The 70,844-nt window shown below is 36.5% G+C and overlaps 8 protein-coding genes across 16 annotated transcripts; 3 read left to right on the forward strand and 5 right to left on the reverse strand.

The window, feature by feature from the left end:
- Nucleotides 1-3,237: 3,237 nt before the first annotated feature.
- Nucleotides 3,238-19,389, reverse strand: LOC131425251 (methenyltetrahydrofolate synthase domain-containing protein). 2 transcript variants are annotated; one of them, XM_058586987.1, is made up of 6 exons: nucleotides 19,154-19,389; nucleotides 18,898-18,999; nucleotides 18,406-18,573; nucleotides 8,392-8,598; nucleotides 7,817-8,183; nucleotides 3,238-7,751 (listed from the first exon to the last, which is right to left on the reverse strand). In XM_058586987.1, exons 2-6 carry the CDS (start codon nucleotides 18,962-18,964, stop codon nucleotides 6,926-6,928), a joined length of 1,635 nt encoding a protein of 544 aa, XP_058442970.1. In that variant the 5' UTR covers nucleotides 18,965-18,999; nucleotides 19,154-19,389; the 3' UTR covers nucleotides 3,238-6,925. The 2 variants fall into 2 exon arrangements, with proteins under 2 accessions (XP_058442970.1, XP_058442971.1); XM_058586988.1 differs by having other exon boundaries at nucleotides 18,898-19,098.
- A 5,143-nt stretch (nucleotides 19,390-24,532) lies between these two features.
- LOC131427268 (uncharacterized) lies at nucleotides 24,533-25,438 on the reverse strand. The gene is made up of 2 exons (XM_058590295.1): nucleotides 25,241-25,438; nucleotides 24,533-25,183 (listed from the first exon to the last, which is right to left on the reverse strand). Exons 1-2 carry the CDS (start codon nucleotides 25,436-25,438, stop codon nucleotides 24,677-24,679), a joined length of 705 nt encoding a protein of 234 aa, XP_058446278.1. The 3' UTR covers nucleotides 24,533-24,676.
- A 4,534-nt stretch (nucleotides 25,439-29,972) lies between these two features.
- LOC131425256 (BTB/POZ domain-containing protein KCTD9) lies at nucleotides 29,973-31,922 on the forward strand. Its single transcript, XM_058587000.1, has 2 exons — nucleotides 29,973-31,130; nucleotides 31,199-31,922. The coding sequence occupies exons 1-2, from the start codon at nucleotides 30,156-30,158 to the stop codon at nucleotides 31,313-31,315; spliced, it is 1,092 nt and encodes a 363-aa protein (XP_058442983.1). The 5' UTR covers nucleotides 29,973-30,155; the 3' UTR covers nucleotides 31,316-31,922.
- On the reverse strand, nucleotides 31,701-35,208 carry LOC131425252 (DNA ligase 4). The gene is made up of 2 exons (XM_058586989.1): nucleotides 34,762-35,208; nucleotides 31,701-34,568 (listed from the first exon to the last, which is right to left on the reverse strand). The coding sequence occupies exons 1-2, from the start codon at nucleotides 34,933-34,935 to the stop codon at nucleotides 31,917-31,919; spliced, it is 2,826 nt and encodes a 941-aa protein (XP_058442972.1). The 5' UTR covers nucleotides 34,936-35,208; the 3' UTR covers nucleotides 31,701-31,916.
- Nucleotides 35,209-35,241: 33 nt separating this feature from the next.
- LOC131425253 (serine protease HTRA2, mitochondrial) lies at nucleotides 35,242-37,074 on the forward strand. The gene is made up of 2 exons (XM_058586990.1): nucleotides 35,242-36,525; nucleotides 36,832-37,074. The coding sequence occupies exons 1-2, from the start codon at nucleotides 35,420-35,422 to the stop codon at nucleotides 36,998-37,000; spliced, it is 1,275 nt and encodes a 424-aa protein (XP_058442973.1). The 5' UTR covers nucleotides 35,242-35,419; the 3' UTR covers nucleotides 37,001-37,074.
- On the reverse strand, nucleotides 37,019-47,104 carry LOC131425254 (N-acetyl-D-glucosamine kinase). 8 transcript variants are annotated; one of them, XM_058586999.1, is made up of 4 exons: nucleotides 46,997-47,104; nucleotides 46,432-46,676; nucleotides 37,962-38,398; nucleotides 37,019-37,903 (listed from the first exon to the last, which is right to left on the reverse strand). In XM_058586999.1, exons 2-4 carry the CDS (start codon nucleotides 46,464-46,466, stop codon nucleotides 37,218-37,220), a joined length of 1,158 nt encoding a protein of 385 aa, XP_058442982.1. In that variant the 5' UTR covers nucleotides 46,467-46,676; nucleotides 46,997-47,104; the 3' UTR covers nucleotides 37,019-37,217. The 8 variants fall into 8 exon arrangements, with proteins under 8 accessions (XP_058442982.1, XP_058442975.1, XP_058442981.1 ...); XM_058586992.1 differs by having other exon boundaries at nucleotides 46,432-46,736; nucleotides 46,989-47,103; XM_058586998.1 differs by having other exon boundaries at nucleotides 46,432-46,681; nucleotides 46,997-47,097.
- A 727-nt stretch (nucleotides 47,105-47,831) lies between these two features.
- On the reverse strand, nucleotides 47,832-49,272 carry LOC131425257 (vesicle transport protein SEC20). The gene is made up of 3 exons (XM_058587001.1): nucleotides 49,022-49,272; nucleotides 48,704-48,876; nucleotides 47,832-48,647 (listed from the first exon to the last, which is right to left on the reverse strand). The coding sequence occupies exons 1-3, from the start codon at nucleotides 49,100-49,102 to the stop codon at nucleotides 48,218-48,220; spliced, it is 684 nt and encodes a 227-aa protein (XP_058442984.1). The 5' UTR covers nucleotides 49,103-49,272; the 3' UTR covers nucleotides 47,832-48,217.
- Nucleotides 49,273-49,876: 604 nt separating this feature from the next.
- On the forward strand, nucleotides 49,877-50,642 carry LOC131440237 (uncharacterized). Its single transcript, XM_058611343.1, has 3 exons — nucleotides 49,877-50,041; nucleotides 50,095-50,295; nucleotides 50,363-50,642. Exons 1-3 carry the CDS (start codon nucleotides 50,005-50,007, stop codon nucleotides 50,617-50,619), a joined length of 495 nt encoding a protein of 164 aa, XP_058467326.1. The 5' UTR covers nucleotides 49,877-50,004; the 3' UTR covers nucleotides 50,620-50,642.
- The last annotated feature ends 20,202 nt before the right edge of the window (nucleotides 50,643-70,844 follow it).

The raw sequence follows: 70,844 nt of genomic DNA on the forward strand, positions 1-70,844 counted from the left end.
AATGTTAGACCCTACGGGCTCCCTTGAGTAATAAATTGTTTCATTGATTTTATAAAAAAAAATTTAAACGCGTTTTTCTCGAAAGCAGGTTTTGAAAGTCTGTGCCCATCGTCATTCAAAAACTACTGTACCACTTTCTACATATAAAAAACCAGACCCCAACGTTTTCTTTTTTGTTATATATTCGTTACATTGGGAAGGTTTTACAGCTTCAAAACGGCGGTTTTTTTCGTGAAGCAACGCTGAGATAGAGTGGACACCGCAAATCATGATTTTTAAGAAGCGTCCTCAAAAATACCTCTCACTGACTTATTTCTCAATATTTTTCCACGAAAGAATTACAAAATGTTTTTAGAATTATGCTTTTTTTTATACAAAACATTTGAATTTATTTGGTTGACCGATAATTCTGAAAGCGGAAACTGGAGACTAGTAGTCCCAAAGTGGGTTTATATATCCACCAACTAACAAGATCTGTCAATTATATAAATTTACCAGCAAGTTGTATAAAAATTTGCACCTCGTTTCGTCATCATTTGTGGAAAAATTACTAATGAAATTTAAAAAATTTCGGATCAACTTTTTCGGGACTTTTTGAAGAATTTCAAGACCTTTTATTTGCATCTTAGTTTGTGAAAATCCGTTAAGAAACCGAAAGTCTGATGAAGATGAAATTCAATAGCAACCTATGGGACCATAAAACTTTTCGCTTGAGTCTAAGTTTGTGAAAATCGACTCAGGCATCTCTGAGAAAAGTAACTAATTCTTTCATATTTTTGGTGTCTATTCCGGAACCGGAAGTTGGATCGAGATCAAATTCAATAGTAACCTAGGGGACCGTAAGATCTTTCGTTTGAATCAGAGTTTGTAAAAATCGATTCAGCCATCTCTGAAAAAATTGCGTAACATTTTTTGTCACATACACACATACATACACACACACCTACAGACATTTACTCAGTTCATTGAGCTGAATCTAATGGTATATGACACTAGGCCCTCCGGGCTTCGGTTTTCAAGTCGTTTTTCAGTGATTGCATAACAATTCTATATGAGAAATGCAAAAACATTGTTTAAACACGTGTTCTATTCATGTTTTCACAAATTATTAAGCTGATCTCATAAAAGTGAATGATAGGTTCCAAACTGAAAAAAGGCAGTCATTGAATTAAAACTCCAGTTGACTTTATAATATAATAAAAAAAAGGTTCATGTATAGCAGGTTACGAATGGCAAGCGAACTGGGGCATTAGATAGTCTTCCTTAGGTACACAAATAATTGAACGAAACTTCTGAGGGAGCTTTTCCTTGGTCACTTTTCGATGGTGAAGTTGAGGGACCAGTTTTTATACATATATTCGTGACTCGTAGGTGTAGAACATGTAGAGTAAATACACTTACTTTGAACTATTGTAATACACATTGAAGCCAAATCATAACGATACGCGATTGAATGATCTCGGCAAACTAATAAAAGCATTGTCAGCACAATTGTTTCGTCATAAAGGGAGTCGAAGAAATGCACTGTTGCAACGAGTACGAGGTCGGCCGTTTATATTAATTTCGCGGAGCAAAGCGGGACAGTCGATTTTGTCATTCAAAACATCTGCTATCAATAAAGCACGTGCAACAAATCTCGTCGAACTTGAAGTGTATCGAGACCGATAAGTAACACGCGACCTTCGTAGTTCGGTAGTTGGTGAGGATTGTTCCACGGTAAACGCCGAAGAACGAAGCAAATGAATCTGTGTTGTATCGATTCGATTCTATGAGTAGCGTTTAGGTAGCGAGGATTTCAAACGAATGTAGTGTACAGTAGAAAGCTTTTTAAGCTGTATATGTCTGTAAAATGGTTAACCATCCTTATTACAAATCCTAAGTTGAGAAAAACTTTAGAAACAATCACCCCGATTCTGCAATCCGACGGATTTGTGATACGAACGAATCTACACTTTCATTCGAGTTCGAATTTTGCATTCTTTATTCCGTTCGAATTGTATGATTCGATCGACTTTCGTTCGGGAACACTTGAAATTTCGAACACTATCCATCAAAGCTGTCAACATTACTTACACGTTCTATTTTATTTATATTATTCATTTCTTAGTAAACGTACCCGTCACACTTGTAGAAACAAATTAGAACGATTCTAAACCGAACAGAAGTAATACGTACGCAAGTCGATCGAGTAATGTTCGAAAATTGAATAACTCGAACGAATGTTCGAGTTCTTACTCGAATATCATTCGTTCGAGTTATTCAATTTTCGAACATTACTCGATCGACTTGCGTACTTCTTTTCGGTTTAGAATCGTTCTAATTGGTTTATACAAGTGTGGCGGATTCGTTTACTAAGAAATGAATATAAATAATATAGAACGTGTACGTAGTGTTTCCAGCTTTGATGGTTAGTGTTCGAAATTTCAAGTGTTCTCGAACGAGATTCGATCGAATTATACAAGTCGAACGGAATAAAGAATGCAAAATTCGAACTCGAACGAATCTACGTTTGTATCACAAATCCGTCGGGTTGCAGAATCGGGGTGTATAGCTCATGTGTTGTTTGAATGTCAGTTACTTATCGAGAAGAACACAAAGATGTTTAACGCAAGTCGTCCTGTCTGCACCTTCCGGGCTGTGGATTTAATAATAGATCATAACGTCATCAGCAAACGTTAAGAGAGGGACCTTCAGAGAAAAGTTGACGTTGTTGAAGTACAGTAAGAATATTAAAGGCCCGAGATGGCTGCCCTGCGGAATTCCGGACGATGCATAAGGTATAATTGCAGCCGACGAATGTTCGAACCGAATCCAAGTCTTTCCAATTTGAACCGCTAGTGCCAGAAAAGGTAGAAGCATAAATCAAATAAACATAGATTTCCCAGTGTAACAGTAATGTAATTGAGCTACCCGTGACACCAAAAGCGCCGTCTGGTGGAGAATGGGTGCGTAAATGCTCCTAAAATGCATGCATAAATTTGCCTGCGCATTTAACACAACCACAGTAGCTAATGGATAAAAGTACACCCGTTTCTTACTAGAGGTGCTGTTAGTGTCACCGTACAGTGGGAAATCTATGTTTATTTGATTTATGGTAGAAGCCTTTAAGTCAGCGATCGCATAGAGGGTTAATGAGGTTTATTGAATTATTAGATTCAGAAATGTTAGGCACAGCGAGTGTAATCAACTCTGTAAAACTATTAATCAATTTCGGATAAAGCAAAAAACATCTTATCGTTTGTTTTAGGCGTAAAATATTTTATTCAAAAAGTTTTTTTTTCATTGTTCATTTTCGTACAAATATTGATCTTGTGGTTTTGCTAATATTCCGTTATCAAACGGATTTTGTGTTAATGTTTTGCAGTTGTTTGTTCTGCAATTTTGAGAGTTTAGCTGTCTTGCTATTAGTTTTTGGTTCATCCTTACATAGGTTTGCTTACTGCTTTCTCGATTTTATGAAATCCCTGGGCGTTGTATTGTTGTGTTTTCGTTTTCCATTTGCTGATATACTCTATATTGCAAGAGCTTCCCGCATCTATCCTTTTCCCTTCCATATTAGTTTCGTCAAAGCTTCAAGCCCTTAAAGAATGTGCAACTATTGAATCTTCTGTCAATCATTGATCTACTTTATCTCCTGGATTGAATTTTTTACTTTAATTCTTTTTCCTGTCTGTAAACTGTTTCTTTTAAGGTAAACAATTGGAGATGTTTTCTAATGTTTCGATTTCACACTTTCAGCATTTTCTTATAACCTTTCTTTTTTACGGCCTAATTTTCGTTTCTCTTGTTCGCGTAATAATATTCATTTGCATATTTTCTTCTTGCTGCTGCATGCGCTTGCACCAGAATGTACTAAAGACTAAATGTTTCTTTTTACTTGCTTTGGAGCTTGTGGTAAACGTCTAAATAAAATAAGTGATCTGGATTTAGATACAATATGATTTTTTTTTTAATATTTTTCCCACAATCGGCACTACAATCCCACGTATGGTTTGATCATCATGCGACTATGGGCAGTATATTGCAAAACTTTCTAAAAACCGCCAGCACAAGTTAATTTTTGAAGCAGTTTGCTTTGGTTATTAGTATAGTGCGGAACAGGTGGAGGGATGAAAACAACGGTAGCCTAAATAGTGAATCGCCCTTATTCTGAATAACGACGTATTGATTTTTCGATCGAATGTGGTTCGATCGAATCATAGCTACCTTTGATTTTGCTAGCGTTGTGGGGAATACAAATGAAATACGAGGGAAAAAACGATACGACGTTATTCAGAATAAGGGTGAATGTAACGTTTTTTTAGTGATTGGTTAGTATTTTGTTAAAAGAAAACGTAAACATCCAGTAAATCTTACTTTTATACCTCGGGAATTCAAAAGGAAGGAAAGCTTTCACGAAATCAACGATTAACTATTGATTTGATTTATAAACTCTTAGATCGAATCGAAAAGCTTCCCTTCTGGTCACCCGGTCATTTACTTTACTTGTTTTGTTTTAGATGTATTATATAAGACTTTAAACCTACGTTTCGTTTTTTCGTGTACTTTTATTTTTGCTTGCTTATTGTATATACTTGTTCGCTAGCATTTGTCCCGTCATTCATTATTCAGTGAGTGCTTTGCGCAATCCTATTAACCTTACACTCTGATTACCGCTTTTGAGTTGCTTATGTTTGATTTTTTGTTGAATTCCACAATCTTACCCTAGCACTTTGTTCTGTTGCGAAAATCGCAGATCAAATTTTGTTATTGTTCTATCGAAAGTTTACAAAATGGAAAGTAAACTGTTTGAAAAACTGATTCTCAAACCGGCTGATATTTATTAATCTGAAATTCTTGATTTCCAGCCACGTGATGATGTTATATCGATTCTAGAAAATCGACAAAATAAGATAACTATAAAATGACAATCGATGCACCAAATGGTATACGTATGTTTTTTTCATAACTATTAGAATGATTAGTAATCGTTACTGGGATTCGAAACATCTTTAAAAAAAGCTTTACTGATAAATCAGACAGGTCTAAAGATATTATAAACTGACTCAAAACTAGGCGAAGAATTTCGTGCAACTGTCAGTCACTCATCCCGTGCCTCAGCTCACATCAATAGGTAAAGTATAATTTACTTCCGTAAAGAGGCAAATTAGTAGAAAACCAAGTTGTTAATACGCAGTAAACTCTCCAGCAAACTAACGATCGAACCATAAATCATCACTGATCATTTCCTTCGTTTTTTTAATCCTAGAACCTACATAGCATGATCAAGGATAAGCAAAGGTTTTATTCAGCATGGGACACAATGACTAATTTCACCTTGATCAGCTTCAAATTTCTTACATAACTTTCAATCATATTCATTAGATTTGTTTTAAGCGTTTATTATTTGCTTCAATTTCATAACGCTCTTTTATATCTTCTGACAAACAAGCTACCTTAGTGCGGTACAGGAAGTTTCCATGTTTGTAAAAATTCATTTCCTTTCACAATTACCAGAGCTTCTTACATTCGTTGCGCTTTTGCAATTCTTCTATCTGAAAACGTGGCTCACGATATACATCCGCGGAATAAGTGTCCGCTTAGTTTTCCTTTAACAAACATGTATATTTTCAACTGGTGACTGCAAGATAAATTACTTTGTCTATTTGTAGTTCACGCGGTCAAAACTGAACTAATCCTTATAATAATATAACTAAAAAATCTGGTTCTTGAGTACAAAAACGCTACTTTGCGTCACTTTGCTCACGCTTCAACGTTTTTTATTGCCTAACGTTTTTGAGTTTCCATGTCTTGTTCAATTGCAAAGAAGAAAATGTTCTTTTTCAATCAACATGAATATTATATTGTTATAAACAGGCATGTGCAGTTCCGAATCTCTTTCGTTTCTATGCACAATTAGATGGTTAAGTATTTCGTTCTTCCAATGCATATTCTTTAACCTGAAAAATGTTCATTGCTTCAAAATTGGTTGTTCCTATATACCAGCAGTGGCTTGAATATATGTATATGTTTAAATAGTAATTCATTCAAAAATTGTCCTTTTAACAGAGTAATGGTAAAGTTGAGTGGTTGATTTTGCTGTTGTATTTAAGTGGCTAGCACGATAGTTCAATAATTCGTCTCACTTGTCCGTTTAGCAGGAAAAAGAATTGCTTATTTTCCACTAGTAAAAAATCTCGGCTTCTAGTGCACATTTCAGTATTATACACAATCGGGTTTGTATTTGTTTCTGCTTCGCTTCGTTTCATCTAAAAATTATCGATTTGTTTTCGACACAAGGTGGCAAAATTCGGATCTCTCGCGCGCTCCTCGGCGGCTTCGCGTTTCTCTTTGCGGAGAATGTTTGCTTTGCATGTATGTGTGTATGTGTTTGAGATATTGGAAGGGAAGGCTTATTAGTACAACATGATCATAAATAATCTTCGAAGGATACGTGTGCTCTTGGGTTAGTAACAAAATAGCATCTTTGTTCGATTTACCTTTTTAGGAAAAAGATGGCGCTTTTTCGTTTTGGTTGCAAAGTAAAAGTCCAGCAAAACCTCGCAACAAGCGCGAATGGTTGAGTTCTGTGTATCCACTATAAGGGCGTACCACAAATCATGTCCAAAAATCAAATTTGTTCGGGGAAGCACAGTGATGAGAGTACCTTCAAACGAATACCATCAAAACGAATCCTCATGCATTTTAGCGTTTACGACTGCAACGATTGTGGCGGCCTGCATTTCCTCCTCCTTCCATTAGTAAAAACAATCTCGAAACAACGTGGATGTGAGGAAAACTAACAAAGAGATTGGACGACACGCTGGTTACGACGAAGGCCGCTTCCGGTTCACAATATCACCGGAAATCGGTATGTCCGATATTTTGCACTCTGTTCGCACTAACTTCATTTCTGGAATAGTGTCTGTCGAGGCTTCTATGTCTATTAGACAGAAGTCACGTCAGTTGTCTCAATTCGACTACCTTCCAGAACTGTTCCGTTAGTGGTCGTAGTGTTGGTAACATCACCACCGCCTCCTTCTTTCCGTTTCATAATTTCGCATGATAGTGTGACTTGCTTGGGCTCGGCCGTCGGTTCTCCATCCTTTTCCCGCGGCGTCACAGTAAGTGTCAAATTTTCCAATTGTTTCAACAATTCGGCACCCTGCTCGTCATCATTTTGTTCTGATTTCTTTTGGAAATGCAAATAGCATTTGCCATAGAATCCGTTCCAGGTTATGAAAATAGGATTACAATCTCGAGTACGCAGTTCCTGCTTCAAATCTTTGATCCTCATCGAACGGCTGATATTCGTCACCCGGATGCACAAATCCCGCTCTGTTCTACCATATTTTCTGTCTCCTTTGGGATTTGGTCGACGACGACCACGCTGATTGCGACGATCGCCTTTCTTCCTATCTCCATCTTGGCCATCCCTTTTGTCGTTGTCCTCCCCTTCAGACTTTTCCGCTCCGGATTCACCTGTCTCCTTACCCGACCTTCGCGGCCCGCGTCTCGAATTTCGGGGCTTTCGAATGGGCCGTTGTTTTGTCTTGCCATCTTCTCCTTCGCCATCGGTTTTCTCATTGTGTTCTCCATCTTCGTGGCTTTCAGCGGTGCCATTTTGATGCTTTTCACTGACCCTTCGGTCCGATCGACGGCGTCGCCGGGTACCAGACTGAGTTCGTCGGAAAGATCGTCTCTGACGAGCTTTCTGCTGGTAACTTTCAACGTCGGTGTCTTCCGACTTCAGCTCAATCACCTTACCAGACCTACGGAAAGTAGAAAAGAACAAGCTCTTGTAATGGCATATTTTCTACGAATAATAGAAACTTACTTTTCTTCGCGTTCTTTGATACTTTTAAGAACTGGGACGATCTCTAATCTCCTCGAGGACAGAAGATTCCACTCAATTCCGGTAGGCCGAGAAAGTCGTTTATTAATACGAATCACTTCGGTTGGGGTTACGATCAGATCCAGAGGGAGATCATAGCTCTGGAACAGGTTATCTGGCAGAGTGTCATACAGTTGTACATCGTGCACTGTGGTCACGATCACTGTGTCCTTTGTGATTACGCCCAGGTAAGTTAGAATACCGACATCCAGATCGACATATCCATTACCCTTGCCGATTCGATGACCTCGTCGGTCAACTGCACATGATCCCACCACAATCATGTCCAACTTCTCGACGCCGTTGATACCTGGTAACGGAAGAGGTGAAACAAACAATAACATTTCGTCAACCACATTTGTACGACACGGGTAGCTGCGCTATCAGTTTTGATGACCTCCCATGGCAATCAAGTTCACGCTTTAACTTGTTTGTGTACATAATTTTCGCAATGTGTTGCCAATTCTTGCCGTCTTATCTGAGAAAGCAAAACATCTTCGAATGAATACGTTACTCACCAATCTCTTCAAACGTGTCCTCAGCGCCTTGCAGTTTAATGATCTTCTTTTGCACGGCCAGATCGAGTACATCTGGGTCGCAATTTTTGATTTTTGCATACACGTTCGGTGATTTCTGAGCCGGTGGCACAAACAACGTTTTGTGGGCTTTGATCACTTCCAGCTTGATTGGTTCCTGGGCCATGTCAATGTTCACTTTGATGGAATCTAGAGATGTATACAACATGAATGACTAGGTTGATGAAATTTTGTATTTGTATCTTTGAAAAATCAAAAATTTAAATTGAAAGCGCTTGTTGTAAAATCTCAAAATTACGTTTACGTTTTATTGTACGTCTGTAAGAAAAAATAACCTTCCCTAATCCACCTAGTTGTGCGATAATTTAAAAAGACTCAATAAAAAATTTGTAAATTTTGCTGTATTGAAAAACACTGGGATTTGTCGCCTACGTCACATATAACATTCCATCTCTCGAAACGGAAATGTTTGCTATTACCCTTCCAAACTTGATTGACATTGTTAGCTTTCAATTAAGCCTAAGTTTATCGAAATTTGTTGAATCATCTTAGAGAAAATTCAGCCGATGAAAAATGAGCGGTTATTCGTTTATGTCACTTACCATTATATGTCCTGAATCAGAAGTGATAATTCTATAATTCGATAGTAGCTTAGATTTGTTAAAATCGGAGTTTTGTCGGTTGTGTCACCTTAACCATTATATCTCCGGAACCAGGAGTGTCAGTCATTTGATCTTCAAACTTAACCCACAATTCAATAATGGCTTTAAAAGCCTAAGCTTGTTGAAATCGGTTCAGCCATATCCGAGAAAAATGAGCGCAATTACACACACAGACATTTCCGATCTTGTCAAACTGAGTCAAATAGTATAGAACAATATGGGTATCCGAGGCTCCACTCGAAAGTCCGTTTTTCTAGCAATTCTAATACCTTTGTATAGAGAAAAGTAAAACGTTCAACGGAATTTATCCGATGGTCCAATACGTCCAATAAATCCTCCGGCGGGAGGCTGATTCGAAACCATAAAAACTATCCGCATCGAATACTTGTTAATATGTTTTAATAGTTTTTAGATCAGATTGGGATCGGGCAACTATGCGTTCCTCTCCATCACAGAGAAGTTATTTTACTAAAATCAAACTTTTGCTCGTCTACTGATTTGTTTCGAATCACTGTTTTACTGAGATTCCTTATTGGAAAATTCATTTCAATTCCTTATCTGCATAAAACAACATAATATTCTTTAGTACACTGAGATATTTTTACCGCGTACAAAACCGTACAAAAAAATCGCGTAACTTCGGAAATCCTCGGAAAACCGCGTAACTTCGAAAATCCGCGTAAAAAACGCAAAACTAAACACATTTTTTATGTCAAATACCTTAGAAATGCATGAAACGTCAAGATCTGGTATAATCTCAAAAAATTTGTCGAGGAAAATGAACTTGACTTAGAAAAATTTTGAGATTTCCGAAATCAAACATTTTTTTTATGCCAAATGTCTTGGAAATGTACGAAACGTCCAGATCTGGTGTAATAAAAATACATTGTTTTTTTTTTAAATCGAAAGTTTTCTAAGTGCCAGAGAGTTGACTTAAGAAAAATTCGGAATAACACCAGATCTTGACGTTTCATGCATTTCTAAGACAAAAAAAAACGGGTAACTTCGAAAATTTACTAGATTCCTATCCCAAGTTTTATTTTTGGCATGCCAGGTGTGCGATGAACTGTATACCTTTTCCGCAGAAGAATTAAATATTTTGTGGTGAGGTTAACCACAGGAACTTGGCCGTAAGAAGATATCAACCGGGTCGAGTGAATAACGACCCATATTTCTGGAACAGTGCAAGGCGCAAAAATTTTTTTGACAAATTCCAAATATTAGAATACATCGTAAAAGAATAAAAAAAATCTAAAACAATTGCACAAGATATCTTCACAACTTTGCTGGCATAAGAAATCTTTTAACATAACACTGCTATTCTATAAAGCTGCTAAAAATCTATATTCTTTGAAATTGACAACAGAAGTAGATAGTAACCAACAAATTAGAAACGACCATGTATTTTATTCATTTTAATTAAAAGACGTTATTCAAGAACATACGGAATTCGAACACCCAAAAACCAGACTAAAAAAATATCGTTGCAATTATTTCAATCAGTACTGTAGTAATGTTTCTGACACTTATTGTCGTATGCGATATGTTGTCAAATTCATATTGCCGTTTACGTTCGAATCAATCACACTTTCAAACATCTTGCATGCATAAAAACAGCGTCAATCCAACTTTAAACCATCAGTTCTGGTACAGACTTAAGTTGTAATGGAAAATGTTTGATATTATTTGTTATTTGACTTGTTTTTTTCGCTGATTTTATATCATCATGCTTGCTTACGTCCGTATCGACTATTCGACGAACACATACTTTTGAACGAATGCAAAATGAACGCGATTCCTGTGTAAAAAAGGATCGACTGCATTTCGTCTGTAAACGAGAATGGTTTCATTCGCAGAGATGTCTATCTCCTCTGTGTGACGAAGAGCAAGCAAAATTTCTCCCCTCGCACTGACAACTTCAACGAGAGCTCTTCTCTTTCACATTTATACACCACTGTTGTGTAAAGTGTACACGCATCATGAGTGCGTTTGTTTATTTCCTTTTACCTCTTCCACTGAATCGCACCAAAGTGCTAGAGCATTAGCTAATAAATTCTCTGAGGTGGATGCAGATACTTTCACAGAGGTGTACACGCCGGTGAGCACTCTGCTGTATGGTTTTCGTAGATAAGGCGTGGACACGCAAAATCAGCAAAATAAAACAATTTATCGTAAAATTTTCGGGTTTCCTTGCAAATTTTTCATAGCAAGACCAGATCTACTATCTATTAATTGAAGTTCACAGAAGTGTTCGCTCTCCATCACGCGCCAGTGGTCACTTGGGTGTATTTAGACGAGAGCGCGTGTGAGCGATTCATGCGAAGAGAATGTGTTTCACTCGCGTCAGCTGCTTTAACCAAGGTTGCTGATCCTATCAATGAAACATTACTCGTGAACTATTCTCTTCACCGGCGATGCTCTACCCGTGCGGCGAGCAGTTTGTATATATTCCGTGTCTGCTTTATTCATTCTTTCCTTCCACTCAGAGAATTGAACCGCTTGGCAAAGCAAGCAAGCATCATATATGCACTCTGTTCGCTCGCAGTGAGTTCGTTTCGAAGCATTTAGGTAGAAAGCTATTCGGTGGTGCTGATGACTCGCGTTGAGTCGAATTTTCTACTCACGGTGATTCGTTCTCTGCGACGTATGGCGGTACAACTGAATGACCGTCCAGGATAAAATTTTATTCCTGTATAAAGCTTATAAGAAAGATGCCGAATCTTTTTGAATTGTCTTCACTGCACATTTCTTCGGTGTTTGCTATACTTCAATCGTGATTTGTAGCATTAGGGACAACTTTGATACCTGCCAGAATATGTTATTGAATAATCATCAAACTGTAAAGGGTTATTAATGGAGCGTTTTTGTGTGTCGTAAATATGTTACTTTCACTCCTATTCCGTAGTTCTATAATAAATTCATTTTGTGTTTCGATCGAGTTCGACTTTTCCAAACAAATTATACCTCATTCGAAATGCCAAATTGGTATTTTTCATTCGGTCGAATGTAGGGTTGTTTATTATGCCTGAGAAGTAAGAGCACAGACTAACAGACAGGACACTCAAATTAGATTCTTCAATCATTTAAACTGTCATTTCGAATATTCCTTTATTTGGGACAGTACTCACATGTGTCATGATGGCGCCACGTTACCCTATCAAAAACATCCTGTCTGTCATCTAGACTGTGTTTATTTTTTTCATTTACCAACAGAGTTGCCATTTATACAGAATTACCTGTAATGTATTGATATGTATTTGCATTTGTATGCGAATTTCATGCAGGATACAGATTTAATACATATTGCCAAAACTATATACAAAATTGTGCCTACCTCTCATCCTTCAACGCAATACAAAATCGAACCCGTTTAGTGGCAATATTTACTTGCTTCTGATCTGCCGCCACTTAATTTCGGGTGAAAATTACCAACACAATAAAAAATAGTCTAGATGAACAATGTTGAGAAAAATAAATGGTTACCTTCCAACATCGCTAAAAAGTTTAATATATTATTAACGTAATATAATAATTTACTGTGACGATTCATTTCCAAATATTATGATGAAATCAGGCATCCCTGCAAGCAGCTGATCGGTGTTGACAAACGAGGGGGAACCAACTAGTAAATTAACTTTTACATAACACAAGGGGTGTACCGATAGTAAATAGTTCGCGCAGTATAATATAGGTGGAACTAGTGCATCACGAAAAATTATTTTTTATAAGAATTTACTCATACTGTCATGTCTGTTAGTCTGTGGTAAGAGTCCCAAGTTTTTGTCAATTATTATTGTTTCTCATGATCGTGAAACTATTTATATACCGATTACAAAGCCATTCGACGATCGTTTCCTTAATAGTTATAAACATATGTGATGATTGCTTTTAATTTCATGTTAATCATTCATAATAAACTAATAGTATTTGTATTGACTTCGAGACAAGTTGTGTCGAACCAAGTCAACTACCAAAAAAGTTGAGACCAACTTTGATGATAAACACTATCAGTTCGTACAAATACTAGAAGAACCATAAACACCAAATAATTCCGTCACATTCAATATACAGGGCGTTAGAGCTACAATATAATAGAAACTAAAACCGAAATAGAACTTCTATAATTTTGTATAAGGCACTAATTTGGAGGCCAACATAAGATTTTACTGAAGAATGATATTTCTATTATTATCAAAAACAAACAAACTCTCTACAGTTACTTGTTGGAAACTGTGCCATGGATAATCGTGCAATGAAGACCTTCCGCAGTTTCCAATAACGAAATAAATATCTAAAAATCAAGTATCATACAATCAAACACAACAAAATTATCTCTCTCGTGACATTAGTGACGTTAAATAAAGTGGAATTAAATGCATTTTTTTTTTCTTGATCCTATATTCTCCTACTATCTCCTGATTATGTGATAACAGAATTATATTTCATTTGGACTCTTTGTATGTGATCTTTGAAGTATTCACGTAAAAATTTTTTTGCTCAACACAGTTTTAAGGTAAATAATACAATGAGTAGTTTCAAAACTGAATGTGTGATATTAGTAACAAAAATTCTAAATCGCACTATCTGACAAATCGATAAACCACGCGGATTGTGTTATTTTTCAAATTGAAATCGTTTCCTCTGTAATATGAATATTGTAAAATGTTATGAAATTGAATTTTCAATTTCTTCTAGCGGAGGTTCTTTTTTAAAAAAAAAGCTAAACCGATCACTTCGTGAGTCAATTGTAGAACATTTTATTTTCATTCGACATTCGACATCCTGTGGCAGTTGGCCGGAACCACAACCGTGATTCTCAATTTAAAAGTCTTAATTTCCTGATCGTAGTACAGTTATTCTAATCGATAATTTGCGTAGATGTATGGTAAAAGATGCTGAATGAGTATTTAGTTAGTAATGACTATTTCTTTGTTAGCCATTCTTCTTAATTGCTTTGATTTTTGCAGAGCAAGCAGTTACATGGTGTCTCAGTAGGTTCAAACGTTGTGGAAAACCCTACACTCCTATTACTTCTATAAATCAAATCTATGCGAAGAAGCGTTAAATTGTGTTTAATATAATAAAAACATGAGAAAATAAATCATCCCTGGAATTAAAAGATTAGACTTGCCTCTATAATCAATATTCAGAATATATTTTTGTCATTCTATTTGCATTGCATATTGATATTGCGTATTGGACTTGATCATTCATAATCATATGTGATTTTAAAAAATATCACTGTAGATATTTCAGTCCATTTTCAAAATCATAAATAAAATAAATATCAAACCAACCCGAAAGAGAATCAAAAGTGTTGCTACAGTTATATGTGGAAAATAATTCCTTTTATTTTATTTCTTATATAAGCCATATAAACTGCAAAATTTTCACTTTACAAAAGTGATTGCCCTCAGGTGATTCAACTCCAGCTTTTTTAAAATCTATCTGCCATTACTTGCCGCAAAATTTCAACAGCACGGAGTACGAACGTGAGAATAGTATTCGGTGAAATCTGAATCAACTGTTTCATTAGTTTTATTGCAGTAGGAAGTACATTATATGTACATTAGTATACGATTTTAAACGACGTTTTGAAGTGGACTATCAGTTTTATTTATCAGTTTAATTTTTATCCAACTCAATCGTTTCGCCATCTTCCAATAATAAGTAATGATATTACGTTTAAAGTTTTCCAAGCTAATTTGTGATGTTCAACGCACAGTTTTTATCAGGGCAATATCTACGAGACAATTAAACTAAGCAAAATAAAAAATTGCTTCCATCGCATCGCTAATTTTTGTCTTCAATTTTTTTCGTACACTTGCATTCATGATTGCTGGCATTTTGACTCGCAGTGAGTCAAAAATTGACTCAATGTAAGCGCTACTCGTGCCTGATGATACCTGCTCTTGAAATGGTAGAGAATGGCTCACGGCGGAATAGCAACAAGCATGAAAAAGCAAGATCTCTTCTCTCTTGCGAGTCGCTCAGGCAGTCACATATTGAGCATAGCTTTTGCCTCGTCCGGCATTACATGCTTTGCTGTCTCCGTTCTTGAATCGTTCGCAGGCGATGAACGTTAATGAGTTGCGTGAGGCGAATTTCAGCAACCCTGGCTTTAACCACAAGCACACACTCAAATGCTGTCTATTCGACACTGAGAAGTGCGCTTTCCTCTTTGTGCGGTGCTTCGTTTTTTTCATCCTCGGTGTGGCAAAAATCTGACTCTAGCGTGTATCTCTCTGGTGAAATGCCATCTCTGTTCATTCGTACTAAACTAAACTGGCATACATCCTAGCGTTTCGCAAATTGTTAATCACAATATTGAGAGTAATTTCATCATGGCTTAGAATTTATTTGAAGACGTTTAGTGATATTTAAATATTTATTCGTTCGAAAGTATACGTTCGTCGTATAGTCATTCCGGACGTAAGCAAAAATGAAGAATCTCATCAAAAGGTTTCACATCATGCTGCTCATACAAAATAATGCGTATCACCCACGCATTGTTCACTTTCCTAGAATCAAACCTAACGTTAGTAATCATATACAGACAGAACGAATAATGTAAGATACAGTTTGCATTTACTAGAGTGCTACAAACCGTACTACATCTTGAAAACTATCTCTTTAGTGATCCCTGTTAATATTTCAACGAAATCATTGTAATATTAAAAAAAAACATATATATTCAGTGGCAATTGGTGTGCTAATAAAAAGGACTTTAAATCTCTAAAGCGGTACTGCTCAAATCTAGATTAACATGAGAAAATGACGGAAGAGCCCAAATGCAAACAAAGCATGTTGCTCTTTATTTCGACTATCATTTTCGTTACAAAATTCTCTCAAAAATAATAAAGTCATATCTAAAACGAAATTTTTGTCAAGGTCATAATTCAAAGGTTCTACTTTTCAATCATAATTGTTTTTACATCTTTCACCTATAATCGTTGAGAAATCAACAAATAAAGAGAAAAAATTATCCAAATGCTTATGCATACTTTTGAAGCGATATAATAATTTAATTTTTATTTTAGCATTACGTTTCAAATTGTAACGGCCGCTTCGTCGTATTCTTCCGCCTGATGAAATGTCAATATTGGAATTCCACCGTGATTCCTACGTTGTTGATACGAAAGTGATACGAGGTAGTTTTTAAAATTTTTTTAACAATCTCATAATTTTTGGAAGCTAATACGCAAATACGTTCTACAAAAGTCTGAAGCTTAGCGTTCGCACCCAAATTCAATTTGTATTGGCCAAGTTAGACCAGCAGCGAACTGAATTGAAGTCTTACTAAAAGAACAAATGTATTCAGATATAAAAGATAAATATATGAATAGCATTTCAACAACCTTCCGCGGACCCATTGAAACGTATAATCGTCATCTGGAGGACACTAATGTCATATTTAATCCACCGACCATTGCCGATCGCCAGCTGCAGACTTAATCTTCCAGAATCGACCATTGCGACCGGAATTATACCCTAGTTTTAAGTTAGTTATAATTTAAAATAAGAAAATGCCCTTGGCATCTAAGAGCTTAAGCAGTGTGCCTTCAAATATGTTACTATTGAATAAAAAAAGCATTTCAACAAGGCTCAGTGTATACCATGCCATAGAAGGTCATTTTTCTCCCTCACGTTAGTGATTATTACATTAAAGAAAATATGTCCCAGTACGGAGATTTTTTACCATCGAACGTGAAGCGAGGCTTGTGAGTTTCACGTATAGGAGACAATGAAACAATTCCATCTTACGTAGTTTTTGGTCAGGGCGGGAGTCATCCTTGTAAATGGCTGGTAACCTACGAAAACCAGCTGGTTATCACCCCTATTCCATATTTTGATGGAATCGGAATATTTTGATTGTTATTAAGACAAGTCGCGAACAAAGTGTCCCTCAGTTCTCGCTGGATGGAAATGGTAGCTTTTCAGTTCCAAAAAAAAGGATTATATTTTGCATTAAGGAAAAAATTACTTGAAGGATTTCAAGAAACAATACTCATAACCAGCGTTGCCAAATTTGTCTGGCAAATTCCAGATTTTTCTCGCTTCGCCAGATACTCAAACTAACCAGATCTTTCGCCATATTTTAAAATTTTCCCAGATTTGTCAGATTTCACTAGATTTTTACGGTTTTGGCCTTTATACGATAGGTGGGGAGATCTTTGTTTTTTTTTTGCTCACTGAAAATGAAGCCCGGCAAAACTTTCCTTATATATAGTAGTAGACCCAGATAAATCCAGATAAATTTTAGAGTTTCAACTTGAAAAAAATAACCAGGCAACTCTGCTTAAAACCAGTGCAGTGACTCAACAAGTAGATGCTAGTGATTTTAATAAAAAAGATTTAAATAAACATCACAATTTAAGTGCCTGAAGATGAACAGATACGGACCGATGTGGAAACACAAAAAATAGTATGACTGGTATTGTAAGTCGATTGCACTTATCAATTCGTTACTCGAGTAATAGACAAATTAGCTGATAAGCAACTGATATTGCTTCAAACGTACTTTTGTTTACTTCTTATCCTATCAACGCGTATGATCCAGACTCAAACAACACCATTGTTTTCAATACCAACCTAAGATTGGTGTCAGTAGGGTATAGCACTAGTTATACATGTATCCTATGCGCACACAATCAGCTCTAAAGTGTACGGAATGTTGCGGATTCTAATATCAACGTTACAAATAACTTTAGAATCATAGGATCATAGCACCATCCATGCAATGGTTCTGTATACTTATGAGTCGGCTACGAAGTCTTTTGAAACAGAAGATTAAATTCGACTAAAGGAATGTAATACCAAGGCTTTGCTTACATTTAATTTTGGTATTTTGTGTTACAGACGAGTATCACTCGCATAAAAAGATTTTATTGTGCGCTCTTTTTTTGTATAAGACAATCAGGTGGCAAACACGATTTTGCAGTACTTATAGTCGGTACACATTGCGCTGTATAACCAGAAGGGTTATCTCAAACTTAAAATTGTAAAATTATCATCAAACGATAAAACGTGTCAATTAAATAATTGCAGATAATCTTTCAAGTGTTAAATATTGACAAAGAGATGAAAAACTGTCAATAGATTAACAGCTCCAATGAACAAACTACGCTGCAGTTATGCGGTTTTTATATAGCCAGTAATCAGTTTTCTGAATCCATCCGGAATTCCAAATACACAAAAAAAATATCCAAGTAATCTTGATGGACGGTGACGGTGACGTCTGCATCGCGCTTCATTCTCTAAATACTGTACGTTTTTCAACCTACACTTCAGAAATTATAATAAATCAATCACTCCTTATAGTCTTCATACTCACTAGCTTTCTTGAATTCCTCAGTTTCACCTAACAATTCTGCGGCTTTCTCGGACCCAGCAAAGTTCGGAATTTTGTTGAACACGGTAAAACGACGTAAAGGTGAGAGTTTTTGATCCTTGATCTTTTGCCATGTTTCCAAGCGAATTGTGCGTTTGGTAACCTCTTTCGCTGAAATAGGTAGCAATCAGACAGATTTAGGTTATGTTGCAATGACTGGAAAAGTGGTAGCAGAGCGGGTTTGACAGTGGAAGCAGCGAGGGAGAAATTCTTTTCTTGTTGCGAAATGTCTTTCTGACATCATCGAAGGCGATGTTTTCCCAAAATTGACTATTGATAAATCTCGCTAATTTTATATAAAGCTACAGTTTTCGACTCATTTGTTAAAAAAACATATTTCGCCCAACAAGAACACGCAAATTAGTTCCAGTGATCACATCGCTGCATACCGAATAAGGATAAAGAAATCTAGCACTCATTATGACTGATACTCACGTTTATCTTCTAATGGGGCCGAACGTTCCGTTGATGGCAGTGTCTCATTTTGGCTTTCAGTCGCCATTTCGATCCAATTTTCAATTGATATACCACACAAATCTGCAAATTAGTGAAGAAAATAATGCAACAGCGCCTACTACGGCAGAACTTTGCGTTCTCTAGAACTATCCGGTTTACGCAAAATTTACCCCTGCCTCACTAGATTTATGGAAGAAAAATCATTCACGTATCAATTCAGATCGTAATTGCTCACCTTCGTTCAAAGAAAAAGATTTACAGTTAACCTTTGTTCTCAGCAAAAATGATCTGTATTTTCAGGAACAAAAAAAGAAAAACGCAGAATATTACAACAAAGCTCAACACTCGTGAGGAAAAAACCTTGCCCTCCTTCCACTCGTTAAAACTTTTCGCGGACTGCTACTTGCTACGAGCGACGAAGTCAAATAATCTCACTTCGGCTTCTATCAAATCTCGAACGCAAACAGATAGGCGTCACTTCCGCTCCGGCAAGGTCTATAGTTACACAAAAGGTTAGATGAAATAGTTTTAAAATGAAATGGCACTTCAATTCATATACGACGGACAGAAAAGGATAAAAGACAATGGTGCACACTACTTCAAAAAAATAACAAATATTTGGTGTACTATACACGTTCGTTCAATTATAATCTAAATTGAGTACAATTTCACTCACTAGCGAAAGAACGAAAGAACTAGTTCTTTTGATTTAACTGTTTAGTTCTGAACGGTTCTTTCAAAATGAACGGTTTTGCCCATGACTACATTAGTCCTTACAATGGTCCTGTCAAGTTGTAACCTGTTTGGCATTCAGTGCTACAGTGGCTGAACGGTTTTTTTAAATGAACGGTTCTGCCCATCACTAGTTTGCACATTGACTCGGCTGTTGATTATGTTCAAGCTACTCCAGGGAAAACTCTACCGGAAAATTATCTAGCTCCCTGGATCAGCTGCTACTAAGTAATGCTTCTCCGCTTCAACGTTGCGTATGAAAATTTCACGAGACAATGCTGGAATGAGTGGAACCGTTTTGATCCGCTGTCACCACTTGAGCTAAAATGATAGTTTCCCAGAAGGATTATGTCGATCTGCTGACGTAAAACTCCGATCAAATGTTTGGTGAAATAAGCTAAGCCATCACGGCTAGACTAAATATAACTCTAGTTATTTTTCAGAGTACATTCAAAGATACCATCGTGTCAGACCCTATCAGTTTGGAGCTAAATCAATCTTTAGTTCAGCAACGCCATCGCGCGGTATTACATTGAATATATCATGTCAATTGTATGGGAGCACTTGCTTCTATTTTTGCCCGCACGAATTTGACATTTCTCCCACTTACTTGGACTCGCCTGAGGGAACCATGCTTGTAACAAAAGGCAAACTGAGTTGAGCAAACATCAGCAGTAAAAACAACAGCGGTGCTGTGGTAGTAGTACGGATGGTAGCGATTTACACCTCAACATGACTCCACGATGATTTATGTTACTCCGAGGTGTCAATGTAAGCAGCGACGTTATATCAATTCTACTGTAAAATTATATTTGAAAATAAAATAAAAATTACGAAACTTTGGTTTTTGTACTGAAATTTAAATTCATGTAACCTTTGAGCATTTATGCATGGTTTTCTGACCACCAGCATTGTCGTATCATCCACTACTTTGAGTTTCGGAATAGCTAGAAGTGAAATGATAAAAATACCATGGTTCTGGCACAGACTAACAGACAGGACACTCAAATTAGATTCTTTAACCATATAAACGGTCATTTCGAATATTCCCTTAGTTGGGACAGTACTCTCATATGTCATGATGGCGCCACGTTACCCTATCAAAAACATCCTGTCTGTCATCTAGACTATGTTTATTTTTTTTCATTTACCAAACGAGTTGCCATTCATACAGAATTACCTGTAATGTATTGATTTGCATACCTCCAATGCAATTTCATGCAGGATACAGTTTCAATACATATTGCCGAAACTATATACAGAATTGTGCCTACTTCTCATCCTTTAACGCAATACAATCAAAAATAGTCTAGAAGAACAACGTTGAGAAAAATAAATGTTCACCTTCCAGCATCGCTAAAAAAGTTGAATATATTATCAACGTAATCCAATAATTTATTGTGACGATTCATTATCAAATATTTTGATGAAATCAAGCATCCCTGCAAGCAGCTGATCGGTGTTGACAAACGAGGGGAAACCAACTAGTAAAAAAAATTTTACGTTACACAAGGGGTGTACCGATAGTAAATAGTTCGCGCAGTACAATATAGGTGGAACTAGTGCATCACGAAAAATTATTTTTATAAGAATTTACTCATACTGTCATGTCTGTTAGTCTGTGGCTCTGGTTTCAACAAAAAGTACAATGTAAAAACAGATGCCATCATGGTTACGGTAACCATTCCCATTGTAATAGTTGCATAGACTAACAGACATGACAGTATGAGTAAATTCTTATAAAAACAATTTTTCGTGATGCACTAGTTCCACCTATATTGTACTGCGCGAACTATTTACTATCTGTACACCCCTTGTGTTATGTAAAAGTTTTTTTAATAGTTGGTTTCCCCTCGTTTGTCAGCTGCTTGCAGGGATCAGCTGCTTGCAGGGATGCCTGATTTCATCAAAATATTTGAAAATGAATCGTCACAATAAATCATTATATTACGTTGATAATATATTTAACTTTTTTGCGATGTTGGAAGGTAACCATTTATTTGACTCAAAGTTGTTCATCTAAACTATTTTTTATTGTGTTGGTAGTTTTCACCCAAAATTAAGTGGCGGCAGACCAGAAGCAAGTAAATATTATAACAAAACGGGCTCGATTTTGTATTGCGTTGGAGGGTGAGAAGTAGGCACAATTATGTATATAGTTTTGGCAATACATTACAGGTAATTCTGTATGAATGGCAGCTCTGTTGGTAAATGAAAAAAATAAACACAGTCTAGATGACAGACAGGATGTTTTTGATAGGGTAACGTGGCGCCATCATGACACATGTGAGTACTGTCCCAAATAAAGGAATATTCGAAATGATCGTTAAAATGATTGAAGAATCTAATTTGAGTGTTTCGAAAGATCTCCTTCAAAAATCATTACTTTGATACAGAAAACGTTATCTGCTTCACAATCCGTAAACAGAAAACAGGTTTATGCGGTTTGCGCCACAACGAACTATACATAGTATTGTTGAAGGTTCACAATGTCTGTTTTACCTGGCAGCCCTGGTATACAGTTAAATTAACCAAGCTGATTGTGTGGTTTGATTCACGATGTAGAAATTAGCTATGGTGAACACTTTATCCTTTGTCTAAATGAAGTTATCATGTTTTTGGCTGAAAATTTTAAAGATATGAATAACGGAACACTTGCTGTTGCTCATACTACCGTTGAATTACGTCTAGTTACAATTACTGATCATAAATTTCTATTTCATATTCATCATGTTAAAAATACTCGAACACCATATTTAATTTCGTTGGAATATTAGTCTTTTATAAAAGGCTCGTGTAGTTACCAGTATACTCTATATCATGGGATTGACTGACGTTTGATACAGGATTGGAAATAGAGGCGTGCAAAACAGCTCATTTTAGTGAACAGCTCCCAACCGATCAGCTCACCAAAGTGAATCGATTCGATGTATCAGCTCATCAGCTCTTTTATGTCGTTTTTCATTGAGAACACTCGTGGAGTGTTTTGCTCGATTCGTGCACTTTTCGTGCAGTCGGGAAATCAAAACAGGTGCACTGTGTTTCATTGATTTGCACCGCACGAAAAAATGCACTTTCGGGGCAATTCTCGGGCAACTATTTTGCACCCGTTTTCTTTTCAGAGCAGCAAGTGTGCAAACCAAACTTTACAAAACCGTTTCATTGATCAACTGTCAGGGCAAAACACTGGCGCCGAGCAAGTGGAATCAATGAAAAACAACATTAGTTTGAACTTAAATTTCATTTTGTGTGCCGTTTTTCTTATGCACCGGTTTTCTTTCATATGCATGATCGAAATTGACTCATTGATTCGCAATGATGCAATGAATGCAATGCGAATTAATTTATCTCTAATTGATGTCGACTAAATTGAATCTCTTAAAGAGCCGAAGATCCGATCAGCTCGTAGCGTCACAGACTAACAGACAGGACACTCAAATTAGATTCTTCAATCATTTTAACTGTCATTTCGAATATTCTTTTATTTGGGACAGTACTCACATGTGTCATGATGGCGCCACGTTACCCTATCAAAAACATCCTGTCTGTCATCTAGACTGTGTTTATTTTTTTCATTTACCAACAGAGTTGCCATTTATACAGAATTACCTGTAATGTATTGATATGTATTTGCATTTGTATGCGAATTTCATGCAGGATACAGATTTAATACATATTGCCAAAACTACATACAAAATTGTGCCTACCTCTCATCCTTCAACGCAATACAAAATCGAACCCGTTTAGTGGCAATATTTACTTGCTTCTGATCTGCCGCCACTTAATTTCGGGTGAAAATTACCAACACAATAAAAAATAGTCTAGATGAACAATGTTGAGAAAAATAAATGGTTACCTTCCAACATCGCTAAAAAGTTTAATATATTATTAACGTAATATAATAATTTACTGTGACGATTCATTTCCAAATATTATGATGAAATCAGGCATCCCTGCAAGCAGCTGATCGGTGTTGACAAACGAGGGGGAACCAACTAGTAAATTAACTTTTACATAACACAAGGGGTGTACCGATAGTAAATAGTTCGCGCAGTATAATATAGGTGGAACTAGTGCATCACGAAAAATTATTTTTTATAAGAATTTACTCATACTGTCATGTCTGTTAGTCTGTGGTAGCGTATTCCTTTCGTCATAATGCAGTGAACTGGGTAGCAAATGAGTGAGCTGATGAGCTGCGGTTCTTTTGAAAAGAGCTGTGAGCTGTCAGCTCACTTCAATGATTCGATTCACTGGAACAGCTCAGGAGCGAATTGCCCATCTCTAAATTTGGAAACTATAATGGAAAGAAATTAATGTTTTTCGGAGTTGCTAGGTTTGTTCAGTTAGAATATACATGTTGGTTTGAACTGTGTTTTTTTTTTTTTTTTTTTGGTGTCTTTCTAGTTACTTCGTATATGAGTCATGATTGTCCCAGTTCAGCACACAGGCAGGCTGTTTCACGACTAGAATTTGTATCGAGCGTTTGGGATTTTTTCGCTAGCTAATATTCCGGCAAAGTAAAATGTTACAAAGCTTACTGCCATTGAACATAAGCGAAAGCTATTTTGCGCATTTTTGTGAAAATGGACTATGACATCGCTTTGGATCTGTTTTATGTCTAGGACAATTTATCTTGATAACAGAATAAAGGAATTTTTTGGCAGACTTGCATGAAACAATAAAAAGGTTTGATTGTGGACAATAATTATATCCAAGATAGATGTAAACAGTGGTAGGCTGAGCATAGGTATGTTTGTGAGAAAGAAAATTCAAATACAAGATTATTGTAAACATTACAAGTTACAAGTTGTTCAATTATGAAAAGTAAAATCTTTAAATTTTTTAAGAAAATTTAACGATAGGAGTCATTGATTTTATTGAAATTGGTTATGGAGAATTTGACTTGATGTTCAAATATTAGAGGTGTATGTGTGAGGTTTTTGAGCAGCTCAAATATATTTGAAATGTTGGACAATTTGTGTTGTTATTTATTAATGATAAACAAAGAGAAAAATCGATTCAGCTATACGCTTGATTGGGAATCAGGATTCCCGGTTTCCTGAAGTGTGATGTTCAAGTTAGAAACTGTTGCAATGGTTTTCTCATATATAGTCTTATTTAATTTAACGAGCAGAATATGCTCAAGAATATCTTCGCCTAATGTGGAACGATGTGGCGAAAGTATTAATGCTAGTGCACTGAATGACCTCTCTACAGTCGATTGGGTAGCTGGAACTGCTAAAACAACTGACGCTACTGCATATAATTCAGGATGAGTCGTTTTTCTTTTCATCCAATGGTCCCATGCGTCATACGTAGTGCATTGACGCAGCTCTGCTTGGAGAGTTTTTAACTGCTGTTGGAATGTGCTTGAAGTATCAGTGGTACTAAGCGATCCGCCGAATATTTCGGTGATAAAATTATCGCTTTCATTAAAAGCTTCTGTAGCGTTAGTTGTACACGTTTGTTCAATTATAGAGTAACGGGGATCCAAGCTTTTAATTCTCGCCCAGGTTTGAATAATGAATTTCTGTGGATTGTATAATACCATAAAGTATACATTTATGAATAACAGTAAATTTTGTACCTGTATGTGTTCCTTTTCATCGCCATTGAATACGTTTGAATTGGTGTAGTTGAATCGAGGGTCTAGATAAATGGCCATTTTAAAAGCCATCGACGTACGAAGATTCTCGAGACGTGTAGATAATGCCTTCGTTAGTTCATGAGCAAAAGGATTATTCTCTTGCTTTGTAACCAGACATATGGTTATCAACCATTCCATGTAAAAATCGCTCAAAGATACATGCGATTCCTGTAACTTTTTTGTACAAACATAACATGGCTTGAAGGCCTCCAAATAGTTTTGGATGAAGTCTCAGTGCATAGCGAGGTCTGTAAATTCCATTTGTAAAAATTTGGTCAAATTAAAACATAAATGAGTTCTTTCAATGAAAATTTTACCAAGTTCAGGAAACTCTAGAGCAAGCTGAGAGAAGAACTGTTTTTGAATGGTAAAGTATTCAAACATTTTATAAATGCCTCCCCATCTTGTTTGACACCATACTGGAGGATATTTCGCATGGTGGTATTCAAAACTGGTTTTATATTTTACAACTTTATCGCCTATTGCATATTGCACTCCAACACCCAAAATGTGGTGATTCATTCGACTAGCCGAATAAATCATTAAACACAGTAATCGTGATTTCATTTCAGCTGCCATAATTGGTATCATTCTGTTAGCAATTTCGTTGATATAAGATTTTGCATTAGGTCTATTTAGAGTGAGTCCAAATGCTTCCCCCAAAGGATCAAAAATTTGTCGCAATCCTTCCCAATCGAAACACGACAGAGGCAGATTATGATACGCAATAAGTTTTATTGCTGAATCAATAATCATCTGTTTATCGATAGCCACCGCTTTTTTGGAACATTTCGTATTTTGATTTTTACTTTTTCACTGAAAAGACCATGCAGGGTAGCCAAAGTCTTGTGACGCGTTCTAAAATGCTGGATAAAATTGCAGGCATCATATCTTGATTGAAAGTATGTCCACTTGTTTTCAATTCCTTCAATTTGGCAATACACCCGTTCGCCTTCGTGGCGTACAAATTTGGAAGCAATTTCGGAATAATTTTTCGATTCTTCATGCTTACGCTTTTCAGTAGTCATTTTGGGAACTTCTAGTTTACAATCGCTACAAAATTAATTGATACTTAATATCACTCTAACGGCGTCAAATGAATTGTTAGGCCTTCAATTGACTGGTATTCGGGTTCAAATCGAAGATGAACTTTGAATGTATTGAAGATATGTCTATTCATATGAAAAAAAAGAGAAGAGAGAATGCAAAGAGCGCGTGAATGACTTATTTAGATCTGTCAAATCGTTTCATTTTCAATGAACACTAGTGAGCAATTTGACGTCTCAGTTACTCACACCGATGCAGAGTGCGCAGATCTATTCATATACGAAATTAGAATGTGTGCGAGCCGAAGTCAACGTTTGTTGTGGGTTCAATTTTACACTGAGGTAAAACATTTTTGACTCATATTCATACACTGCGAAAAATGCATATAGAATTTCGTAAGCTATGAACTAATGAACCAAGTAGAAGTCAGTCCCATTGCGTGATATAGAGTTTCATGAACGATTTTATGTCTTTCTCAACTGTTCTCTTGGCATTGCAGTGTTTTTATTGAATATATGTCTTCGATAATTGGCACGATGCGGCTCGAAAAAATTCACTGGGTTATTTCGACATACTCACACTAGCATTAACCTTTCAACTGCTGAGAATAGCCTCACCAACACATTCGCACGTGGATTGGACTAGTAGTGAAGAGAAGGCCTGTTGGATTAAACTGAGCAGTGTTGTAAAATCAAATTCAAATGAATGAAGTGAATTTTTACTGCACTGCTCATGATCAAATTGACCCTCCTATATAGTAACTGTTACCATAATATTTTTCTGAGTGCATGGTGAAAACTCACTTTTGAGTAGATATGATATTTATAAAATGTTGAGTAACATTTACACAGTGCTAGAAACGGGTTGAATGGAAAGGTGTGATTAGTCCTTCAAGGACTATTCACACATATCCGGTTCGGTTCAGTGCCGGTACGACACCGTGCACGGATACTGATATTATTTCATTCGTTTTCTATGCGCGCATTCACACCTATCCGGCACCGTGCCGTTTCAGTGCAGCTCGCCGTCAGTGTAGCGCCCGTCCGGCAAACTCAAATTCTTCGTCACCGATATTTTTTTATTTTCACTGAAGTCAGTATGTCATTCCATTGGCTGTGTCGGAACGGAAACAGCATGGAAACGGAACGGAAGGGTTCCGATAAAAAAAGAACACTGACGGCTCACTGAAGGCACTTTCACTGAACCGTCACGGAACTGAAATTTGTGAATAGTCCTTTATTAGTTGTGCCGGAACGGAAAAGACACGAAAGTGTTCCGACAAAAAACACCGAAGGCACTTTCACCACAGACTAACAGACAGGACACTCAAATTGGATTCTTCAATAATTTTAAGTCATTTCGAATATTACTTCAGTTAGGACAACACTCGCATATGTCATGATGGCGCCACGTTTTCCTATCAAAAAAATCCAGTCTGTCATCTAGTCTTACCAACAAAGTTGCCATTCATACAGATTTTTAAACAGTCCGTACGAAAAACTAGCTAAACAGAATAAATATTTCACCTACGTTTATACCGCAAACCAATAATCGGTTTCACGTACTCAAGAAATCATTTTTCTGAACAAATTTAAGAAAAACAAATATTTGCCTCAAACATCGCTAAAAAAATAATTATATTATCAACGTAATCCCATAATTAATTGCTACAATTCATTTTCAAATACCATACATAGCCTGATGAGATCAAGCATCCCTGAAAGCAGCTGAACTGTGTTGAAAAACGGGGGATGGGGAACCAACTAGTAAAAAACGTTTACATAAAGCACGGAGTGTACCGATAGTAAATAGTTCGCGCAGTTCAATATAGGTGGAGCTAGTGCCTTACAAAAAATATTTTTAGAAGTATTTACTCATGTCATGCCTGTTAGTTTGTGCTTTCACTGAGCCCTCACGGAACTAGATATTTTACCGTCACTGCTAACTTCAATCGGATGTACACATTTTGACAGTTCAGCAGTACACTGAAAGAAATTACAGGACACAAACTGAATGGTTTTTGCTTCATCCGATACCCATAACGATTTTCAGATGGTTTTAATAAGTCGGCCATTCAATTGCCCCTCTGTAAAAAAAAAACTTGATTTGTATGCATATCATTGAAAATTTGTTTGAAACACATACACTTGTAAATTGAAATATTTCAAAATGTAGATGATTCTCGTTTCAAAATTAATCATCACAACAGCCATATGGGAAATACTATTCATTTTGTAGTACGTATGATATTCGTACATATAATCGCATACCATAAACTGAATGAATTTAATCTGCTGTTTGTAAACAGAGATTTGTTCATTTAGGAGTTAACCTAAGTCAAATACAAATAATAATACGTTTACGTTCGGCACGTCTGCAAAGACATGGCACTTTGGTGCCAATTAATAAGTGTTTTGCAAATAGCATTAACTTTACGTCTGCTTAGCGGTTCAAGTTGAACTGTTTAAGTTTGCACTAAGCAATTCAATTTGAACTGCTCTGCACTGACGAGTCTAAGACGAAACGTAAAGAAAAGTAAAAAGAAAAGATTTTATTGTTTGTTGCTGACAAATTGGATCAGACCATTTGCGGTCCATGTCGCCTAAATTAAGTTTTAAAACATTTGTTCTCGATTGAATATGTTTTTTTTATAGATTTAATCAATTAAAGGGACTAGTTACAAAGTGTAAAGATGATTGTTTAAGATGTGTTCTTCGATTTTTGTTTAAGCTTGTTTGTAAACAGTACCGCTGAACTGTCAAGGAACAAGTGTTTATTTGTGTCTTCACGATAAAAATCTAACTGAACCGGAAAGGAAAGTTGTGATCTATCTGTCATGCAAATAGCATTAACTTTACGTCTGCTCAGCGTATTATGTTGATCCGGGGGCTTGCGTCAGCAGTTCAACATAATCTGCTGATGCACTGATGAGTCGAAGACGAAACTTAAACATATGAATATGGATTTGTGCGCCTAGCATAAATTTGGGAGTAAAAAACTTTTTTACCCTTCAAATTACCACAATCTGTACGGCCAGCAAGCCGAAACTTGTTTCGTTCGAGACGTCAGTTTTGACGTTACACTTATTGTGTAATTAAAAAGTGTCTTGCAAATAGCATTAACTTTACGTCTGCTCAGCGGATTATGTTGATCCGGGGGTTTGCGTCAACAGTTCAGCATAATCTGCTGACGCACAGATGAGTCGAAGACGAATTGTAAACAAATAGAATTATTACTAAGAATCTGTATAATTTGTTAAATTCTTATCTTAAGAGGCATTCCCCTGTTAACTTAGAGAGAAAAAAGTCTTCAGTTCAGCTACGTCATCGCACGACTCCACATTGAACATATCATGTCAATTGTATAGGTGCGCTGTACTACCAAATATAAATTACATTGCACTCACAACACTCATTTTTGCATCGCTACGCTTTGCGTCGCATATTGCCTTTACTCTGATTCATTCTTAGCATTTGTTTGATTTTCAATAAGCTATCAGAGAGCATAATAGTATAAGAAATCCATCGCCGGTCTGTTTATGTGGAAGTCTTTACTCTTAAATGGGTATATTTTATTTCAAACGTTCACTATTTGAACTTGGTTCTGGCATCCCTGTTCAGAAAATGTTAAACAAAAAGAAGTAACGAAAAAGAATATTAGTGACATGCAAAAACAAGTAATAGCAAAAATTTTGATTGATTAGTTTTCCGATTATAAAATTTGCTCAATCTAAGTGTAAATATCTGTACCACTAAGTGTTCCATTTCCGATCCATATTAGATCTTTGCATACGTTCAACAGTATAACAATGAGCTCCAAAAAATTTCCTCCAGCTTCGTCAAGCAATCGCTTGGTCGATGATTGCCTACCTTCAACTTCTGGTGGCAGTAACTCTAAACAATCGAATACTCCAACATCGCCAACGAAAGATCGCGTCATTTGTAGCACCAGCAACAAGCTTCCATCGTCAATCGAATCCTCTTCATCTAAGTGGATAAGTCTGAATGTTGGAGGAAAAATTTTCACTACAACACTGAGCACACTATTGAATAAGGAGCCCCGCAGTATGCTGGCTCGAATGTTTGCCCAAGAAGATGCAATGTGTCCCAGTGACAAAGATAATCAAGGTGCATTTTTGATTGATCGCAGTTCACAATATTTTGAGCCAATACTGAACTATCTCAGACACGGGCAACTCATCTACGATGGTCACTTGAACTTAGAGGGAATTTTAGAAGAAGCGAAATTTTTCGGTATCGAAGGTCTCATTCCACAGTTAGAAAGTATGGTTCAGCAGCAACAGGCTGCCAACATGGAGGATTTACCACTGACACGTAGGGACGTAATAAGCGCTTTGATTAAAACTTCTCAGATGACTGAATTGCGCTTCCAGGGAGTTAATCTGGCTGGCGCAGATCTACGAAAGCTGGACTTGCGTCATATTAATTTTAAGTATGCTTGTCTGCAACGGTGCAACTTATCGCTGGCCAACTTGAATTACTGCTGTCTAGAGCGAGCAGATCTCAGTTTTGCCAATTTGGAAGGTGCCCAGTTGCTGTCGGTAAAGGGCCTATGCGCTAACATGGAAGGTGCTAATTTGCAAGGCTGTAATTTCGAGGATCCGTCCGGAGTGCGAAGTAATCTAGAAGGAGTTAATTTGAAGGGCGCCTGTCTGGAAAACAGTAACATGGCTGGTGTAAACTTACGAGTAGCAAATTTACGAAATGCAAATTTGAAAAATTGTAACCTCAGGGCGGCTGTGCTTGCCGGGGCGGATTTGGAGGTAACAATTTACTGTATACTTTTTGTTTTTAAACTTATTCATGCGTAATTCTTTCGATTTCTCTACAGCGCTGTAATTTATCAGGCAGTGATCTACAAGAAGCAAATCTACGTGGTGCCAATTTCAAAGACGCTCAGCTAGAACTTATACTTACTGCTTTGCACATGTCTCAGGCTATTCGTTAGTTTGCTTAGATGATGGGGTAATTTTTAACTAATAATTGTAATAAATTTCACAGAAAAAAATGATCTAATGGATCGCAGAAATGTAAAAGAAATAATTATCGACAGGCCCGTGCGCAGGAATCATCCATGGGGGGGGTTTCAAGGGGAGAGGGGGGTGTCCAAAAATGTAAAACGAATTCTGACAGGATCGTGCGCGGGGGGGGGAGGGGTTTCAAATTATGTCAGTTTATAAATTGATAAAAAATTGATAAAAAAAATATGAATTGTCAAGTTATTTGCACTTTATTATAATAAGTACTCCATTGTTCATGAAACTTAATTTTAAAAAAATTCTTCATGGGGGGGGGTTAAAACCCCCAAAACCCCCCCCTGCGCACGGGCCTGATTATCGAACAAAATGTGCTAAGTGTTTATTTCGGTTAGTAGGTTTTTTTCGCATCCTGCGAAGCAGCAAAACTGAAACATAACGATTAATAATTAAGATTGCATAAAAGTCTTTGCAGAGTAAAAACCAGGTTCATGTTCCCAACAGAATACATGATGTAGAATAAAATAAAATTTTATTATTCAATAATATATTAAAATTTTGTTCCAATAAGAATTAAAACACTCTGTACAATTGCGTCTCACATAAACTCTTATCACATAAACATTTTTTTATCCATTCAAGTTGCAAGATTTTTGGCTCAATGTTTTGTTTTGGAAAACTGCGAATCCACTGCTTTAGGTGATCACTACTCAGCGCCTCATTTTTAAGAACAAATATATTTGAAACACAATTATCAACTTCATTAGGCACCCATTGTCCACCAGCTCTAACAAATTTTAGCATGCAAAATTTGCTTTTGTACCGATCGACATCGTCATCTAAGTTCGCATCGTATAATCGGGCAACAATTCCACTAAATATTCGAAAGCCAGATGTTTTACCAAGAATTTCTATTTGTCCCTGTTGTAGCTCCGATACAGATAACTGCAATCCATCAACATTCATCTGCTTCAACAAAGCTCGCATCTCATCTAAACTGGTAATCGGGCTAATCAAACAGTCTCCGAAACGGTCAAACTGATCTGCCATTTGTTTTTGGGTTTCGGGAGTGATGGCCAGCATATCGTTTGGTTTGAATTTCAATAATTCCTGCCTCGGTTCAGATCCAGCCAAGGCTCGAATCAGCCACTCAATAGAGACAACATTATATTTCCCACTGTCAATAATGCGCTCTACACGGAAAGTTCGATCACCGGCTACTACCGCGTATGTCTTCGGACCTGGATTTTTCACTAATCGCCCTCCATGACGAAGAATCATCGATTCTATTTCCGTTACTGGAGGACAATTTTTAGCTGACGTGAGTACACAAAAGTCCAATCCAGAACAGATGCTATCGATCTGCTGAACCTCGAGAACGGCAGCAACTGAATCAAAGGCATGTGGAAAGTTTACCACACGACGAGACTGAACGGCTGATGATCGCTTGCGCTTTCGATTGGATCCTGTGGAACCAGTATCAGAGATCAAATCTGACGCAGTTACATGCCGCTTAGCCAATTTGGTTACTGAAGTATTTGAAGTGCATAGTTGATCGAATTCTTGTTTCGTACAAACATCCAGATAACTTTTATCACTGCGAATTGCCATAACTCGAGGAAAACGAATGGTATAAGTGGTACCGTATGAATCGCTTCTGACCAATTCTGAACCTTTCAATTGAAGCACAATCGAATGTTTTGGAGGTATCCATACGTTTGGAGGAGTACGACCCCAATGAAGTCCTGGTGGTTCTTCACTAATTGTACTGCGACCTACTTTCTGAGATAACACTTCTCGCCAATGAGGTCGTAGTGATGTGTTTAATAGCTTCCATTGATCGTTGGATAAACCCATTGCCACCTTCGTGACAGTAGAAAACGATGGCGTATCTTTGTCGTTGGTTGGACGGGAATCCAGGACTCCCACAAGCCATGTATTGATAGCCGTTTTCTTGTAATTGTAAAATCCGCCAAGTATTAACAAATCAAAATCGGAAACCAAATTGTCAATATAGTCGGGTTTTATTTTATACCAACCAGCATTTCGTTCATTTGGACTATAGACAGAATCCTGCTTCTTTATCACGACTCCCTCTTGACGTGCATCGATAGCTTGATTCAAAAGTTGAACAAGATGTTCACTGTTTTCCACTTTGGTTCGCCGGCAATACGTTAATATTCCGGGGCTTTCTTTAACCACTGTTCCTAATAAACGAATCCTCTCAGCATACGGCACTGTTAATAGACTTTTTCCGTTCAGATAGAGTATGTCGTACACACAAAAACATGGCCGAATGCTAGGGTTATCACCCTTGATATTTTTCACATCAGTATTCTCGCATTTATCGTGGTATGTCAGTTCGATTTTGTCGAATACCATCATTTCTCCGTCTAAAATCATGCTTTGAACGGTTGTTGACAGCAAACTTGATAGACAAGGAGTTAAAGATGATCCTGAATGGTTAGAAGTTTCTCCAAACACTCTACTGTATTCGATGGTATTCCGAGAAAAATATTTGAAAACATTCCTATCTTTATGAATTTGGAACCTTTCTCCATCCATTTTGGTTTCCAGCCAAAATTCCTCCTTCTGCAACATATCGTTCACAATTTTTAAGTTGACCCTTTGACAAAGCATCGGTTTCACTGGATTAAATATCTGCACGGACATTTCGGTCTTTTGAACTTGAAGTTCCGCCAAATCTTCTCCATTCTCTACGACTTCGCATACTTTAGACAAATTGCTGAATCGATCAAACAAAAGTCCTGCTTTCGGATGGTATAGTGACAGCAGCTTCTGTTGACCCACACCGAGTCTTAAGTTCTTCAAAATAATTCGAACCAACCACTTTTGATCCAATTGAGTAAGTCCTTCGATCATTAGAATCAATTCGTCCTGTATCTTCAAACGTTGGCCACCGTTGTGGTAGTGTTTTCCTATTGCATCTAGCCTATTGTTGATATCCCATACGGTTAGTCGACATTCTTGTGGGCAACGACCACGCATTAAAGTGAAGACTCGCTCTGCGAAATCTCCGCCTCCAGCACTTCCTGATCCGGAATCATCAAAACCGGATAGTTTCTGTGCTTCTACACTGGAATCACTGATGCCCAGTACTTTGACGTACATATCACGCAATGATTTTATCCGCAGTCCATAGGAATCGCGCTCTCGGTCAACCGTTGGCAGGAGCAGACGAAGAATTGGAAATATGCTGGAAGGCTGTTGAAAAAAAAAGGTATTGTGTATTACTTTAAAAAAAAAACGACAAATAGGCGGGACTTTACATGATCCTCTTGATCTAAAGCTGTTTCATTCAAATTTAATTGAAAATAGCGCATCAATGGAAAAATATCTTTATCTATTCTTAAATTACGTTCTAGTGCAGGCCTTGAATAAGTAGTTCCATACTCACCACCGAATCACCATACTTCTGACGAAATTCTTTCTGGAACTGAAAGAAGGAAGTAAAGTAGCGCCGTAGGGTTTGATCGCGTTTGGCCGGGATTTTGGTACTTTTTACTTTTTCTAAGATTGCACTAATTTCACTAAATTTGACATGCTTGGATATACACTGCAGTTCGGACATTTCCTTCAAACAACACGAAAGATTATAACAACGTTAATTTAAAAGCACTATATGAAAAATAAATCCACAAACGGCCCTTTAAAAGCAGACTTGTACACAAAAAAGAATCGCACATCTTCAGTACGAGGCACGTACAAGTTCATTCATGGTTGGCTTGATGGTGTAAGTAAATACAAATTCCACTCCCTGTACGTACGGAATCAGCTGGCTGGATTTGACATTTATGTTTGGTTGGGATCTGTGTGCATACGTTTAAAGATCTGAAAAATTGTGAGAGTGAGTGGTACGAGAGCAGATTATGAGTACTTCGAGAACCTCAAGAGTAACTCAAACTGAAATGTCTTGAATTTCGTAGTAAATATTATTGTTTCGTGATAAGACAGTTTGACGTGGCGGTGTTCACCACATCAGTATAAACAAACAAAAACGTGGGTGCAATATAAATGGTTCAGCTGCAGTTTCAGATTGCGAACTCAACCGCATAATGCAAGTGATAAGACAAACATTTAAATTTCGATCAGCTGGAACTATCTGCTATTCATTTGCCAGACCACTCTTAACGGGAGGATTACCGTCCACAGGAGATCAGAAGGGGAACCGACGAAAAAAGTATACGAATGATTCTGGTAAAGGTAAACTGTTTGGTTCGATTGCTTCTTTGTCGGGACTTTTTACGGGGTTACTGTTAAGCACACCTGGTGGTGACGATGATGTGGACAAACGAAGAACGCTCTCATTATTACCAACTGTCTCGGCCTTTACCCACAAAGATCTAAAAGGACGCCGAGCTATGTATAATTTTATAGCTGATGTGGTTGATGTCTCAGCCCCAGCGGTGGTATACATTGAGATTAAGGATACACGACACTACGATTTTTTCTCCGGCCAACCGGTGACGGTTTCCAATGGATCCGGATTTATAATTGAACAGGATGGATTAATTTTGACTAATGCTCATGTAGTGATTAGTAAACCGAATGCGCTTGTTACTGTGAAATTACTAGACGGTCGAACTTTTCCTGGAGCAGTTGAGGATGTGGATCCGAACTCAGATCTTGCAACGGTACGGATCAAATGCCAAGATCTGCCCGTTATGAAACTCGGTAAATCATCGGAGCTAAAATCAGGAGAATGGGTAGTGGCTCTGGGAAGCCCACTTGCGCTTAATAACACAGTGACCGCGGGTGTAGTTAGCTCTACTCAACGTCCCTCGCAGGAGCTGGGATTGCGTGGAAAAGATATTAACTATATTCAGACAGATGCAGCAATTACTTTTGGTAATTCAGGAGGCCCACTGGTAAATCTTGACGGAGAAGCGATTGGCATCAACAGCATGAAGGTAACACCAGGCATTAGTTTCGCCATTCCTATTGACCACGCTAGAGAGTTTTTGCAAAGGGGAGCAGACAGAAGAAAGGCGAAAGGATACAGTACAGAAAAGATCCCGGTGAGACGATATATGGGTATCACAATGCTAACGTTGACAGCGGAAATTTTGAGAGAACTGCGACAGCGTAGTCTGAACGTCCCAGAAACCGTACAAAACGGGATTCTGGTGTGGAAGGTTATTCAAGGATCACCAGCACACGTGTAAGTATAAATGATCAATCTCACAGTTCCCGTGAAAAAAAATCTAATTGAAAGTAAGCTAAATGGAAGAACCATTTGAAGCATATCGTTCGATGCTACCAAAACAGTAGATAGGGTTCAACATATTCAAAGATAGAACTAATCCGGATTTCAAAATTAGTTAATCCGAGAAACTTAATAAAAACAGTTACTGCTAATAATTGATGATTGAATTGAGCAGAATGAAAAAACAAAACATTATTCAAAATGTTGCAAATTGGAAATGTTTTCTTTTTGATGATTCACATATATTTGTTCTTTCCTCAGAGGCGGTCTTTATCCGGGCGACATTATCACTAGTATAAACAACAAGCCGGTAAAAAACTCCGCCGATGTTTATGAGCTGCTGGCGGGCAAGGACCGTGTCCTAGTAATTAGCATCTACCGTGGAGTAGAGAAGATGTCTATTAAGGTGAAGCTGGAAGATTCAGAATGAATAACGAACACAATAGCATTTATTTGACAATGTATAATTTAACTGTAAATATATGAACTTGTAAAAAATTTAAATTATTTTTTGACTTATTGTACGGCAATACTTATGTGCATTTCACTATATTTTTTCTAATATTTACTAAACCGGTGATTTTGAATTGCGTCTATACAAACTTTAAATTCTTATTTTCTGTTCCTCACCAAAAACATGGAATCATTCATACAGCTTTCTGGCAATTGCTAGAGCCGTTTGTTTTATTAGATGTTCCATTATTTAGTTCTATGGAATTTCCGTTGCTTGTCTTGTTTGTTCCAGTCGTTTTCGTATTATTAGTTCCATTGTTGCCATTTAGTACGGCTTTGTGACCATAAAATATCTCGTAGTTTTTAGTATAATCTCTGGGCAGCTGCAGACCATACGTATCTGCAGCTATGTATGCAGCACCAAGAGCCATTGTATTGGTTAGCTTCAGAAGTTTCAGATCATATTTAAATTTAGCTCTTTCCAATTCTTTTGTGAATCCAGGTTCCAACAGTTCCCAGCTAAGCCACACGGAACCGACGCAAACAATGTCCACTTCACCACATTTACTAATCAAAGCTGGACTAATACGAGGCGATAGTGCACAAACTGAGCGGGCAAGCTCTTTACCGGCATCTTCAAATAGCTGCCGACAAAGTGGATCGCCCTCCTCTTTAGCACATGCCGACAGTTTTGCGCATAGACCTGAATACGTTGGTTTACAAAATTTGGCATAGCAATGATCTAACAGATCTAATCTTGTTTTCACGCCAAAGTGTTCCTGGATAAGCTTCCAAACCCTATCGATACTCAGATTACTATGATGTAAATTGTCTTCATGGTCAAACACAGTTTTAATGGCTGTTTTCGAGATCCACCATGCTGTAAAATAGAAAATACATCAGGTCATTTTTGTTAGATTTTGTTCAGTAAAACTAACCTCCACCCTCATCACCAATCATGTGTCCCCATCCACCACATCCATAGGTACTCCCGTCTGGATTCCGCAGTAACGTATTCGATCCAGTTCCTGAAATGATTACCATTCCACCGATGTTCGAGGCGGTCGCTATGCTTCCAATCGTATCACTGCCCACTGTGTAACGCTCCGCCAAATCTGCATAATGTGTACATAGGTAGTTTTCCAATTCCTTGTTGGTAGCTTCCTGCTCTGCACCGCTGAGACACAGCCCCATCGCTGCTAACCTGTGATTATCCGGAATAAGTGCCTGGATTTTGGCCTCCCGAGTCATGGTATTGATGCGTTTCGCAACTTCGGGAATTCCAACCATCCAATGATTGGTACCAGGGCCCTTGGAAGAAGCGACAACATTCCCAGACAAATCGCATATCACTAACTTCGAGTGTGTTGCTCCGCTGAAAGTGAAAGGAGATGGATAAAACAATAGAATAAATGTTTTCAGCTTTGCAATTTTTAGATGAATCCATCAATCAATTCGAAACTATTCAAAACCTCTTAGTAACGACATTAATAAGCTCCAGTAACTCGAATTTTAATCATTCTAACTGATAATGATTGAAATGCTGTCATTCAAATAAAAAACAAACTGTTTTAGACAGGAACTTTTGATCCTGTAAATATGTCGACTAATGCAGTATCCATCTTAGTACACAAAATAACGCTGTATCAATCATTTCTTCCACATTATTCAATTGTCGGTAATTGGACAAAATTATGGCAGTAGAACGAGTGCTGTGATTTCAAACACTGACGAATCCAATCTTGTTCGAACCAGATAGATTGTAGCATGCTATCAGTGATTGTTAGTGATCACTCCAAGTCATGATCATCATAGCTTTACCTTGGAACTGTCATTATTAGAGTAAGGTCGAAAAATATCAACATGTATAAAAACAATGTTTTAAATTTCATTTCCTGAAACACATTGCTAACAAATCAAGGCTATCGCACTTACTGGCAATTTCGAGGACAGTTCTTAGTAACTAGAACATCAAAATTATCAGCTATATTGCCTCGATTGTACATTAAAATACGGGTGATAGCTATGACATTCTCCAGTGTATACAAGATTCGACCTCCCAACCTGAAACACAGGTATAGAGTTATTATATAACCCTAGAGACAAATGACCACAAGATTGAATCTTCGGGATCGAAATAAAAAGCAGAAACAGTTATTGTCGCTGAAGCTTATCAGTAACTGCTATCAGCGGTCGTAAATCCTCGTTGTGTTAAATCGATGATTTAACAGCCGTTGCAAAGTGATAACGTCTACGAAAATATAATCCAAATTACGATTTACAGATGATCTTTACTTGAATTGAGGCAATCATATTTATACTGATAAATCTCGCGAAAAAAAGATTATGTCATGTTTTGTTAGTTGCATTTTTTACTACTTACTTACTTTACTTGACATTGATTGCTGAACAGGACTGAACCCAATCAACTGCTATCGTTTTTCTATCTATTTATTTATTCTTATTCAAACATTGTGTACTCCTCAATAATTTCTGTTTTTACGTTTTTTATAAATATAAAAAATAGACATAGAATTCGCTCAAACTTTAGAAAAATTTTCCGAGGTCGTGCGTGCGTGTTGTCAACAAAGAGATCGAGATCTCAGAGATGACTGGACCGATTTTGATCAAACTAGTCGCAAATGAAAGGTCTTCCTGTCACCCTGAACGCTGAATGGTTTTGAAACTTTTTGAGTTATAAGAAATTTAATGTCAAAATTTTCAGTTTTCAACAATATCTTTCACAATTGTCATTGAAAACAGAAGATTATCTTAAGACTTAGATTGTAGAAGATTGTTAAAATTCGTCCATTTTTAACGGAGATATCGATATTTTTGTGTAAGCGACTTTTCGCCTTATTCTAGTAGCAGAAATTTTACGTGCTTGATGATAAAGCGATGTTTCGGAGCAAAGTGAAACACGATTTTCAATACTGTTTTGTGCAATTGTTTCTTAGAACTTAAAAGACTATGTACAGTACCCTTTTTCATGACGTTTCGATTTAAGCACGGTTCGTTTTCGGTAACATAGTCGTTCGAACATGACATATGTATTAGAAAGATGGCAGTATTTTCAAATTCAAAACAATTTCATATTTATATTGATTTATACTGTTTGCAACAATAATTACTGGAAGAACACAATTTCGTACACCCTTATACCATTTGAAGAAGTTCGTCGAGATAAGCAAATTTGTGTGTGAAAAATACATTCAAAAAATTTTTCTCGGAGATGGCTTAGGTGTCCTATGCTCCCATTTAGGGTTTCTAGATTTCATTTGGATCCTACTTCAGCTTCCGGAACTACAGGATGATATATGTAATGAAATTAAAATAATGTCACTCATTTTGCTAGTAGATGACTGAACCGTTTTCGTCTATCTAAAATTCAAATAAAAGGTCTTAAGGTCCCATAAAATATACCACCGGTACAGGTGGACCGTAACGGTATTCTTAGCTAGTTGGGAAACCGCTACCAACACTACACGGCTTTCTAGGCTGCTCAGAAAGGAAAGTAAACATCTTATATGTAATTTTTCGATATTTTTAAATAATGCGCATTAAATGAGCAAATGAGACGATCACACCATTAGGTGGATTTGAGTCGGAATTTCATATACAATATTGATTCTTGTTAATTCATTTCTGTGTCGTGCGGTAGTAGATAAGTGAAACCAATAAACGATCCTGACATTGGAAAGCTGCTGTTATCAGCATATCCCACTTGACGAAAATTAAAGTTATCGTTGTATAATAGAAGTTGCGTTGGTTGATTGATTTGCTCGAATGTTTACCATAAGATTGCAGTCGATGAACACCCGTTAATGATGTTGACGAACCCTGTCCTAGGTATACTAAAAAATCATGATCGCAGATGTTGTTTTCCCCATTGATTTTGTTTGCTTCATAAGTGTTTTTGTAAGCAAAATATAATCTGAGGAATTTCTAATTATGGCATGTCAAAAAAACATTGAGCAATGGACATCATAACCTATTTCTAATTGACTAAACAAACCAAAAACTTTGTATTACATTCCTTTTGTGGAATTTGACTATTCTGCGTCAACAGACCACGCAGTCGATTCTTAGTGTCCAGAACCATTACATGATTAGTGTTACGACTACCCGCCTGCTATGAAGCTGGTTCCTGAAACCGACGCATTTTGTTTTGGTGGCGTTGTTGTCAACAATATGTTAAGCTATGTTCATACCATACAATCAAACCACATTGATGTCAAAAGTTAATTTCTTCAAACCCAATATAAATATAACTCTAGTCTAGTATTCTCTATAAAACAAGTAATTTGACCTCTTTTTGAATAGGAAAAAGAAACTGTAGTTTATTATAGTTTGATTATATTCGATCGAAATCGTATCCTTATGTTGGTGCAACCGCATGAAGAAAAATGTGAACGTCTGAACACTACTTAAACACAGCATTTAACAGCGAACTAAAACCAAAGAACAAAAATTGTCGGCTCCAAGCCAATTGTATGCAGATGACAATCATGCCACTGGGGTGGCTACGACCATAAATCAAATAAACATAGATTTGCCAGTGTAACAGTAATGTTGTTGAGCAACCCGTGACACCAAAAGCACCGTCTGGTGGAGAATGGGTGCGTAAATGCTCCTAAAATGCATGCAAAAAGTTGCCTGCGCATTTAACACAACCACAGTAGCTAATGGAAAAAAGTACACCCGTTTGTCACTAGAGGTGCTGTTAGTGTCACCGTACAGTGATAAATCTATGTTTATTTGATTTATGCTACGACCCTATTGACACTATGAATCTTTCCAGGTTGAATCTCGAACATACAACAACAGGCTAGTAAGACCAGTATGAACCACTTTGCTTGAAACTTGATACTCCGGTCGCCTGTCGTAGAAATTCGTGGAATTTTTCAACTAATCTTACCACTTTTAAAGTCTATGCAGGTTTTCATGGTTAAATAAATTGAGGACTATTTTGTGATCTCAGATCAAATCTCAAATTACGAATAAACTTGACTAATACCAAAGACATCATATTATTAACATATCCAGCTCTCACATTTCCTTAACAAATTATTGGCAACATCCTTTTTTGCGAGCATCGAATCTCGTACATAGAAGTAAGGGAGAGAAATGTAAAATTCGTGCGTGCCAAAACAGCAACACTGCCCACCCATACAATTGACAATTGGTATGATGAATGTGGTGCCGTGCGATGGCGTTGCTGAGCTGAAGATTGATTTTGCTCCAAGCTGACAGGGTCTGCTAATATCATACTTTGGGTGTGATCAATTTCTAATACTCAATACGAATCGCTTAAATCGCTACCAACATGTGACTAAGGCCTATGGTACGATAGACAAAAATATTGTGCTCATTTCTGGGCTTTAGTTTGGGCTTCTTCTACGAGATCACCTTGATTATTATGTACATTAAAGATATAGACCCGAACAATGTGCATTCTAGTTTATAGCATGGCCGATATGCCCTATTTGAGTTTTATAGACAACTGCTCGTTTTGTTGTTTTGAGCGATCGCATCAACGTAATATCATAATTGTCTGCAATAGAAAATACAGCAGAAAACAGGAGCAATATGTTAATTCAATTAAAAAAAACTGTTTCAAACTACCTAGTCGTGTAATGATGCCTTTCTCATTATAGTTAATATGCGAAATTTTTCTAATCCGGTTTCAACATTCACATTTTTTCCCAAATTTAGTTGCACCCATTCGACTTTTCCATGCAGCTTTTCACAAATAACTATCGGATTAAAAAAAACACTTTTCTTTTACCTTTATCAACTAACCTGATCTATAAAAGTGGCAATTGAATAGCCGATTTCAATTTCCCGGGTTTTTAAGATAAAAATTCCCGTTTTTTTGGAAAAGGCTCAAATCACCTATGTTTAGTAGTTTTTATATTCTTTAATTAAAACTTTAAACAGATATCCCGTGTCCAAAAACGATCAGCCAATTGAGGATTGAAGTACTTTTCAGGCATCTCGAAGTATTAATAGGAAATACTCATTATTACATATGCATATAAGAAAAGCGTAAAGAATTTTTCTAGCCTTGAAGGGGGTTTGGTTACACGTAACCGATTTCCTTCGAGTGCACTTAACTGTTTTTTTTGGTATACATATGATTGAAAATAAATCAATAAGGAAAATGTACAAATTGCTGTTTTCTTGGCTCCTTCCGGAAGTGAAAGTGGAAATATCAGTTCGGTGGGTAAATTATAAACGGCATGATGACACAGCGAACCTAACACAATATCGTCATTGCCAGGGCTTCGGCCATGGTATGTACAACAAATTGTCATACGGACATACGATGTTTAAATTGTGGTAATTCGCTTGCAAGCACATTTGTTCAATGAACGATACCCTCAGATGAATTGTCATGCTACGATTGTGATGGAAACCATAAAACCAATCATTACTAAAAAAAATTTAATTTTTCATATAATAAAATTCAATTTAAAATCATTAGATTACCTAAGGTACATCAGTCATATCGCCATTGTTGGAATGCAGCATGTTTACGATTTCAATGCGTTGATGAGCAAATAAATCAAATGATAGCTGTAAAAACGCACAAGATATCGATCTGTTTTTCCTACCAAGATTCTAAATGAAAGTACTAGTACTTCATGATGAACTCTCCACTGGTTTTAAACCAGTTTCATTCCCATTAGCTCTACTAATTCATCTTCTACGAGAAATCTTTCTATAATTGATCTGATTCTAGCAGATCAATGTAACATTTGTAGTTGTTCGGATTTTCGGACAAACAATCCTTATAGCAGCCTTTTTTGTTTCTCCTGTCTTCTCACGTGTTCCCTGAGGAAAGCAGCGTGACGGAATTCGTGACGAGTTACTACTCTAAGTAAGGTTTTATATGCAAATAAGAAGCAGACTAATGCCTATAGTTTTAATACATTTCAATAGTTTAAACTAACTTTAAGTGAATTCAATGAATAGTAGCACAAATCCTGTGCCAAGTGAAAAAGGTGTGCTCCGAAAGCTCTCCTGTATCCCAAAAGTTGTTTGTGAATATCTAAATTGAAATAAATCTAGTAAATTTACTGGTGACCCCAACGTGATGGCGACTTTGATTCAGATCATCTACCAATAGCAATCAAGGTTTCAAATTCAGAAATGATTAGTTCAACTCGTTATATACTCTACCACCTCAGAACTAATCGGCTAGAATACAGATCTCATATCGAGAGCAATGTAAACCCTGAAATTGTTTTGAGATACAATACAACTATAAATAATTTAAATTACTATTAATTATTTACATAATTATTACATTATTATTATTATATAATATTTGTTTAAGGTTCAAGGTTAGGTCCCAAAAGCTCAAACTAAATTCCATCCACCTTCATCTACATCAATATAAACGTTCTTGTAATCCTACTATGGAACAGCATAAGACAAGTATTATCGCAAGATGAAATTACTGAGACCAATTGTGTTGAAATAAGGGCAATCATTAGCAAACTTAAAAACATAAAGACTCCTGAGAAAGTTTAAGTTTTAGTAAAAATTGTTACTTTGAGACTTAGTCAACAAATTTTCAAGTGTGTTGAATACTTATTACAAAACCTAATAAAAATCCAACAGAAGCATCGAAATTATCCTCATTCAAAATGTGCATTCATTGGGTTGTTATCGATAACAACTAAGAAAGCTCTGATGTTTCCTGATTGATTTAAAACCCTTAAAAATCGTTGGACGAGACATGGGTGTTGGTCCAATTTCCAATGGAATATTCAACATAGAACATGTATGAGGCAATAAGCTGTTTCAACACTTTTACTGAACATCTCGCTCAAATGTAACATTGGGTATTGTCTCCTACATTTCACTTACTGAAAAAAAAACATTATGCTAACAGCTGTTACTCATATGTGATCTAGTAATATTATTCCCCGTTTTTCACTAAAATTCCCGACTTTTGCCCGGTCTTTCCCGGTGAAACCAAATTCCCGACTTTTTCCCGGTTTTCCCGGTCACTTGCCACCCTGCAATACATAGCAAAATTTAAATGAAAAATGTTTGCTAAGCCAAAGCTCGAAACTAAATTTTATTTCTTTCTATACTTTGAATCTTTTGCATTGAACAGAGACAGCAGATCTCGCTCCAAACAAGTGATTGAGATGGAAGGAGAAACTAAGATGAAATGCGATTGCTCTCCGTAGAATTAATCTCGTTACTTTTGCAAATTGTCCCTCATCCACATCCCAAACACTATTATTGCATTCAATTTATGACACGATTTATCAAATAGAGATCGTCGTCTCCGCAACTTAATTTCAATTAGCTTAATCGCATCCTGTACTATCAGTTATTTCTATGTCTTTTTTTGTGGACACCTGTTGCATATCCAATAAGTTTTTGGTAAAATAGATTGACCAAAACCTGCAACTACCGGCGTTGTTATATTCCAAATTAAGAAATTTGAAAGCAATATTTTAGGTAGATTCAGATATCTGTCTCATTTTGGGAATGGTTTACCTTCAAATTTGTGACTTGTTTAGTCACAGTCACACAATTATTTAACAACCTTCCATTACTTAAACTGCATATTTGAACAATCCACATGAAAGCCGCCTGCACTAACGATTTGATTGCATCGTTGTATTTGATTGATTCTTTTACGGATGATCGGCTTGCTAACGAACCAAGTTAACTGGCTACAGTTCGTCCGCTCTAATTTATTGCATTGGTGAAGTTATGAAAACATTAGAATGCAACTGTCAAATATTACTGCCCTAACTCGTTGAGGGTATATTATGGAAATTTTATTAGTTCGCTTATTATGAGGACATTTTCAAAAAGTAAGTCTTGTAACAGAACGACAATTCCCGGGAAGGACGATATGGGTGATAAAAAAATCAAAATATTAAAAAAAAATAATCACGTGGTTGCAAATTGATACTCTAATATTCATTTACACAATGATTTTACTAATTTGATTTGTAAGTTGCAGATATGGTAAAACAATTATTACCGTAACAATCAAACCTTCAGACAACAAAGTGCTACTGAAACAGAGTAAAGAGAATCGAAATATTGATCGATATTGTTGATTAGTTTTTGTTTCTCCATTTTCTTGCATCAGCTTTCGCTCTCATTATTTCCTTACCTATCCAGTTCAGAAACCAGATTTCAAAAGTTATGTAAAAAGCGCTATGAGACGGATCAACAAGTTTTAGGCACATGCCCGGTTTGGAAAGCTGCATTCTGAAATTTTGATATTTGAATGCACATGTACTCACATGTGTCGTTGATTTCAGATTTATTTTTTCGTGTTTTTCTAAATAACACGAAGCATCGGAACAGTCAAACGGATTATAATTCATAATTGTTTATACCTTGATTCTAGTTCAATTCACTTACCCTTCAACACCGCCAACGTATATTGCATCGGCCATGTCCTTTACCGTGCTCTTTTCAATATCTCAGGAATTTGAGACTGGACACTTAGCGCTACGAAAAGCACGTTCTCCACAAACTTGTTTTACACATACAATAATGTCGGTTACCGCTCTATTGTCTAGTTTATCTTTCCGTTGCGACTATCAAACCTCGAATATTTTCACTTTCTTGTATTGTTGAAATACACACCTGCTCCTAGATTGTACCTATCCTTATCGAAAGGAATTCGCAATCTTTTTATTTGTTCTTCTCCTACGCACACAAATCTATCGTTTCGCGATGATGTGATAGATAATCTTGTTCATAGTGCAGTATGATAAGGTCTAGACATCCGCCAAGGCCTCAAAACACTGCTGGAACAAAATTTGAATTATGTTGCCATTTATTTAACTAGACACGATTGCATTCATTTGTTGTTTAGGTAGGTTTTTGCTTCCACTCGGAATGGTGAAATGTTTTAGCACATCAGTAAATAAACATAACACGAGCTTGATTTTCTAAGTTACACTCATTCTCACTTTTTTACCATGCAACATCAAAAGTTCACTCTTAAACACCTAACACGGCCCGATGTTTGAGCATGAATGAAAGTTGGCTTCATGGTCGTCACGTTGCAAACCAACGAATGCCGATTGCCAGACTGAGTCGAATATCCAAAATTCGCAATTATATTCTCTCTGAGATTGAGCAAATTACAAAGGTAATGTGATCACATAGTTCTCGTGAGATACGCGCGCCACGCATGGCGGAGTGTCACTTTGTGGATATCCCGTTATACACACTAAAATGTTTGTAGTATAATTAAACATAATTCCACAATACCTATCGTATAAATACTTTTGGAAGAATTTATCTTCATGAAAACCCAAACACATACAATATTACACGATTAGTTTACTAAAGCAAATTAAAGTGTTTTTATACTGTTCGATACAACAGATGAGGAAGCTAAACTGTGCAAATTTAGAAAAGAACAAAAACTTTTTCATTCAACTGTCTTTAGACTCACTTGTTAAATGCTGACGTTGAATTCGAGATCTCTGGGATTGTGAGATGTGAATAAAACAGTTATTATATTTAATAAAACTGCATTGAGAAAGATTTGTCTATTGAGTAAAAAATAATGACTGACATCCCGACATGACCTATGACTCTTATGACTCACTGCATCACATTCAACTGTTTATCTTCGAAGCATAATGCCAGTAAAACAGTATAATATGACAAAAATAATCTAACGTAATAATATTGAGTTTCAATGATGCAAGGTCACAAGATATATCGATTATTAATCGGACAACAATAACACAAATAGTATAGGACATTTCTGGAGAAATTCAAACCCGTTTTTAATAGTCATGAATTGTCCTTTTTATTAATTATATAATAAATAGATTTGGAACGCATCCTAAAACAAACAGAAAACGGATAATCCACTCGCTGCTACGAAGTTTTAATGGAAACATATCCATTTTAGTATTTTTTGTGCATTCATGCTGAAACATTTCAGCGCAAAGCGATGTCGATTTTTTTGACAGACTATTTCGAATGCTGATTAGATGTGACTGTAGAAGCAGTGCTTGATGCCATCTATCACCAAAATCATTTATTTTGGTCGGACAAACTACACTCGTAGGAAAAAAGATAGATGGTTCAACAAGAACTAGTTTACCTATGTATGTATGTTTTGTGTAGTAAAATTTGAATAGAACGTAACATAGTCTTTAACTCGTAGAGATCTGACTTTTTAAAACAACCTCTTCTGCATGATGTAAAACACACAAGCCAAGAAGAAAGCGAATGCGAAAAATAGTAGAATCTTATCAGTACATTCCCGTCGACCATATTTTTTCAATAACTTTCCAGATTGCGAAATGGTACCAGCGGTGTTAAGCAGTTCGTCTCGGGTTCCTTCCACACTGACACTGGAGGAAATCAAAGTTTCCAAAGTTGCTGCACTTTTGTTTGTGGTGTCCGACAGCTGTTGAGATATCGATCGCATTCGGTCGGTTACACTTTCTTGTTGAGACAGCAAAGACGGCCGGTTAGATGATGTACTACGAGGATGTCGTTGGCGTAATTCACCATCGGAATTTAGGGCGAATAGCTCCTCCTTGTCGTGTTTCTCGATTTCTAGCATAGTTGATATGTTTGCTTTGCGGAATGCTTGAAGAGTTCTGAATTAATTTGTAAAGATTAGACAACACGCACATTGTATTTATGTTGATATTACTTGGAGAATTGCTCCCGATGCTGGTCTACTTCTTTGAAAACTTGCTGGTCACCTTCATCTCGAGCCCAGTCGTCTAAACGTTCGATACATTTTCTAAGTGCAGCTAACTTGCCCCGACCAGCTTCATTTAATGTGTCCAGTTCTGCTATCGATCCACGAAATGCCAGAATATCCTGTAAAAATCATGCTATGTGTATTTTACCGTGTACGATATTTTGTAGGCGTATGTGACATATAAGGAAAATATATGTCATAAATTTCTCTAATCTATTCGTGCATTTTTGAATAACTATATATTTTGTTAGTTGAAAATCTCACTTGAATAATAGCCTTAACATGCATATTGTTGTCTACGATGTCATGTCGCATTGAAGAAAGTGTGTATTTTTGGGACTCCATTTTTACATTAGGCGACGTCTCAAAAAACTAAATGGAATACAAGCACCGGACCATTGGAAAAGGTTGCATAAAGTTAACACAATTGTTTTCTTGGAATATTTAATAAACTAAAATATAAAGAACACTATAAAAGCAATATAGCTATAATGCTTTTTGTTTTGATTCCAAACGACAGGGATGCCAGGTCATATGTAATATTCATAGCAATGCTGTTGAAAGTTTGCGCATACGAAAAGCTTCAAATATATATCAAATGTTTTGGGATCATCGAACTAAAGAAGTCAGCACTTAGCAAATCGATCGTTCCACGACAAACTTCCTCTTTCGATTATTACTGATCCGTTACCAAAATTTCCTCAAAGCTTACAATAATAATCAATACCTCGTAACCAAATATGCAATATTATGATGAGAAATAGTTTTTTACCGGCTTCTGATTTATTCCTTTAATGTTCAAAATAACCTCAACCAAACGGAAATTAATTCCGGATCTCGATATTTGTCAACATATCATCATATAGAATGAAAAAGTATTACACGAAATAGAAGAAAATAATTTTCTAACATTTCTCGCAAGACAAACATTTCAAAAGGTCCTATCTGACAATTTATTAAATTTCATGATAACAGTGTAGGAACAGTTATCTAACGGTAAACTTATGATTTCCATTAAAAACACTGATTTTTTCTAATTGTTGCTATAAAATTATTGATACATGCAAAACGACCAATCTGCTTTACCGACAATATCGCACAGTTCTGTTGATTGGACGTTTGACGGATGAGTAGTCCAATCTGACAATAAAAAAAACATTCTGAAAGTGCAGTTCGGACTTTTCAAACACGCATGGAAAAATAAAAACTTAATCTAAATTTCGTGGATTTACCAATTTTTGGAAGTTATGCATCCATCGCTGGACAACATTCAGCTATTATTAGGTAAGAATACTAAGTGAAGTTGTTTTGTGCTTTCAATTGTAGAATATTTTCAGATGCTGCAGATACCATTTCACATCGGTTGGATAATAATGTCGATCATGGTGATGTGATTGTGAATGCTTCGAGCTATCTCAGCCCGCATTATCCTCTGAAAAAAAATTTACCTACGTATAACTTCGAGCGAAATGTTACTTCGAAGAAAATTTCGAAAGGTAATCATTGGCAAAGACAGCATTTTGGATCGTCCAACAATGGTAAATGTATATTCTGAAAATTAACAACAGTCATAAATATCTTTGTCAACTCATATCATAACCGTAGATCACAATTCAACTTTACGAACAAAAGGATCGGCTCGACGGTCACTTAATTTCCAACATATTACTGCCGAGTTCCATCGTAACAACGAAAGGTACGAACGTAGCACACAAGTTTCCTCTCAACGTTATGATGGTGTTGGCTTTGCGGATGATCGTACGTCAAATTGGGTAGAGGAGCATGTCCACATACAAAACAACGAATATGAAATAGTAAAAGCATCTATCTGTGGTAAAATGTACTGTGTGGCTACACGATAAGTTATATTTATTATAGATTTCATCCAAAGATTCGTCAGATTTACCCTCAATCATCCGCAAAACTAATAAAACAGCGACTGTAGAGGAATCTAAAAATGTCGATTATAACCTTTTGTGTCGGGAAGAAACTTCCAATTACTTTAACAGTAGCGTTTATAGTGCAGACCGAAAAAAAATATTTGTGCGAGAGTCAGATGGAAGAATCCATGAGGCGTAATATTATAGCCACTGATCATCCTTACGTTCAGCGACAAGACTGTCCGATTGTTGATTCGGGTTATCTTATAAGGCAAAACGAAAAATTAAGTGGAATTGCCACTTTAAAAAGTTCTAATAGCAACGAAGGTAATTTTCAACTGTATTAAAAATTATTCGTTATTAAAATCCATATACAGTTGTGAGCAGACATCTATGGTCCCGATCAAAAAATATGAGCGGAATTGAAATGTTGCGCAATAGTTCCATCAGGAACACAGGTTATCGAATCTATTTCTACTACATTCGATGTAATTCTCATCATTTTCTTTTTTCATGTAGAAAATTTTTGGAAAACTGTTGACAAGCATATCTTTCCTAAATCCGGTTTAAATTATATTCCTTCATCTCCTAATCGATATAATTCTCGAACGACATTTACGACTGAGAAAAGTTTATGCACTGATCACATGAACACCTCAGTACCAACTTTTTCAAAAGTCGTTACTTCCACACCTTGCGTACAAGATGGAGGTAGCAAATTTTTGAGCGACCCATTAGTTGAAGAAGTGATGGTTGCAGAAGACGATCTTGATGCAGAACACAAGAACACATTCAGTGCCAGTACGGATATGAGTGGCACAAAAAATGATTCTTTTTCAGATGATGACATTTCGACAGGAAAATATGAATTTTTGAATGATCTCACAATATTCGAGTACTTTGAAAAGTACGTTGAGCCAAATGATGACGTTTCTTTGTCAATCGTTAAAGAACCTGAAGGCTCGTATGGTAAGTGATTGAATTCTTTGACGGCAGCTTTCCAATCTATGTACAATGTTATAGCTAACCTACGACCTGAAGACGAGCTTTGCATCGATGTGGTAAACGAAGACTCATGCCATGTCAAGAAGAAAATTAAGGCGAGGCGGATGAATCAAAAACGCAAAGAGCTAGGTCTGTCGTATGTCCGCGATAATGGAATAGTTGTACCTGCACGCGAAGTTAAGACACCATGTAAATGTAGATTGAAATGTTACGAGAAATATGCTTTGAATACACGCCAGAAGCTACTTCGAAATCTTCTACGATTAAAAAATAACAGCCAAAATCAGTTTTTAGCGAATCACATAACAGTTAAAAGAACTGTCCGGCCACATGTGAGTAATAGTGAATCTTTTTGAACTTTCATCCAATCATTCTACATTCAATTTGTTTACTATATTCAATAGGTGGTGAACTCTAGGCGCAGTTACACCCGAGTTTATAAGATGCCCGGTATCAATGGTACAGTCAAAGTATGTAAGACTATGTTTCAAGCAACATACGACATCGGTAGTAGAAAAATACGTGTCCTTGCGGCAAAGATCATAACCGGATTAGGAATACCCACCGATGATGAACGTCAACAGAATAGTAATCGGAAACCGATTAGTCAGGAACATATACACTACATAAAACAGCACATTTTATCATTTCCTGCCTATGAAAGTCACTACACAAGGGAAAAATCAAGTAAACTATACCTCTCTAGTGATTTATCTATCCGACAGATGTATGAGTTGTACCAACACAAATGCGCTGTTCAAAATTTGGTTCCGGTTCACTATAATGCTTATCGTTTGATTTTCAATACCTTTAATTTGAGCTTCAGAAAGCCCAAATCTGATACCTGTGGTAAATGTGATCGCCTCATGGTTCAGATAAAAACAGCATCGGATACGAAGGAAAAACAGGAACTGAAGATGCTGCTTGAAAGTCATCAAGATGCTGCTAAAAGAATATATAACGAAAAAAGGAAAGATATAACCAACGCCAATAAAAATTCGACTATCAGAACATCTTCGTTTGACTTGCAAAAGCAACTCGCAACTCCACACCTGAAAAATGGTGAAGCATTTTATCGTAGGCAGTTGTACACTTATAATTTGACAGTTTTTACTTCTTACCTTGGCGAAAATATATCATCTTGTTATTTGTGGGATGAAACAAAGGCCAAGCGTGGATCCCAAGAAATTGGATCATGTATTCTTCAAGATTTAAGAAAGATTCCCGACACAGTCAACACTGTCATATATTACAGCGATCGATGTTCTGGCCAAAATAATAATAAAACTATAATATTCCTTTTCACTTATTTCATTGAATTAATGAAGCGACGTGGTACTACGTTGGAAGTTTTTCACAAGTTTATGCTTAGCGGCCATTCCCACATGGAGGTAGACACTGTGCATGCAGCAATTGAAAGGGCAAAGAAAAAATGTTCGGTTGATATAGAAATCCCCCACGATTGGGCTATATTTATTAGTTCGATCCGCCGGAAATTTCCTTTCAATGTAACCGAATTGGACCAAAAAGAAATGCTTAATTTGAAATCTTTAGATAATAGATACCAAATACCAAAATTCTCGACTGCAGGTAGGCCATTTAGAATGAAGGAAGTTATGATATTCCGGTATTCCACAGAATCTCCTGGACTAGTTGAATATAAAGCTGATGTTGAGGATGAAACATTCAGTAGCATTCAAGTTCTAAGAAACGCAGCAAGCGACGTTGACAATGTTATTTTAAAACCAATTTCGGATCAACCAATAGAGTTACCGAGCGCAAAGCTAGAAGATTTGAGGAAACTTATGCCTTACATCAAACGAAAGGAATATTACTCTACATTTCTTAAAACATTGGTAGCACCGAAGAGAGGTAGACGAGGAAAGAATGCTGTGATTGACCATTTTGATGCAGATCAAGATCCAATGGAGGATAGCGATTGTGACGAATAAGAACATCAAGAGATTTAGAGCAATCGATCAACTTTGTGCTTATAAATTTGCTAAATCTAAGTCAAATAACATTATTATTATTTGTTTTACCCCGGTGGTAATACCATTATTATGGTAAACTACAAATAAAATATACTAACATGTTGAAGTTCTCTTTTTTTAATAACACGAAAATACCTTATTAAACTCAACATCAGAGTGAATTTCAATATTATTCTAAATCTATTCACAAATGTTGTCCAGTTCAGGATCTCAACATCATTCATATCTGAACCAAGAACAAACCTGTGTTCTGTTTTATGTTGACCAGATTTAAATCTGATTGATATTTTCTGATAGTAGATTTCATTCAGAATTTCCTCCGTGCCTCCGAAATCCGGCTTATTTGCAATGGTCGTATTGTTACCATATTGCACATCTCAGTTGACTGCATTTTCTAATGGTATGCCTTCCGAGAGCATCAGAACATAAATCTTATTGTTTTCTGTTGCAGTTCTCTGGTTGATCGTTAGTGTAGAGGTGCCCTATTAACAGATGAGACAAGAGGTTTTTTCAAACCGTTTTCGAACACAGTTCCCACAGAAAGCACTTACCTAATTGTACAGTTCGATGCATCCAAAAGAATCATCAAGGGTTGACAGCGTATTTAACACCAGAACTGTTCGATATTTGCATGTCACAAGCTTTTCTAAAAATCTATTTGTAAATATCATAACGGAACCGCTTCATGCCTTCGTGTTTTATTTTACGGTGGTACCCCTATTGTTTTTTGCTTAAAAAAGAGTAACACAAATTCTACACAAAAGCTCAAAACAATTTCTCCTCCCGTTCGACCGCACGTCGGAGTAACAGTTCGTGATATTGTATTTGTTTTCACTACAGAATAAAATTTATAAGTTCGTTTTTGTTCCAGAAAATATTTTAGTTTCATCACGGTCCTATGACACATGATGTATTTATAATGTCCTATTTGACAGGTCCTAACTAGTGATGCAATTTCATAAGGTTCTATGTAACAAACATGCAGATAAAAACAAGATAATGCAAATATAACAAAAATTGTATTGATAATCAAATTATATGACTGTTATGTAACATTATTGCGTTGCACGATAAATGTTATGATGGTATATACTTATTTAGCATTTGATTTCATCCACAAAATTTTAAACTGGTGATTTCCACAGTCACTGTGAATGTTATATAGGACCTTTTGTAATGTTTGTCTTGTATTATCCTATGTGAATTGTTAGATGGAAAGATTACTGATTGGACCGTAATACTCGAAAGAGAAAGTAAACAAAGAGAATCTGTCATTTGCACTTAGGACCTTTTCTCGTGTTTGTCTTCATTTTCGAATGAATATGACAGTCCCACGACGAAAGGGCCTAACTGCAAATGACAGTTTCTCTTTGTTTACTTTTTCTTTCACGATTTACCGGATTGATTTTATATTTGAAACCTTACTCTTCGCAAAACTTTCAAGTTAAAACTACAAGCTTTCGATTTATATTGGAAATTTTCAAGAAGTTGCAGTAATGGCTCCGTAATAATCAAAAGATAAAGTAAACAAAGAGAGGCTCTCATTTGCAGTTAGGCCCTTTTGTCGTGGGACTGTCGAATTGTCACCTGATCTATATCTTAGGATATGGTAGCAGAGACAAGATCAAGGTCCCATTAAAATTATTCAGTGATCAGAACTGAGTTCTCTTCATATTAATACTTGTAACCAAGCCAAATTTAACCCTTTCACGACCATAAGATGTGAAGGACGAAATATGTCAGTACAAGACAATATTTTAGCTATTGGGGGTGTAAATTAAAAGAATATCACCAGAAAAAACATAGCAGGGTGCATAAGTTTTCTATAATTTCATGGGAAATATTTTTCCCTATGAAATAAATAAAAGAAGAGTTGAGTTTATTATCGCCTTGGAAATAAGTTGATTTTCGACTGTTGATTAGAGCAAATTCAGCAGCTGCAAGATTCATATGGGTGGTCTATAATGTAAATGAAACTGGAACAAACGTATCCCCAGCAATCCGTTTTAGTTTTATTTATTCGAACAGTTCTACTGTCAAATTTAAAACTGGTATACTTTGCCGTTCTATTTTTTCTATATTTGAAACACAGATAAAACGCTGCTGGGGCTGCCAGTTTATTTTGTTATAATTTCTAGATTTAAATTTTAAAACTGACATAAATTATGCATCTAGAACTAGAACACTCCTGAATATGCCCATAAAATTACAAATAGTATATCTCGTTGTTGCATTTTCTCGTAAGTTCTGCAGTGAGATATGAAGATATAAAGAATAACGATTCATTTAATTTCTAATTCTGAAACCATAATGTGTGGCAAAGACATTGCAATTCTCTTAACATTGTTATATTGTAAAAATTACGTTTTGTTTGGGAAAATAGATAAATACAGATTTTGTATACGGCCTAACACAGAGTTTCTATGAACATATCTGGCATCTCTGCCACGCACAGCATGACTGTCAAAACTGAGTGCACACTAATATACGTTACATACAACAATGAGTAGAAAATTGCTCCCGAGTAAAAAATATGCTGAATTATATAATAATATCGTATGGATTTCTGAAACAAAAATTTTACATATAAATCATAATGTCACCGTATGAAGTTGAGGAAATCGTAACTTTATTATTTAGTGAAATTTTCATGAAAAAACTTGTTTTAATCCACCTAGTGGTTCATTAGAATTTCATGAGAAATCGATGGATTTGACAAACTGTTTTGGATCCGGAGGCCGTCAGAGCTGTGGTAAGTTCATCAGGCTACAAGTTCAAATAGTTTTAAAATCTGTTTTGAACATTTCTGATTTATTGGTGTTGTCAAGTATATGACAGCTAGACATTTAAAACTTTGATTTAATATTTTTAGAACTTAAAGTTGGATTCGAATAAAAGTCAACCCCAATCGATGCGATGACAATGTTTGTTTGAATCGAAGCTCGAACCGTTTAACCAAAGTGAGTTTATTTGGTTATAACGCTGCGCTTCGGTTACTTTTGTATATGCAACAGCGCTGCCAACTATATCGATTTTTGGACTCGATACAGGAATACAGATATGCTCTCTCAAAATACTGATATTTCAATTTTCATACAGATAAATACCGATTTTCAGTTTTTGTGTTGGACTCCATAGGGGTAAACCAGGTCGAGCGATCTTTTTTTTGGTCTCAAAATCAGTTTCCGCACTAAATCGATGTTTGATTTTTCGAGAAAGATATTGTACAGATAGATTGTTACGTTTCGTTTTGTATACACACTACTGGTGGCTGCTTTTCAGCACCGGACAACCAGTTCAGGGTCGTTTATGTTCTTGGTCACCGGAGAAATTTCACTTCACTATTTTTAGGGCGGACTTTTCTTCCCACCTGTGGTCACTGAGCGAATCGTTTTTCGGCGGAAACAAGTTACACAAAAAAAACTTAACAAAATGGACGACACAGCTTGTATATAAAAAAAGACCGCACAATTTTAAATTTTTAAACACTATATTCTAAGGAAAGAGACTCAATGAAACAGAAAGATTGTCACTTTTGTTACTTGCGCAAGTTTATTGACGAACGTCTTAGCTCAACTCTCCGTTGCGGCCGTGATGATCGTTGGTCGACTTGGTGGTTCCTGGCGACGATGAGCAATGGGGGGGGATTGATCCATTTGGATCGACTTCCACTAACTTTTTTTTTTAAACGCGCTGTCACATTGGTTTGTGACCCGCTGCTACGATCTTCACTCTTCCGGGCTGGTAATATACTCGAGACTCCGCAATGGTTTTCCCGCAGGTTTTATAGGCTGGTTGTCCGGTTTCCATCGCATACCCACCGCCACCCTCAGAGCATGCCACCCCGCATATTATGTTGCGATGATGACGATGATGACGACGATGACAGTGTGCAGACAGATGACGGTTACAATAATTTATCGTTTTATTATGGTTGGTGTCATGAACTGTGTATTTGAATTTTAGTACTTCTATAAGTGTATTTTCTATTTTGTTTCCTTTTGCCGAAATAATCATAATTTATTAAATAAATTTGTATAAAGAAATATATGAACTTGCGAATGTAAATAAATGAATAATATAAATAAATAAATAGTGTAAATAAATGAAAATGAATAAATAAATATATTGATAAATAAATAAATAAATAGAATAAATAATTGAACAAGACCCTACTTTTGACACCAACCTTTGCTATTAAGTAGAACTTAAACGTGACTCAAACATGTAAACACGGAGTATGAACGCGATTGACGTTTAAATTCTACTCAGACATTTACTGACAATGAAATAAACAAAAATATACAATATTTGAAAAATATATACAAGCTGGACTCAGTGACCAAAGGAACAGCATTGTGACCAACGAATAACAGGTCACAAGATTTTTCCGCCAAATACAGATTTTTAGAAAAAACAGTTGACAGCACTGATATGCAATTCAAAATAAATAGGGTACAATTTTGAAATCGCACAATAAAACATGATATGTGAACTGTGAAATAATTTTCAATTCAACGACATTTTTTCATTGCTTTTGTCATACTTCCCGTAAAGTGTGTACACACTTAGAAAAATTTACATCTTAATAGATGCACATAAAAGGAGCGTCGCGATTCACTTACATTCGCAATTCAAAATATGTAAAGATAAATCATATCATTAACTTCACAGTTAATTTAGCTGAAACTTACATCGATACAGACGCTAAATTTGTTTGTACATGTTAGTAGATGTAATATTGTGTCATCACTGAAGAAACTACGGTATGCTTGAATTTACGTCAAGCGTGAATTTCATTTTTTCTAAGAGTGTATGATATGTCTGAACCTCAGTACCATGTTCAACCAAAATCATCCACATTCGTACCTGAACCGTGATTTGGTTTCTTCAACACGGTTTCTTTGGTTTCTTCAACACGGTCGAAATCTCGTGCTCATATGTGCTCGATGCCGATGGATTGGAGCTTTCGGAGCAGTGAATTTTTCAATCACGACCCGCACGCGCGGAGCGTACCGCAGCGCAACTCGCTCGTATACGGGCTTAACTTGCCGACACATGTCACGCCACTGATCCAATCCTAACTTGGACAGTTCATAGTAAGAAACGTTACAGTTAAAATCGCGGCGTAAAAATAAGTTCACAAATCAAAAACATTCGTTGCGTCCAGTTTCTTCTTCTATTCTTGAGAAACCCCATTTTTTGCAGGCAAATGATGTTTTGTGTTCACCGTGTAAAATTGTATGACTTTAATTTTTATTTCAGGGGAAAATTGTTTTTCTGTAAAATATGAATATTCATGATTTTTAATATAAAGACATCGAAAGTTTGATAAAAAATTATTGGTTTTAGTGTTTACTTTTTGTTCCCGGAATCGCGATAATACTTTTTTCCACGAAATTCCCTACTTTCGTAACAGAATATTTTGATGTGTTCATCGTATGCGCTATCTTACGAATACTCCAGTTTTTTGGCAAAACAGTTGAAATTCTCATTCTCTCGAATGCATCTTTTGCATGAAATTTTTGTTTCAATTTGATAAGATAACCGGAAGGCAAATCGATACTTTAAAATTTGAGAAATGTAATGTTACAATGCGAGTAAATGTAAGAATTACTTCTATATAGTCGCTGAATATAGACACATCAGTCTTAGTCTCAGTCAGTCTCAGAGGATGCAGCATCTGTGATCACTATTGCATCAGCAGAATTTTCCCTCACAGCTGAATAGTGAAAATTACATCATTTCGCAACTTGTCCAAAACTGGGGCTGGGGTCCACTAGGAGATTGATAGTACCTATTAGCTCTCTCCGGACAGTACCAGCCTAGATGCCGTGTGGAATCCGAGGGAAAAAAATGTACCAAGAATAGATCCACTGGGTTCCTGCTTCCATGTCGTAAACGGCGACAATTTCAGGAGTTTCTTTTTCCTTTCAGTTATCAGATATTTTCAATGTTTCACTTCTGATTACTCTATTTTACTAAATTATCTCTTCATTCAACCTGTCAATTTCCGTCTAACTTCGAAAAAAAGTTTTATTCGGAATGTTTTCTTCTTCCATGTTATTGATTGTCTGTCAGGATTATAAATTGAATGATGAAAAAATAAATAATTTAAAACTATTGCGCAAATCCGTTGACATTACAAAGTTAATAACAGAGATAACATATATCGATATATTGAACACGTAGTAAAAAAACACTTGATATTAATATTTCAAACAATAAATTAAGATTTTTCTCGGTAGCCGGCTGCCCAGATCAACCAATATAACCAATTAATAATTTTAATAAGTAATTAAAATAATAAAGTGGAAATAATAAAGAATAATAAATAATAAATAATGATTTTATAACAACTGTTTAGAATATGTCAATCAACTATTTTGTCCAAATCCTATTCACTCGTTTATTTCGTAACACGTAATTTCATTTATATAAAAAAAGTAAGTTTTCATTCGTTACGCGATAGTATTGCAAATCTTTCTTCAGTTTACTCGAATAAGAGCTGTGAATCAAGACTTTCCGGGACTTTAATATAGGATATTGTTGAAACGTTCACTCGGGAAATCAGTGAGTTTAGTAGTGCATCTCGAATCTCGTACATAGAAGTAGGGGAGAGAAATGTCAAATTCGTGCACGCCAAAATAGCAGCACTGCGCACCCATATAATTGACATGATCTGTTGAATATGATGCCGTGCGATGGCGTTGCTGAACTGAGGATTGATCTCGATCCAAACTGACAGGGTCTGGATTGTACAGGGTGATTTTTTAAGAGCTTGAGAACTTTTTTAAACAATAAAACGCATAAAATTTGCAAAATCTCATCGGTTCTTTATTTTAAACGTTAGATTGGTACATGACATTTACTTTTTGAAGATAATTTCATTTAAATGTTGACCGCGGCTGCGTCTTAGGTCCATTCGGAAAATCCGCTTTTTTATCGACAAATTTTGTTCAGCGATGAGGCTCATTTCTGGTTGAATGGCTACGTAAATAAGCAAAATTGCCGCATTTGGAGTGAAGAGCAACCAGAAGCCGTTCAAGAACTGCCCATGCATCCCGAAAAATGCACTGTTTGGTGTGGTTTGTACGCTGGTGGAATCATTGGACCGTATTTTTTCAAAGATGCTGTTGGACGCAACGTTACAGTGAATGGCGATCGCTATCGTTCGATGCTAACAAACTTTTTGTTGCCAAAAATGGAAGAACTGAACTTGGTTGACATGTGGTTTCAACAAGATGGCGCTACATGCCACACAGCTCGCGATTCTATGGCCATTTTGAGGGAAAACTTCGGAGAACAATTCATCTCAAGAAATGGACCGGTAAGTTGGCCACCAAGATCATGCGATTTGACGCCTTTAGACTATTTTTTGTGGGGCTACGTCAAGTCTAAAGTCTACAGAAATAAGCCAGTAACTATTCCAGCTTTGGAAGACAACATTTCCGAAGAAATTCGGGCTATTCCGGCCGAAATGCTCGAAAAAGTTGCCCAAAATTGGACTTTCCGAATGGACCACCTAAGACGCAGCCGCGGTCAACATTTAAATGAAATTATCTTCAAAAAGTAAATGTCATGTACCAATCTAACGTTTAAAATAAAGAACCGATGAGATTTTGCAAATTTTATGCGTTTTATTGTTTAAAAAAGTTCTCAAGCTCTTAAAAAATCACCCTATATCAGTGGCGTGACATGTGTCGGCAAGTTAAGCCCGTATACGAGCGAGTTGAGCTGCGGAACGCTCCACGCGTGCGGGTCGTGATTGAAAAATTCACTGCTCCGAAAGTATTGATCTTTCCACTCTGAAACTTTGCCAAGATTGAGTTGAACCCCTAAGGCTTCTTTTTCAACTAAAAAAAGAAAAAAAAAATAGGAGCAAGTTTGAATTTTTTAATTTTTTTTTTCATTAAATTTCAAGGCACTTTTTCGTAAACGCGAAACTTCAAAAAATCATATCTCGAAAATTCCAAGTACCATATCGAATTAAAAAAATACGTGTCGAATATTTTCGAGTTCTTTACTGAAAGTTAGATGAAAATGACTGATTTGGCGTGGAATGCCCCATATGCAGTTATGTAAAATTTCTATTTCGAATTAAGTTAAAAAGCACAAAATCGGAGAAAAAGAAAACGAATTGACAATTGAATTCCAAGTACTTGAGATAAGTTCCCCAAACAATTGGGTATACTATTTCGATATATGAGAGTTCAACTTTGGATAATATCGTGTAAACAGCATGAAAACTTTTTGAAACCTGCCAATGGTAAATTGAAGGGAGAAAAGGTTTTTTTACCACCCCAAATATATGCTAGGTGCACATAACCATCAAACTTAAAATGGTTATGTACACCCAGCATAAATTTGAGGTTGAAAATAGCCGTGTCCCCCCTACAATTTACCACAATCTGCAATTGTTTCGTCCGAGACGTCAGTTTATACATTACACTTCGATGTAATAGTAAAAAGTGATTTGCAAATTGCATTAAATTTACGTCTACCTAGCGGTTTATGTTGAACTATCAGATCGCGATAGCAGTTCAACTCAAACTGCTACGCACTGATGAGTCTAAGACGAAAAACGTAGATTCGAACTAACCTGCGAATATTTTCGCCATTTTGAATTTTTCGTACAAAAACATGCTTTTTCCTACTCTCAAACTTAAATGTACTGTTTTTCCAATCGGAGTTTTCATTCTTTTTTCCAATCTCTTTGCAGTGAAATAAATATAATTGATCATATCCTAGCTGTATTACTCGAAGAACCTCTGCAGGCCAATTGCTATGTCATTCAGATCCGACTTCTGGCTCCGGAATTACAGGGTGAATATAGCAAAATTTGAAAAAGAGTGCACCGTTTTTTTTTCATAAATGGCTGAGCAGATTTTCATAAACTTAGATTCAAATTAAAGATATAATTGTCTCATACAAAATTCTTGAATTTTATTTAGATCCAACCTCCTGTTCGGAATTTACAGGATGATTGGTGTAAAAATTCAGATTTCAAATTACTTTCTCGATTTTCTCAGAGATGGCGTGACTGAATGTAACAAACTTAGGCACAAATGAAAGGTCTCATGGTCCCATACAAAACTTCTATATTTCGACATGAAAATTTCAAATTCGCCTAAAAACCAAGGCAGATTCTCTTTTTTAAACAATTTAATCATTTCCTCACCTAGATATGGTTGTAAATGTTAGTTCGTTGAGAAATATAAAATAAGTTTGAAAAATGTCGACAAACTAAAGAAAATAAATATTTAATAAAATATCTATGATCATAAATCAAATAAACCTAGATTTTACACTGTACGGAAACACTTACAGCGCTTCTAGTGAGAAACTGTTGTACTTTTTCCATTAGCAACTGTGGTTGTGTTAAATGCGCAGGCAACTTTGTTTATGCATTTTAGGAACGTTTACGCATCCATTTTACACCTGGCATAGCTTTTTGTGTCACGGGTTGCTTAGTTACATTACTATTACACTGGGGACTCTAGATGTATTTTATTTATGCTATGATTTTAACTTTGGAGCGGATATTAGGTTTATTGACAATTATCAAAAAATAACTCAAATAAGATTAGATCAATATACGAATACAAAAATAAATGGTAATGATAGTGGAATATGTAAAATTCTTAAGTTTTATATTCTTAAGTTTTATATTCTTAAGTTCTCTATAAAAATCTCACTAGTTCCATCTAGTACTGCTTTATTGTTAGAGAAAAAAAACATAGTCCTATACATCGACAATATTGATATTGAAATAACTGAAGCACAAATCATTTAAAATTTCGAGTCGTTCTGAACTGAAAAAGTAATGGTTCTTATTATTATAAAAGATATATTCAGCTGAGGCGTCATCAACGCAATGACATGGTCATGGTCATCGTTATCAGCTCTGAAATGGATCACAATAAAGCTACAATAACAAACATTCCGTTTTTATTCGAAGAATATTTTTCACTTTATTTCACATCTTATCACAAAAATGCAACTCGGTTGTCTGACACTCTTAAACACTAATATCGAAGCGAGTTTCTTGTTTGAAAGGAACGCAATAGAAAAACTTAAATTTAATTCTTAGCATTAGTATGGACAATATGGTGCTCCAAGAGAAGGAATACTACCGGGCAAAGCGTACGGCGTAGGGTTCACTACTCGGCAGATATCTTTATATGAGCGGCCCTTCTGTTGTCGTTTGTTAATATGATTGGTCGCACCACCTCCACCCGCTCCGTAATGACCGTATTGGTTTCCTCCGTAACCGTAGCCTCCTGAATAGGTCGGTTGATAGGCAGCGAATCCGAATAACTTGTCAAGTAGCACCGGGGACGCCAGAGTCAGTTCGGTTAACACTAGCAAGCTTAGAAGTACCGCCAAAACCAACCTCATCTTAAGATATTTTTTAATTAGAACCAACCGATGTTGGTTTGTAAAAATAGAGTCAATTACTTTTTTCCAGTATCGCAGAGACTCGCCCCTTAACGGTCAGTTCAAGATCACTTGTTTCGCAGCTTCACTAACGCGCGACCACACTCGATCAGGTTAATCAGTAATATATGCTTGATTTAATTCGATCACTTCAATTATCGTGCGACAATTATTATGTGCGCCGTGATTTTTCACACCTTTACCAGGGCTGTTCTTAAAAGGTTTATGGATTGAAATGAATGCACACACGGCACGCGGTTCTTATTTGCACCACTTTTTAGCGCGTCCGATCGAGAAGTAATCGTATGATGATCTGGTGAATGGAAAAGCACGAGTCTATGCTTTTATAAGGACCTTTTGCTGCTAGCGCTAACCTGTGGCGCTGGTATCGTTGATGAGTGTGGATTCTGGTTTGCACTTGTCTAGTGGCGATCCGTATGTGTATGGTGATTCAGACGATGAGAAGTTCTATGCCAGCCAGAAGAGTATGTACTGCTTTGATCGCAGTGATGGCTCGAGGATTTATTATTGACTGGAAAAGTAAATTTTTTTTTGTTATTTAGTACAACTATTACAATAACAAATAATAACGTACACAAGAATATGGGAATTTAACGAGTATTCCATCTCAAATCTCATTTGACCCCAGCTAGACATTGTTGGAGATTTTTTTTATTATTTCGATTATAGGAGAAATAAATTTATGATTCTAGAATGAAAGTCATTGAAGCTGCAGAAGGCGAGACAAGAACAGGTGAAGCCAAAGATATTGCGTTCCCGATTACCGTATTTAAGCTCCTGCAGCCATTCAGTCATCGGCACGGAGGAAAGATTTTACTTAGGAACTCCTGCTTTTATGGATATTACGACTTTGTACTCTAGTATTTGACTTTTGTTATCTCCTATTGCTTAGCCCAATACATGCATCAAATATTGTCGGAATAGATATGTCATTCATTTCCGTAATCTATTAAGATGCTCTTTAATGTAACAATCTTTTTAGATCTTTGAATAAACAAGTGAATAAGGGCACCGGTATAGCGTGATGAGTTAGTCGATCTCTTTCATGCAGCCTACCTGGGTTCGATTTCCAACCCCGAACATAGAAAAACATGCGGATGAAATTTATGAATGTGTGATCCATACTCCACATTGAGTAGTAAAATCTGTTAACTAACTGTTTTAGTACATATTTAATTAATAAAAACAAATTTACATACTCAAAACAAAATTTTATTCAAAACAAGCTTATATATTCAAAACAAAATTTTCTTCCCAATTCGTTTCAAAGTGTATATCGAATCACATCGGGGTGAGCTACTTCAGTATAAAGTTAGCACATAGTATAGCAAAATCTACATAATCGAGATAGTCATGCAGCGTTTTGTTTCACAAACCAATTATATTCGTCGAATTTATCGACACTAACGAGTAAACACCAGCATTGTAGCGATGAAGCGTTAAACCAGACGATTAAATCGATTTTGAAAAGTATTGGGCTGAAACAGTTTGTGATTGTTCTATGTAAGTAAAGTTTATCACAAGAAAAAATAATCAGTGATAACGCTTAGTAGGGGAGAGTGAGGAATTGTGAGACACACTTCTCTACAAAAAAAAAAGAATTTTCAAACTAAATTTCTGACTTTTACCGATTCATAAAATATTTTTTTCCTGATTATTCGCCTGACTGCTTGAAATGTTTTCCAAGATTTTGGGAAATGGTGGGGAATAATGAGACACCACGTAAATCGAGTTAAAACTCAACACCATTAATACATATATTATTTAGGTTAAAATGGGTGTGGGATGATGAATTAACAGAATATTAGTCACATTCACAGTTTTTGCATTTACAATCGAGCGAGTGTCTGAAAAGTGTCCTCCGATTTTAGTGACGGTATAAATATTTTAACAATCTTCACCCTGTAATTCCTGAATCGGAAGTTGGATTCAGGAATTCAACATGGGACCATAAGACCTTTGATTTCAACCTGAGTTTGTGCAAATCGGTTAAGCCATCCTCGAGAAAAGTGAGTGACATCCATTTTGGAATATACATAACCACTATTTCCGGTGCTTGCGGAATTGGAACCCGGAACCAGGAAATCGATTTGCTTGGTTGTCTACTGATAATAGTTACCAATTGAAGTAGTTTCGCGGCCAGATTAGAAATTGTTTCACGTTATTTGTTTGTTTTTTTTTTGTAATAAAATTTTTATTCTGGCCTATTTGCGTAAAAGCTTTACGTGGCCGATTGGCTTACATTTTTGTTACTTAAAAATTTTTTTTGCTGTTATATCTCGTAGTCAGCCTTTTTCAAGGGGGAGTTGAGTTTCCATTTCCATCCAACGAGGATCGGAGGTCACTTCGTCCGCGGCTTATCTCATCATCCATTGCTTCATTGCCGTTGTGTGTGATTTCCGTTTTATTTTCGTTGTCCTTGTTGATCGTAGTCTTGGGCTCGTTGAGAGTTGCTGTAGATGCGCCTTGTTGTACATTGGTTGCAGTTGCTGGTTGGTTGGAGGGTAAGTTGTTAACTGCAGCTGGTGTACTTTGTTCTATAGGGGATACTAATGGTTTCGTTGAAGGGGATGCTTCATTGTTGTTGGTGGCTGTCACAGGTGTACTGGAGTTGCTTGGGGTTGGTGTGAAGGAAGCACCGTTATCCTTTGGTGTGGTTGTCTCCTTGTCCAGTTTATCACATGGCTTACCGTAGTGAACAGCTTTTTGGCAATATTGACATGTGACCATCTGATTGTCATAGGTAACAAGTGATTTGCACGGAATTCTTGTATCTTGACTGAAAATCACATAAGAAGGTATAGCCTTCTTCAAGTGTATGCGTAATAAACGTACGCCATTTAGAATACCGGGGAAAAAGTTTTTCCACTTTTCTTTTTCGATAGAGAGAATCTCTCCGTATTGGGACATAGTTTTGCGAATATAAGAATCGTTGACGCTTGAGGGAAGATCATGCACACGCACTTCTATAGCACTATCTTCCATATATACTAGAATGTTGTACTTAATGTTCTCGTGCTCCACATAGTGCACATTGTTATTGTCTTTTGCGAATTAAATTGCATCCAACTCTTTATAAAACTGAATCTAAACAACATTATTCGTCTTATTGCATAGAAGTAAATGCACATGTTTAATGTCAAGATGCATTTGCTCCTTAAGCAAACCTTCAAGTTCACGTATCGAAGGTCGAATTTTGCACTGCCTAAAGTCAACAACAATTGTATTCTTTCGTATCGGCGGTAGCTTTTGTTCGTTTGGTTCACTCATTTCGAGGTCGTTCTATTGTTCACTACACAATACTGTACTTGGATTCTTCCGTCCCGAACGTAAGCGGTTTTGTTATATCGACTGACTTGGATGCGTCGCTTGAAGTAACGGAATACAAATTTTAGTACCCTTTACCCTATAATTCCGGAACCGGTAGTCAGATCCAGACAAAATTTGGAAGTTTTGTATGGGACCATGAGACATTACTTTTGAACCTTAAAATTGTTAAAATCGATTTCGCCATCTCTGAGAAAAGTGAGGAGGTAATTTGAATAGGATTTTTTCACTAATCACCCTGTTATTCTGGAACCGGAAGTCAGATCGAAATAAAATTCAGGGGCTTTGTATGGGATAATTATACCTTTCATTTCAATCTAAGCTTTTAAAAATCGGTTTACAAACACACACACACTTACATACACAGATATTTCCGTACTCGACGAACTGAGTCGAATGGTTTATGACACTCGGCCCTCCGTGTCGGCTGTTCGAAAATCGGTTTTAACAGTGACTGCATAGACTTTCTATATGAGAAAGGTAAAAAAGGAAATTGTCTCTTTTCTCCAACGTAACCTACGTGCGGCGTCTTACCCTGCGATGTAGAATCTAACCCGGATTTGCATTTTATATTCAAATACAAATACTATGAACAAACTTTATTTTTTAACGCAAAAACATTTTTCACTATATGCTCTGATCCTCCAGCTTATAATAACAATAAGTTAAGTTCTGAAGAAATTTCAATCTTCAAAAGGAGAGGTATCTCACTAGGATTAACCCTATACATGATTTAATCTGTTAATTATTTGGTTCCAAACGGATTTAGAAGAGCTTATTTTTGACACATATTTATTCATATAAACTAAACTAGAAAATTGAAAATAATGCATCTTATGTTGATCTTCGACAGTTTTCAAACGAGCCAAAATGTGTCGAAATTGGTTTAGCAGCCTTCGTCACTTGAACGATTATATCCCCGATATCGTAGGATTCAAATGAGCCTTGGATGATTGGAATCGGTGCTGCCATCTCAAAAAAAAAGAGTGGATTAAAGAAAGCATACAAACGTGCACGCAGACATCTTCCAATCTCGTCGAGCTCAGTTGTATGGTATATAATAGAGACTCTCATAAAGGGTGATTTTTTAAGGGGTACAGGATTTGATATTCATAAAACAAAACACAAAAAATCTTTCTAATTGGAATCGATAGAACGATCGATATAATTTAATGTTTGAAGATGATTTCATGCAAATGCCAGGTTCAATTTTGGCACACTCTTTCCAACATATCGGCCGATATTTCACAAATAATACCATCGGCCCATAACCCACAGCAAACAATGACTTTTTTTAGAGAAGCATTGGGAGCTCTTGAAATGCTTCTTGCTGGTCACACTCCAGATGCGGCAAATTTGCTAATTGACTCTTGAAGCTTTGTCGCTGAGCACATCTTTTATAAAAAACCTCCTCCAACTTTGATAGCGCTCATTTGAAAGCGTTGTTCATTCGTAAGTCGAATCATGATTAAATTATAGACCAAACTGAATAAGTTTGACATTGATACAAGGCACGATTCATGCGTGATCTGTCTAAAACAGTGTTGCCAAAAAAAGGCCAGCAAAAAATCACCCTTTAGTAACAGACTGGCGAAAACTCCCTAGGGAGCCAAACCAGGCCCGTGCGTAGGGGTCATTCAAGGGGGTTTCAAGTGAGAGGGGTATTTCACAACAGGTGAGGAAGGTGCTAAAATTTGAAAGAAAAGTGCGTCATCCATAATATTGACACTGTAAAACAAATTCTGAGATCGTTCACTTTTACCCAACATTTCAACAAACCCAAACAAACATTTCAACAAGTAAAATTCTGCCAGAAAGCACGACTTGGGGTTCACTCAAAGAATAAATACCATTGCTAATCATTGTAGTTAACAAATAGAGGTATTTTGGCCACTTCATATATTTTGGCCCACCTAACAAACTTTATGGATTTAATCGATGTTAAGTAATCCATGTTGCATCAATTTGAAGCTAATCACAATAAATTACCTATTGCGGAAGGATTTGTCAAAGATATTACTACATTTGGTGGATATTTTTACAAAGTGGGCCAAAATAAAATCAATCCTAAAGTAGGCCAAAATATCTCTGTTACCCTTGTATGAAAGTACGGCGAACAAGGAGTATTTCACGAGAGAATACTACGCAAACTAGTTAAAATTAGACAAAACTTCAAAATAAACTCAGAACACAAATAGACATCAATTACTCAGATAATCAGAGCGCTAACTTGAACCGAATGAGTTCACAACAAAACTTTAATTAAAAGTATATATGAGAAGGGGCTTGTCGTCATGTTACCTTGAGCGTTGCACACGTAACGGTATCACAGCAATGGAACGTTTCTTGTGGATCTTGAACTTCAACTTCTTTCCTGCTAGTTCATGGATGCGACAGGCGCAACATGTCGCGACGAGCATAAAAGTCGGTGAATTCCCGTCTCAACGTGATGCGTAATCAGTTCGCTGTTGTTCATCAGCTGTGTTGATGACGGTTTTACTTCAGAAAGAGTCAATGTTCTTACTGAGGGTCGAACTTTCACAATAATCCCGGAGTTGTGTAACGACCATGGCGAGTCTACTCCTAACAGGAAGAACGTTTAAAACTTCTTGACTTCCGTGTGCCGTTCACTATCATTACTATAAGTAACATTGAAAACTTTGATTTCGCGCTTTTCTATAGTCAAAACAAAACAACGAGTTCAGAGAAGAGCTAGTAGCAACAGACTGAAACGAAAATGTAGCGAATTAGACTTTTTCTCTTCAAATTGGGCGCTCCTACTCATAAAAATGCCACCACAATGAGGTGGAAAACCTGTTGCAAGTCATTGGCATCTTGTTATAGGTGCACTAAATGCTTAAGAAGGTACAGCACTAAACGTTAAAACTAGACTCAATGAATGGTTGCATGCTTTCCAACATATGATCTGCGAAGCATTACTTCGAGCATTGGAGTGCGGAAACTAATACGATTTCGAAATGAGTATTATGGTTGATGAAGTTATGGTTTTTGTAAGCAGATGTATCATTTCGTATGCAGTCGTCTTAGCAAACAGGTTAGATCGCGAAATGTATGAATTTTGTGATTGCAATGAATATTAATGTGAGCTTGAAGTAAGATGATGCGTCTATTCTGGTTATGTTTATGTTGCTGTCCTTCCTACATAGGTTGGTGCTACATAGAGTAGTGTGTGATGAAGCTTTTCAGCAATGAAGTAAGCAAACACATCTCAAGCTCTATTAGTATATTATAATTCGACATTCGATTGATAGTCTTAAGTCGATATGTTTATGCATGAGTTTCGAATAATTTTATAGTTACATGATCATTTTTTGAGAACATTGGACATTACAAATTCTAAATAAAAATGATATTGGAATGTGATAGAGATTATAGATGCGATGAAGGTTTTAATAATCT

The sequence above is a fragment of the Malaya genurostris genome, chromosome 1, assembly GCF_030247185.1.
Source record: "Malaya genurostris strain Urasoe2022 chromosome 1, Malgen_1.1, whole genome shotgun sequence".
Taxonomy (NCBI): domain Eukaryota; kingdom Metazoa; phylum Arthropoda; class Insecta; order Diptera; family Culicidae; genus Malaya; species Malaya genurostris.

Excerpts from the sequence above, each read along its gene's own strand:
- LOC131425251 (XM_058586987.1), bottom strand. The coding sequence starts at position 18,964 with ATGGCGACTGAAAGCCAAAATGAGACACTGCCATCAACGGAACGTTCG. Across the intron at positions 8,599-18,405 it reads TGAGGAATTCAAGAAAGCTA|ATTCCATCAAAGTGAACATT; the intron begins GTGAGTATGAAG and ends ATACATCTCTAG. Across the intron at positions 7,752-7,816 it reads ATCAAAGAACGCGAAGAAAA|GTCTGGTAAGGTGATTGAGC; the intron begins GTAAGTTTCTAT and ends TACTTTCCGTAG.
- LOC131427268 (XM_058590295.1), bottom strand. The coding sequence starts at position 25,438 with ATGGAATGGTTGATAACCATATGTCTGGTTACAAAGCAAGAGAATAAT. Across the intron at positions 25,184-25,240 it reads ATGAAAAGGAACACATACAG|AAATTCATTATTCAAACCTG; the intron begins GTACAAAATTTA and ends TACAATCCACAG.
- LOC131425256 (XM_058587000.1), top strand. The coding sequence starts at position 30,156 with ATGAGCTCCAAAAAATTTCCTCCAGCTTCGTCAAGCAATCGCTTGGTC. Across the intron at positions 31,131-31,198 it reads TTGCCGGGGCGGATTTGGAG|CGCTGTAATTTATCAGGCAG; the intron begins GTAACAATTTAC and ends ATTTCTCTACAG.
- LOC131425252 (XM_058586989.1), bottom strand. The coding sequence starts at position 34,935 with ATGTCCGAACTGCAGTGTATATCCAAGCATGTCAAATTTAGTGAAATT. Across the intron at positions 34,569-34,761 it reads AGAAGTATGGTGATTCGGTG|CCTTCCAGCATATTTCCAAT; the intron begins GTGAGTATGGAA and ends TTTTTTCAACAG.
- LOC131425253 (XM_058586990.1), top strand. The coding sequence starts at position 35,420 with ATGCAAGTGATAAGACAAACATTTAAATTTCGATCAGCTGGAACTATC. Across the intron at positions 36,526-36,831 it reads CAAGGATCACCAGCACACGT|AGGCGGTCTTTATCCGGGCG; the intron begins GTAAGTATAAAT and ends TTCTTTCCTCAG.
- LOC131425254 (XM_058586999.1), bottom strand. The coding sequence starts at position 46,466 with ATGGCCGATGCAATATACGTTGGCGGTGTTGAAGG. Across the intron at positions 38,399-46,431 it reads TACGTTGGCGGTGTTGAAGG|CGGAGCAACACACTCGAAGT; the intron begins GTAAGTGAATTG and ends TTTCACTTTCAG. Across the intron at positions 37,904-37,961 it reads GATTGGTGATGAGGGTGGAG|CATGGTGGATCTCGAAAACA; the intron begins GTTAGTTTTACT and ends TCTATTTTACAG.
- LOC131425257 (XM_058587001.1), bottom strand. The coding sequence starts at position 49,102 with ATGGAGTCCCAAAAATACACACTTTCTTCAATGCGACATGACATCGTA. Across the intron at positions 48,877-49,021 it reads ATGTTAAGGCTATTATTCAA|GATATTCTGGCATTTCGTGG; the intron begins GTGAGATTTTCA and ends TGATTTTTACAG. Across the intron at positions 48,648-48,703 it reads CATCGGGAGCAATTCTCCAA|AACTCTTCAAGCATTCCGCA; the intron begins GTAATATCAACA and ends AAATTAATTCAG.
- LOC131440237 (XM_058611343.1), top strand. The coding sequence starts at position 50,005 with ATGCATCCATCGCTGGACAACATTCAGCTATTATTAG. Across the intron at positions 50,042-50,094 it reads CAACATTCAGCTATTATTAG|ATGCTGCAGATACCATTTCA; the intron begins GTAAGAATACTA and ends GAATATTTTCAG. Across the intron at positions 50,296-50,362 it reads TTTTGGATCGTCCAACAATG|ATCACAATTCAACTTTACGA; the intron begins GTAAATGTATAT and ends TCATAACCGTAG.